This window comes from Bidens hawaiensis, unplaced genomic scaffold (assembly GCF_021521415.1).
Source record: "Bidens hawaiensis isolate Kalapana, Puna unplaced genomic scaffold, B.hawaiensis_p1.1 tig00010382_1, whole genome shotgun sequence".
Lineage (NCBI taxonomy): Eukaryota > Viridiplantae > Streptophyta > Magnoliopsida > Asterales > Asteraceae > Bidens > Bidens hawaiensis.
In genome coordinates, this window is record NW_027491787.1 from 412,142 (window position 1) to 484,230 (window position 72,089).

Consider the following 72,089-nt stretch of genomic DNA (forward strand, 5'->3'; position numbering starts at 1 on the left):
ATCTTTACTTGCTACATTCGACTCTGCATGTCGGCGCGCTACATTACCGCAACGCAACCAATTCAAATCTTATAACTCGTTTTATTGTACATATACAAATTACTTCCGTAGTTTGTATTCTTGATTTTAGCTTTGGCATTTAAAAATAAACAAGTACCAAAACAATAAATTGTTTCGAAGAATGATAAACTATCACTCACCAAATTTCATCACACAAGATTAAAAAATGAAATATAACGTAAAAAGTTTTAAAAACCTAAAGTGATCGATCGCAAAGGCGACGACGACGCGTCTCACAGTAAAATACACTACGGTACAAAGCATATGAGCACACAAAGTATATGCTTTTCCAGCATTAAATATACACACCTCCAAATCAAAAATTAAGTACCCACCCAACCACCTACTTTCGCCTCTTTTCTATAATAACCCGAGCGTGACAAGAATGCGATTCTGCTATATCCTCTTGGCCCAAAACTCTTGCCGAGACCCTAAAGGTTATTTATGTAACTTCAATTTAAAGAGAGTCCATTGATCCGCTTTTCAACCTCTCCATTCGTGCTTGAAGCCCGGACAACGCCTTCTCATCCATTGGAAGAACACCACTATGAACAGGGTTCGGGTTCACCACACTAACCTCATCTGTCGGTGGACCGGACTCATGGTCTTCGTGACCGGCATTCATGGGCATCATGGGTCGGTTCACGGGTTCAGGGTTCCCAGCAGAAGCTAACTGAATGCTCTTCATCCTTTCTCTTATCGCATCTAGAGTCCCGCTGCTAACTGCAAATCAGTAAAATTCATATAATAAATAAACAAATATAAAAATAAAACAAATATTTTAACGAGGTCACAACAAATGTGGTAAAGACAAACCTCCAGACGGGAATCTTTCATCGTCTGGTTGACCAGGGACTGGACCACCTCTTGAGGCCATAACATTAGCCGATGATGACATATCATCAGCATATGCTGGTGGTAAACTGAAATTTGTGGGCTCGGCTTTAGTATTAACAGATTTTCCATCATTAAAAGAATTGGTATGTACAGGTGAAAGAGGCGCAAATTTCGGAGATGGAAGGTTCATAGCAGACGGTGGAGGCGTTGGCATAGGCACACTGGATGGAGTTTTTCCAGCTGCAGCATTTTTCTCCATCTGATATTACAAAAAGGTATAAAAAAAACTTAAGTTAGAGAAATATATAAAAAAAGTTATATTAAACGAATTTATTCGAAAACCAGTTAGTGAGACCTGGGCTAAACCATCTCTAATGTATGTTCTGAAAGCTTCACTTGCGTTTTGAAGTTGCGAAAATATGTCAACCTGAAAATTATTATTAGCATGTGCACTTCGAAAACTAACATGTGCATAAATGAGAATATTATTGTACCTTTGGGTACAGCTGAGTTATTCGGTATAGTTCATATAAACCAATACTACATGTCTGTTTGTCCCCAATTTTCTTAAATATTGCAGCCAGTTCTTGCTGTAAACACAACGCCGAAGATTTTTATAAGCAAGAAAGAAACAATTAACTTACAAACTAGCAACTTTTAAAAGAAAAAAGAGTGTCAAATATGATTAAAAAGAAACTCACCTTAAGTTGAGCATCTGCAGAATGTGTAGCGGGCATCGGATTATTGGCCATAGAGTCACCCCAATGTGTTTGGCCAACAGGCCCGGTTGGTGTCAACATTCTTGCAGCAGCCAAAGTCTAAACCATTTTCCAAAAAAAAAAGTCAATAAAAGCATTTAAGATGTTGGAATATTCTTTGCAGTCTTGATTTGACTCGTTATCAAGTTATATATATATATATGTATATACCAAACAAAATATTAAATACCTGAAGATTAAGATCGATGTAGGCAAGTATTATTGGTTGGGGTTCCATGTCTATTGGAACCATAGAAAGATGGCCTTTAATTGCCGTTCCACGAAGCTTTACAAGCTCATGCAGAACTGTTTTCACCATGCGCAAAGGCTTGTCATCTGCTCCAGCTCTATAAATATAGGTAAATTATCAGCCATATTACAGATAAGAACTCTAATAAAAAAAACAAAAAAATTTATCATAGCAAACCTCCTCCTGATCTCTTCCATCCCAAGTTCTTGCAAATAAATATGAATGCTTTGAAGAATTCGGTCAAGGTCAACCTCAGATATTGTAGTTTGAAGAACCTGCACCAAACAAGAAGACGTCAATCTTGATTGTAAAGGAGCTATAGGGCTATTGAGCCACTGTGTGGAAGTTAATTATTAATATATCAAAAAAGTGACCTTTGTAAGTTTGATCAAGCATTTGACAACCAAGTCTGAAAACTTCATATTTCTTGTAGCAAATGACTCATTTGATGGTGGATATGGCCATCTAGAAGGGTCCAGTGGCTTTAAAAGACTGATCAGTACCACAAATGATGATGTACGCTCAGCATTATCCTGAAATTAGATACCAAACAAGTCAACACAATATATGAACACACAAAAATATTAGGCAAAAGGCAAAGGTTTACCAATATCTTAAGCATTAAAACATTTAATGCTTTCAAAAGCTGACTGCCGTCATCCATCCTTGGAACCCTTTCATCTAAAAGCCAAAGTAAAAGCTCTGTAATCAAACTGTCAAGTGTTCTCTGGTTGACAGCATGAGCAAGCCTTTTATTTTGAAACGTCTGCAAACAAAGAAATAAACTTGCAACATAAGATACCGTCTACTGAACTGTTAGAATGTAATATTAAGAAACAGCAAATGACACGTTACCTGCATGAGTGTGTTGAGAACATATTTACAAGACCTTGAAGATGCGCCCATCAAGCTAAAGTCGAAAGTCTTTGCAACCTGGTAAATAAAAAAAATCCACATGTAATGGTAGAGATGAGCATTTTGTCCCAAATATCCGTACTTGTACTCATACCGTACTCGTACACGTACCCGTACCGATTTAGCCTATTCGGTACGGGTATTGGTACTCATTTTTGTTGAACTTTGGTACGGGTACAATCGGGTACAGGCACGGGTACATTTGGTATTTTGTACCTGTTTGGATTATATAAAGTTTTAATTGAGATTCTTCATATTTAATGTATAAAATAAATTCTCCAACCATGTTATTATTGAACAAGTACCAAACGTTTCTTCAAAATTAAATAATATAACATCCAAGACACGAACCAACAAACAAATCACTTAAAATCGGCGACCGAGTTAGGGTTCTTAAATACTATCTTATCATTAAATCGATGGCCAATTTGGTACCTGTACTAATTTGATACCCGTCACGTGCTTGTGCAAGTACCAATACCCTGACTAATTCACGTTGTTTGTTACTTGTACCGGTACCGGTTTCAAGATTGTCGAAAATTTGAAAATAAAAAAGCAAAGAGGTACAAAAACGGGTATTGTACCAAAATACCTGTACCAATACCCGTACCCGTACTCGTACCATACCAAAAAATTTGGTACGAATATTGGTACGTGTTTTTATTAATTTTTAGTACGAGTACAAACGGGTACAAGTACGGGTACGGATACAGGTACTGTCCCACGCTCATCCCTATGTAATGGAAAATATGGTAAAAGAAAATAATATTTAATCCAAAAAGAGCAACAAATAAACAAGTACCTTAGCAGCTAAACACAAAACAAGCCTGTCAGCATCTTTGATTAAATCATCCATCAAACTGCCTTCAGGGTCATTGGTTGCAGCTGCCAGTTCATGGCACACAACTTTCATACCTTCAACAGACTGCATATTAACAGTTTATGCATTCAGTAAAAACTTAACTGGATATTTGAATAGAAAGAATTTAGTTGAAGAAAAAAGTAATTCAAACCTGCTCAGGAGAGCCATATGTAATGATATCTAGAGCCTCGTTCCAGTCTGTAGGGCCAATTACAGCACCAGATGGTCGTGCCATTGAATGCCTTTCCATTTGAGGTTCTGGAGTATAAATATCCCTAAAACCACAATATAAGCAGTCCTCGTTAGTCAGGAATGATATAACAAAACAAGTTAAAAGAGAAGAAAACTGAAAAATGTGACTACCTGGCATAAGCGGGTCCAGATATGGATCGTGATACTTCACCACTTTGTTCAGCATGATCAGAACTGTACAGAAACAACACAAAAAATTATGATACTCAAAACCATAAATTCCAAGATAACCATGATAGAATAGTAAGATGAAACGATAGGGATATGCTGATGTTTACCCGTTGTCCCTTACAGAACGCCTTAAAGCAGCCCTTGCTTCACCCGGCTTCCCCTCCTTTCTTTTTTCCATTTCTCGGGCCTAGTCAAACATAGAAAAAGCAAAATAAGGTTATAATAATATAATAAAATGCAATAATGATGCCAATTATAATAATAATAACAATAATAATAATAATGGTAGTAGAAAACAGGAAGGAAAATATTATACCTTCCATTTAAATCTATCATCTAGCATGCTTCTTTGTGCTTCGGTGAGCTTCCCAACATATCTCCAGATATCATCACCGTATATCTTATAACCAGTGGCTAGACAATTTAAAGCAGCTTTTCTAAGTTCACCATCTCGTTCAGCGGTTAAACTTGCCACAATTTGCAAAGATTTTAGCTGTCCGCTTATCTGCAAAGATAGAGAAGAAGTGAGCAACCTTCATTGATGAGTTCAACCATTAAAATGTAAAAAATGCAAAGATGTACCTCGGAGCTATTATTGTCCAGCAGATATCCAACAAGATCAGCACACTCAATTCTTGTCTTATTATTTCTAGAACGTAGACCTTCCAAAATGTAAGGGAAAGTTTTTGCAGCAGAATAGCTATGTATGAGCTGCTTCATTAGTTCCCGAATCTTTTCTCTTAGTTTCTCAATGTTGTGACCAGTCTGCACACACAAAGAAGTTAATAGTAAGTAAGCTTTTAAACTCTCTCATGTAAAACTTGTAAATACTTCAGATGACATGATTTTATTAAAATATATTCTACAAGAAAATAGTTTCTATGAAGTCTAGGGCTGAGTAAACCTTCTCCACCAAGCAAGGGAAAAAGATGGAAGCTTCAGATTCATTCAAAGTGTAGTTCTCATTTCTTAATGTGTCAAAGAAATCTGGGAGGAATTCCAACACCTATAATGATATATAAAATTAAAATATGTTTTAAGCATAACATGTCAAACATAAACGATAGTGTATTTGACAGAACAAGATAATACTAAAAATTTAACCTTTAGTAAGCAAGATGTGTTAGATTCACAGAATCGCAAAACAAACCACTTTAACAGTATATCAATAACTTCAATTAAATCTTTAGCAATCGTTGGAAGTGCCCGCTGAAGCATCTCAATGCCATCAACTTGTTTTTTGAAATCTGTGCTTAAAAGTCGCCTGTGCAAATCCTCCCTGAAGTACTTCATCAAATCATTCTGTTTCAAGAAACGATTGTTAACTTCAATATCTAGATAACCATTAACCACAACATAATGCCATTCATTTTAATAATAAAAAATAACAACCTCTAGATCCTGAATCTGCTCCAAACGAAGCTCTTCAAATTTAAACCTACGAACCACAATTCTCTCTCTTTCATCCTGCAAGCAGATAAGAACACAATGCGCTTAGATACATTTTGTGATATATACATTAAATTATATGCAACTGCAACATAGAAGGATACCTTGTTAGAGTCCTTAACATTTATTAAAGCTTGTGACTGGATGTTAATATCTTGAACAGACATCAGAGGCTCTGGTTTTGAGCCCTTCGCTGAAACCGCTCTCTAGAACACATAAATTGAGACGATAACGCAAAATTGCAAATAATATTCCATAGATCAATATAAACAAGATATAACATACCGAAGATACAGATCTGCCTCCCTGCCTTGTGGCATGACCATTTGACTTTCCAATCTTTGAGCCTGCTTTTGTTGTATGTCCAGTTGGAGCTGTTCTTGTGCTGTCGTGTACTTCTGGAAATGCACCATGTGACTTCAATCGTTCAAGAACAATTGCAAGTGCAGGACCTTGAATATCTCTTACATTCTTCATAACCTACAGTGAAAGAAAACATTGGTTCAAAAAAAATATATGTAAAACAGTAAAAGATTAGAAGTAAGCAGTTTTACTAACCATTTCTGGTCCACAAACTCGAACAATATCTCCAAAGCACACTTCTGCTGCTTTACGTACATCGGCGGATTTATCCTGATAAACAAATATCACTTAGTCTGCTGACTGAAAATTGTACGTTAACAGATGAAACAACAAATGTAGTAAATTTAAATATTAAATACCGTCATAGCAACAGCAACTGGTCTCAGTAACTGAATTGCATCGGGGAATTCTGCTAATCCTGTAAGTTGCTTGGACAACCAATCAAAAAGATCCTTACGTCCTTCCGCGCCAAGTTTAGCATCAGCTAAAGAAGTAGTAATATATGGTATCTACAAATTAGATTGCACATGACTATTAAATATTAATACAGCTGTAATTACAAATTTGTGTTTTTTATTAAATAATAAAATATAACATTTAAGACACAGACCATCTTGTCGAGATGAGTAACCGCAACCCACGAATCTAAAGTTGTCAATGTACACTCTCTCATGTGCTTTTTATTGTCACCAAGACATTTGACAACATCTGACAGAATTCCCTGCAAGAAAAGTCAAAACATATGTATAAATGTTAGAATCCATTGGTTTATGAAGACCATTTTTTTTATAAATAGATGGAGATAAGTGTATCTCTTAACCTTGCTGGCCTTCTCTATTGCAGGTCCCATAGCAGACGCAAGACCACTTATAGAAGTCAGAGTAGCCATGATTAAGTTTTTGTTGCTGTCGTATAACCGAGCTCTAAGAGCCCCAAACAATTCCACTAAAAGATAACCAAAAAATGTGTAAAAACAATACTTTTTTCTAAAAAGACCATTTAATGCACATAAATACTTCAAACAAATGAGCTCAAGAAACATATATATTACCAGTTCCAGTAGGCTGAATACGCTTGTTTGCTTCTTCCACAATTTTATTTACAGCTTCAATAGATTCCAAACGCATCTGAACAAAACCATAAACATTGTCAAAATGATCTTCCATGTTTTAATATTCAATAAATAGTAATTAAAGAAGCATCACCTTCCAATCAGAACTTTCTAATCCTTTGAGAAGGGCTGGTGTTATCTTTCCACTAATATCCTCACGTGGCAAGCTATCCAAACCACCACCAGACGCAGAAGCTGCTGCATCTGCTGCTTTAACAGTCTTTTTTGGTGCAGCAGCTGCACCCTGCAAGAGAAAAAACTTAAGTAATGCCCAAAATGCAAAAAATAAAAAACTAAAACATCTAGAACTGCACCATACCTCAAAAGGATTTTTTTCACACTCTGCTTCAACCGCACTAAGAAGAGCAGGCTTGACATCAGAAAGGAACCCTTTGATATCAGGGCCCACATACTTGTGTAAAGCACCAATAAGTTTAATGGTAGCGTTTCTAGTAGCAGCAGCACTTGATTGTAAACCGGTATCCTTGCAGAAATCAATTACATCCTTCAATTTCAGATGTGCAACACCAAAATCTTCAACTGCAGAATGCATCCATAACAGGCCTTCACTAAGAACTTTAGGATTTTTGTGCTCTTTCATGATCTTGAACATCTACAAATTTGAGTAAAAGAATACGGCATACAACTTCAGTATAAAACTACAAGAATATTGAACGCAAAGAACACTAATTAAGACAATTGACTACACTCACTCTTTCAAAAACGAAACCTGGGCCCACTGCTTCAGAGAAAGTGGTTAAACATTTCATAGCTTGAGCACGGGTCTTAATATCAGCAACCCTTTCACATATGCCTGTCAGCATGCAAAAAATACAAACATCAAACATCAGGATGCAAAATAAAGTTTGAAAGACAAGATAGCAAACCTGTTTAATGCAAATGACAAGTTTATAGTATAACTATACTATTACTAATAATTAATAATCACAATCTGTAAGCTTTTTTACCTCCTATGCAAAGTACAACACATTTTTTTGGAAATTTTGATGCAGTATAAGCTATATGGTTGACTACTTCAATAACCTGTTGCTGGACCTGCACATTTTTCTCAGTCCAACCAGGAACCGCACATAGCAGACGGATTAAAATCTCAACCGACTTATCAAGTTCTTGGAGTGCTTCAACTTGTGCTTTGAATGAGGTAATTGCTGCAGGAAAGAACACAATTGTGAAAACCATAACAGTCAATGTCACACATAGTAAATATGAACAAAAAAGATCGTTAGATCATCTTTATCACTCTTTATCACTAGTAACTTAAAAGCAAAAAATATATCCTCTACCTTCAAGTCGTTCTTTCCATGCAGCACTTTTCAACTGAGGAATAGTATCTTCTTGAATAAGAGACCCTATTCTACTTTCTATCTCTTCAAGGCCCATTTCAGCCGGCTGCAAGAACAAACAAGATATGATACTTGATTAAAAAATGTATACACACGTCAAGTAACTCACCTCAACATCTTCAACATCAACTTTTTTGGTTTGACTTGGTCCATCTGCTTTCTTGGCAGCAGCTGTCTTTGTAGGACCAGTCTTCTTAGCAGCAGGCTTAAGTATTGAAAATGATAAGCAATATCAATATCAAGAGGATAAATAATATTTCAAAGATTAAACATAAAAATATGACAAAATACTAAGAAAGAAACTCACAGCAGCTGCAATAGGTTTTTTCCCGCTAAGCATGCTTGCTGCTGACCTTCTAGCAAAACCTCCATCGGAAGCCTGCAAAATTATGCCATGAAATGTTATCTTAAGCATTATAATATTAATTTCATAAACATGCTACTTTAAAAATGAAACTAAATAGTATTAACACACTAGTTGAAAAACGATAAAAGAAACACACCTCCACAGATGATCCAGTTCCACCAGATGATGGGACAGCTGTGGAATGAAAAAAAATAATAATAATAACCAACCCTCACAAGTAGATGAGTGACTAGCTTAAATAAGAATAAGTAAAAAAGCATTTTCAAACCTGAGCCTGCAACGGTTTGAGCACCACCTCCAGAAACACCAATCATTTCTGACAACTTCTTTCGTCTGACGTCATCAAGTTTCTCCAATGACTTCTCCAGAGGCCTCATGCCAACCAACTAAAAAGAGAGAAAAAAAACTGGTTAATAGCAGCAAAAAATTAAATAAAAATAAAATAGTCCTGCAGCAAAAATATAATAAGATGGTATACCTTCGCTATTGCTGCCAAAACTGAAAATGCAGCATCCCGGACATCTGGTGTTCCGTCATTGAGACACTACAATAACCAAACAAGATGTAATAAACTGTTAAAATAATCTATACCTCAGGGAAGTTAACCAAACTGTTTTTAAAAATTAAAGAAAAGCAATCGTCCAATGATATATATTATAACAGCAACAAATTCACTAACCTCCATGCAAATGGGGACATAATCCTTGTGCACTTTAGAAATGGCTGCCTTGTTGCTCGTTTCAATGCAATATGTTATCCAATTTAACGTAAGTGAACGTACAAGTGGAACTTTATTTTTTACAGCTGCTTTAACCTCTGAAATAAAACAATTAAGCTAGATATTAGGACAGTGATAGAACACTATCAACAAATCATTGATAAAAGAACACTTCAGCAAAATACCCTTTAAATACAAAAAAATATAAAGCCCACCTTCAACAATATCAGCAAGAGTCACACATCCAGCCTTGTGAATTGCTTGGAGAGTATTAGTCAGTGCTTCCGTCATCGTAGGCTTTTTCTCTTTCAATTTTTCCTAAAAAACAATACTTTGTGTAAATTGGCCACCAATGTGAATGATTTGAAACAACTACATAATGAAAAAAAGAATCGGCAAGCAATATATAATGAGACATTGATGTAAGTAGATGTTATCTGCCACAACTAGTAGTCTAGTACCTTTAAAGACCTAAAAACATGACAAAATGTACACTTACAAGTAAAGTAGGCAGCATAAAACGTGAACTCGCAGAAAAGTTAGTTCGTAATCCTGATGCAAGATTGCCTATAGCTTGGACTGCTTCTACAGCAACAGCAATATTTACATCTGTAATAAGCTGCGAAGAGGAGTAATCGCACAAAGCAGATTTTAAATACTCACTTCTGATAATGAAAATAAAAATTTAAAATTTTGGTGGATTTGGACACAAATTTCTAAATACCTTCTTAAGCGTACGACAAATTTCTGAAAAGTCTCCAGGAGCAATCCTCTTTGTTGATGCAAGCTTAGTCAATTCTGCAACAGCGTCTTTCCTCTCAGACCATTTAGTGGCTTTCTGTAAAGAGAAAACACCAAAAATAGGGTATCTATGTAAATACAAAAAATAGCAGATATTAAAGCAATGTTGCTGATCTTCAGAAAACAAACATAAAAAAAAACTCACCACTCCATTCCAAAACCCTGACTTCTCTAAAGGTGTTAAGATATCAACGGGGTCAACGAGCTCATATTCATCTATTTCTTGAGGAACTGGCATACAAATTCGTCAGTATAAAAATACAAGAATAAAAAATAATTAAAAATCAAACAGACATGTCACACATCTACTAATACTTCATCCATCAATATAAACAGCCTACAGCATATGTGTTTTCAACAAAATGTCCAACTACAAAATAAGTCATACACAGATATACTATAAGCCAACTTCAAGATTCATGTAATGGTTTTTGAAAACCCATCTCATGCATGCACGCCCACAGCTTAAAATTATACAGTGTGTTTTACACAACTTAAAACATATAAGTATGCTTTTAAAAATCCATCCATTGACCATTATTGCATGTCCATAAATCATCTTCATGAATAAGTCATACACAGATATACTATAAGCCAACTTCAAGATTCATGTAATGGTGGTTTGGTCACCAAATCCCTTTTAACCATATACAGATATGCTATAAGCCAACCTAATTGTTCCTTACATTGCTTTTGAAAACCCATCTCATGCATGCACAGCCCACAGCTTAAAATTATACAGTGTGTTTTACACAACTTAAAACATATAAGTATGCTTTTAAAAATCCATCCATTGACCATTATTGCATGTCCATAAATCATCTTCATGAATACTATATAATGAGATGAATTAACCCGTTTATCAACAAAAAGATAAGTTGTTAAAGCATGAAGAAGAAATCCCTACATATTGCCAAAACTCAAGATATATGAGATGGAGTATTATACTAAGTAGCATGCATTAATATTATACATTGCATGAGCATATTTCTAATCCATCCACAAATATTTTAACCGGTTCAAGGATGACTAGCCAACACCATCACATCCAATATAGAAGTAAGAATAACATATAGTATACTTAAAAGATTAACAAATATTATTAGAGATATATAGCAACTCATTCAAGATAATGGCATACCCTCAGCGGCAGATTCTTCAGCAGGACCAGAGCCTGAAGCCTCAGCCGCAACTTCCTGTTCTGGTTCCTTGTCTTGCTCAGATCTACAAAAGTTGGAAAATATATCTGTAACTATTATCTATATTACTACAAAAATTATATATAACAAACCTTATTTTGCGAGTAGGCTTAGCAGCTCCTGTGACATTGACAAGCTCAGCCTCCAGTTCTTTTTTCTTCAACAATAAAATAAAGAAAAGTCAAGAAGAGACATAAACCCGAAGTGGAAGCAATAAAAAATAATCACCATACCATCGTATCTCTCATTTTCTCAAAGAGTATGGACTTAACAGGGTCTCTACCAATCCAACGACAAAGCTCTAGAGTTAGCCCTTTAGATGAAGCACGAACATTCTGATCTTGATGATCAAAAAGTTCTGGAAGCATCTTTAATATTCTCTTTGGTGGCACAACTTTCGAACCAAATTCACTGGTTATTAGCAGAAAAGATTTCAATGTTATAAATAGCAAATGAATAAAATAACATAAAAACCTTCTAAAAATGAAACCAACAAATATGAATCGCAAACCTTAAGGCTTGAAACATGACATCTATGGCCGGAACAACAGCTTTTGCGACTTTGTTTTTTATTGCTTTTTCCATAGAATCCTATCAACAAAAATTTCATTAAAGCACCAATATCATTCAGAAAACAATCATGACTGTCAAATAAAAAAAATAACACTAGAAAGTTATGCACATTGTGAATAGAGTTAAATCATTTGAATATACTAAATAACAGCAAGATAAGCACCCCTACCATGCAATGCATATAATGTTGATAGAAATCCCTCAAAAGTACACATATATAAAAAAATGACGATACATAAATAACAAATCTAACATCATGAGACCTTTAAGATGCTAGTATTGTGGATAATAATACTCAAGATAACACCCTCACTAAGTATAAGAAAATGACAAACTCTAGTTTCATTTAGCAATCAGGTAATTTCAAAAGAAAATAACACACACTTCGAAGATTTTAAAACAGTGATTAGTTAATGCATTGTTAGCAACAATCACAATGAATCAAAAAACAAAATAAGACGGTTGAGATTAAGTGCAAGAAAACAAACTCATATCAGCCAGACTAATGAAGGGGACCGTATCACATGCAACAAGCCACATCCTAATAAACTAGACTTCAAAATTCAAATCCAAATAATGCAAATACAATACCCCAACACAAAACATACCAGAAATACATCCACAGCTTCCAACTCCACCCAAAGCATAAACACAATCTGCGCCTTCTCCACCGTCTTCGGCCGCCCCGTAAGACATTTAGCCACAACTGCATCACAAACTTCCTTCGCAAACCTACACCAATCAAATAAGATCTTCGAAACTCAATACTTTCCGCAATCACATTAATTCCAAACCTAATAATGCAATTCCAATTAACATTTAGATCTTAAGAATAAACCACATAACATCAATGTTGTCACACAGTCACAGAACCCTAGCTCTAATGACACAATTATACAACAAAGTAAAATTAACCTTCAAACATCAGCATCTGCGGCTTTCAACCAATTACATAATAACATCTTCAATCACTAATGACTTTCACAGTCATAAATAATCGCAACTGAATTTTAAATCTTAAGTATAGACAACAAAATATCAATGTTGTCACACAGTCACATAAATAACATCTTCAAAACTACTTCCCACAATCACATTAATTCCAAACCTAACATTGTAATTTCAATTAACATTTACATCTTAAATATAAACCACATCATATCAATAATGTCACTTAGTCATAAAACCCTAGGTGTGATGACACACAATTACACAACCAAAACACAACAATTAAGCAACTGAGTAAAATAAACTTCCAGCACCAGCATCTGCGGCTTTCAAGTAAGCAATCAACGCATCGAATACATCAATAGTGTCACATAACATCACAAAACCTTAAGTGTACTAACACAATTACACAACAAACCTTCCAACATCAACATCCACGAGTTTCAAGTAAGCAATTAACACGTCAAGCACCTTAAATATAAACCTAATAACTAAATTAATTCCAAATCTAATAATGTATTTATAGAACATTTAGAAATCCTAAATATAAACCATATCATATCAATATTGTCACTCAGTCACATAACTTCCTCACAACCATATCAAAACCTAGTTCTAAACTTCTAATAACACAACAAAGAATTAACCTTCCAGCTCCAGCATCTGCGGCTTTCAAGTAAGCGATCAACAATACATCAATAGTGTCGCATAGTCACATAACATCACAAAACCCTAGGTGTAGTAATAACACAATTACACAACCAAAACACAACAAACTTTCCAGCATCAGCATCTGCGGCTTTCAAGTAAGCTATCAACGCATTAAACGCCTTAAATATAAACCTAATAATACAATTCATTCCAAACCTAATTATGTAATTACAAAACATTTAGAGATCTTAAATATAAACTAAACATCATATCACTATTATCACTCAGTCACATAACTTCCACACAACCATATCAAAACCCTAGGCATAACAACACAATTACACAAGCAAAACACAACAAACTGAAACAAACCTTCCAGCATCTGCGGCTTTCAAGTAAGCTATCAACGCCTTAAATATAAACCTAATAATACAATTCATTCCAAACCTAATAATGTAATTACAAAACATTTAGAGATCTTATATATAAACTAAACATCATATCACTATTATCGCTCAGTCACATAACTTCCACATAACCATATCAAAACCCTAGGTCTAATTACACAACCAAAACACAACAATTAAGCAACTGAGTGAAATAAACCTTCCGACATCAGCAACGCATCGAATACATCAATAGTGTCACATAACATCACAAAACCTTAAGTGTAATAGCACAATTACACAACAATTAAACAATTAAGTAAAACAAACCTTCCAGCATCAGCATCTGCAGCCTTCAAGTAAGCAATCAACGCATCAAGCGCCTTATCCTGTACCGGAGCATTCGAATCCGCTACCGTCTTCTTAAAAAAATGCCCTAGCAATCACACATTACACAGATAGATGCTAAACCATAAGATCTACCACAACAAGCATACATATAAAACGAAACGAAACCCTAGGAGTACGTACGTACCTAATTCACGGACGCGAGGATCCTTAGGATCGGTAATGGAGTCGCATAAGGCAGCGAGATCAATGTTAGCGTCGTTACGAACCTTCCAGTTCTTGTGTAATAATCGATCCTCCCACGGTAACTTCTTCGCGTCCTTTAATAACTTCTCCTCTTCGGACATTGTTATTATTGTTACAGGTTATTATGAAATGAATGAATTGAAGTATGGAAGAAGTAGTAGTGTGAATTGAATTGAATTGGTTAGTTAGGTTTAGGTTTTTAACCTAATTTGTAATTTGAAATGATGAGAGAGATGAGAGAGAGGGAGAATTGGGGGAAAATATTTGAGTTTTGAGAAATGAAGAAATGAAATGAAGGTGTGACGGTGGTCACGGAACAAGTGTGTGTGTGTGTGTGCCGGCCAGGGGTGTGTCTAGATTTGGAAATCCCAACATAAAAATGTTGCGTATTATTATTATTATTATTATTATTGACTGGGTGCTTTTGCGATGCAGCGGATGAAGTATAGAGGTGTACGAATTGTGGTTTTTAAATACTCGGTTTCCAGGTATAGTATCGGGTTCGTGTATGACCGGGTATTGTATCTGTAAACGATATCATATGCATCGGGTTCGGATTGCATATAGAACTGAGTATTTGAATACCCGATTTTCTGGTATTGGAAAAAATCCTATTTTCGGGTTTTTATTTGAATATCATATTTTCTAGTATTGAAAAAAAACAACTTTCAAACTTTTTTCCCGAGTATTTTTCGGGTATAGATTGGGTTTATTAGGATGTTGCGCTTTTTTATGTTATTTTTCGAGTAATTTCGGGTAGATCGGACATTACCGAGTACAAATCGGGTACGGGTTAGGGTACTAAAATGCATGCCTTATATGTACTCTACGGGTAGGTCGGGTACGTGTTCAAACAAGTATACAAGCAAACACGACATCGAACAAGAACTGGTGTTACCGTGCCAGTACGCGTGTAAGTCGTTCTGACCCAGCACTTTTCTAACCTGAAATTCGTTTTGACTTGACCCCCTTCGACCTGAACCCGTCCCGGCCGACATGAACCAAATTAACCTTTTTTATGTCTACCATTTCCGACGTTAACCCTTTTAGGCCCATGACCCGAACCAGTCGAGCCAATCCGTTTGTCGGTCCTTGTAATCACATAACAAGTTTAAGTTTTTTAAAAAATGATAATATATATAGAAATACCATAGTCAAATTAAAGAGAATAAAATGTTTATTTTTATCATATAATTTTTTTAAAAAAATATAATTATGTGCGAAAAAGGTATTGTCATTTAACGCTGTGGATGTAGTTGATTTAAAATAAGGGGTAAATGTGTAACTGTTTTATAAATAAATAAAGTGTACTAAATACTAAATAGTGTTGACACTCGTATAGCTTATGATTAAAAAACATATTTGAAATGACGTGTAGTCGATTGACAAAGCCTGCGCATTGCAAATTCGGTCAGTATCAGATTACAACACCGAAACTAAACAAAAAAATTGTCAATGGCATAATACACCAAATTAACATGTTAAAAAAATAAGTTTGTCGTGACGGTGAATTGATACGAATTCAATCGATATTGATATTAAATTGTAAATGTGAATTAGTAAGCCCATATTTGAAAGTAAAGAGTTGTTTTATAAAAACTAGATGGGTACCCGCGCGATGCAGCGGGTGTTTGAACCTGCTAATCACGTACAAATATAAGTGTTTATGGTTCGGTTAAAACCTTGAAATCGTTTAAATCGGTCATTGGTTTGACTTCTTTTTTCTTTTTCTTTTTTACTTTCGGTTTGTTGGTCGGCTTCAAAATTTTCAAAACGTAGTGAACGGTTGGTTCGCGGTTTATATCGGCAACCGGTCATATGAAACCAGAAAAGACTGTAAATTAACCTAATTGCAATATGATTCCTTTTGTAATATTTGTTGTTATTATTTCACGTCCTAGATCTTCCATTAATATTTACCATTTATGTGGCTAAAATTATCATTTTTTATTTATGATCATCTCAAGTATCATATTATGTTGGTTTTTAGTTAAAATTGATGGTACATTTAAATTATTAATAATTTTAAACTATATTTATTATTTAAGTTTAAACTGTGAAACCAAACTGGAACCAGGCCGTTAGTAATGATTCGGTTTCAACTTTCAATGGTTGAGTTTGGTTTTGGACGACAAAAAATCAGTATTAACGGCAGGACTCACAAGTTTAACTTAAAAACCATCAAAACCGACATTGAACACCCCTACGTAACATATTAATTTATTTGAAATGAAAAAAATTACAACAATATCATATCCAAATTAAAGAGAATAAAATGCTCGTTTTATGGTGCAATTTGTTTATAAAAATATTAACGTATGAAAAGGCTATAATCGTTTAAAAATCATGGGTGGGAAGTTAGTTTACAAGTTAAATTAAAAACATAATATGGTTAAAGATGAGGGGCCAAACTTGTAAGTTGAATAGATTGTGTTTAAAAGACAAGTTTACCCTTACTAACACATGTAACTCATGCTTTAAGTGTTGTAAATTACTTGAAAATGAGTGACTTAATTTACCTTTGTTTGGTGTATTATATATACTATAGATAGGGATGGAAAATGTGGTGTATAAAGCACAAATTAAACATATAGTAAAAACAATCTAATTTCAACTTGAATTAGTAACCAAAAATGAACTTTGTCAACTATAAATAAATTTTAGATTACCACACGTATAGTAAAAACTAAACATTATCTAATCCTTTGACTACTATCTTTGATTTTAGTTTTAGACTTGCACTTCTTCCACAATTACTAAAAGATGATTATTTTTATCTGTATTCTTCGAGCCTTAGATTGAGCTGGTGTTGGCTTCTTTGATCTATATTCTTCGAGTCTTAGTTTGAGCTGATGATAACATAACATTAAATCGGCTCGCTCGATAAACACTCTTAGAGAGACTTATGAAATCTTCAAGTACTTTGAGGGTTCTAGAAAAACAATTTTTGGCCCAACAATTTAAAACATTTTAGCCTAAATAGTATATGGTTGTCCGACCCAAATCTAAACCAAATCGAGACCAAAAAAAAATCCCGATTAATCGAAAACTAAATTATAAGAGAATTCAATGATAAAACATTTTGGGTTTGGTTAAGGCCCAAAACCAAACCAAACCAAACCATCTCATGCACACACTTAGCATTTAGGAGTTCGACCTAGAATTTTGTCAAAACCGGTCAAGTTAATAGTGAACACCAACAAAAGCGAAAAGAAAAAAAAATAAAGCTTACAATCTTGCTTAAAAAACTTCAATTATTTAAGTAGACCCCTTACAATACATAAATGAATTCCTATAAAACATATCTTTACTTTTATTATGTTTTCTTAAACGTAACATACAATTTATTTGTGATTAAGATTCAGTAAGAGCTTTAAACTATACCAATAGTGGTGGTTGGTCTTTGTTTAGACACCTTTTAACTTAAACTTATAAAGTTTTTTAATGCTTTCAAAGAAGAGTGCAACTTTTAATACTTTTAATTTAACATTTTTAAATATTCACAAGGTAAAATGGGCTTTTTACTCAGATAATAATTATATAAACATAAGTTTTAAAAAATATAAGTGATGTATTATAATATTTGTAAAGTAGCTTAAATAGCATGATAACACTTTTCACATTTAGTCATTACAAGCATAATAAATCACCTGCTGGAAGATGTTCATTGTTGTCACACATCCGAATTGCGGATTGACACTTACATTCAATAAAACCAACTGCACAAACCGAAACAGTGATGCTAAAGTCCGTATCTAGCATTCCCGAGCTTATATCCTATCTGCAACATACACAAGTGTCCAAAATTTATTTACATATAGGACGCGGTGCATATAAGCCTAATGTAACACATTCGTTTGATCAAGCGGCTTAAATGGCTCATTGTTGTGCTGCAAGTATAGTGTCTTTCAAAGAAGAGTGCAACTTTTAATACTTTTAATTTAACATTTTTAAATATTCACAAGGTAAAATGGGCTTTTTACTCAGATAATAGTTATATAAACATAAGTTTTAAAAAATATAAGTGATGTATTATAATATTTGTAAAGTAGCTTAAATAGCATGATAACACTTTTCACATTTAGTCTAAGAAATTACAAGCATAATGATGTTCATTGTTGTCACACATCCGAATTGCGGATTGACACTTACATTCAATAAAACCAACTGCACAAACCGAAACAGTGATGCTAAAGTCCGTATCTAGCATTCCCAAGCTTATATCCTATCTGCAACATACACAAGTGTCCAAAATTTATTTACATATAGGACGCGGTGCATATAAGCCTAATGTAACACATTCGTTTGATCAAGCGGCTTAAATGGCTCATTGTTGTGCTGCAAGTATAGTGTCCCTATATATACACATGTCAACTAAAATGTGTTTTCTTTAATAATAAATACTAATGCGTATTATCGGCTTGTAATTGTTGAGCGATCTCTTTTGTTAAGTTCTCTGCACGCTCATCTTGTCCCCCTGCAAACGAATACACCCGAAATGCAAACTGGAATGCCTTCCAAAGGATTTTATTTGAACTGCTCTTCTTCCCGTTCCTTTTAGATGCACTAGCCAATTTTTTTTCCTGGTCGAAAACCAAAAACACATATATAATAAGCAATTAAATATGATCATATATTCATATGATTCGTATTAGGTTTTATTTTATTTATTTATTTATTTTTTATTTTTTAACAAATAGATTTTATAATTTTACAAAAGGATCCAATTGCAATAGATTTTACGCCGCAACCCCCTTTTGAATGGCAAATCCGATCCTACTGAAAACAAAGTTACAGTTCTTCAGCGTCGATATGTTACTGTGCACGACCCGCTGAACTCTAACAGCATTAGGTTTTATTACATTTAAAATCAGAATTACCTTTAGTGCTAATTCCATACAGCTTGAGGAAACATCCACCATGAGTTCTTTGATTCTGATAAGTATAGCAAAATCGAAATGGATCTTCTGGCTCTTGAATTTCTTGATTTCGTCATCCTTTGTTCGGTCTAATGTGTCCAATTCTCCTTTGATCTTGACATGAAATTGTTTATCGGTTAGTGATGAAACGACAAAATGGTATATGATAATTAGGGTCGGTGTTACCTTATTGAAATAATTCTCAACTCTATCGAGAAGTTGGTTCACCGTTGGCTCTATATCCCAGTTTTGCAAAGTATCTGCTATCGCATCTAACTTAGAGTATAATGCTGCAGCCATTCTCAATCCTTCCAACTTCTTGGTAGGAAAATCTTCAAACCTTGCCAGAACCTAGTTAACATTAAAGTCATATATGAAACTGTTTAGTTTTTAAGATTACTTTTATATGATTAAAATAGGAGTATAGAAAAAAAATTCAAAGCAGGAAAAAAGAAGAGTTTAAATGGTTTCTAGGAGAGAGAGAATAAAAGCTTTTGGTTTCTAGGAGTCAAGCGATCTGCCATCTGAAATAGCGGATCCTAAGAAGTGTCCAATTGTTTGTCAGTGCTTGGGTAACTTGGAAGTTTGGAATTTGTTCCGCCATTTGAATTGGCGGATCCTATGTCAAAAAGCTATGTTACATCAAATCAAATCATGAACTTGTCTGAGTTAAGATTCAAGATCTTCCATTTCATATGGTGGATCCTAGCATATTCAAATTGGATCCGTCCTTTGGAATGACTATACACGTTCGAAACCTCCAAGTCACCAAACAATCGTTGACAACATCTGGACCATTTCAAATGGCGGGTCGCCTAAAACTCCTTTTTTTTTCCTATTTTGAAAAAAAAAAAATTTTAAAAATCAGAGTATAGACCTGTGTTTCATCGGTTAGTTTCTCAAGATGGGATTCCACATATTTGTGAAAGTCGATGAGCTCATCCATATCTTTTGTTTGGAAAGATATCAGGGCAGATTGCACTTCTTTGACGGAATCTGAATAGTTTTTAACATCCTCTTCGATTTGCTGAAAGTAGGACGATCTGAAAACCAAAAAAACTTAAATATACAGAAAACATATAAAGTTTATAAATATGGATTTAATGATTTAAATGAACCTTTTTGTCATCTCTGCAAGTGCATCAGCCATTCCCATTTTTTCACCACCACCAGAAGAAATGGCAGCTTTACTATCTTTCCTTTGCAATGTTTTAGTTTTCACACCTGATCCTTCAACCTTTGCTTTGAGTGTACGGTACAGGCATCCCATCTGAGATGATCTTTTTAACTTACTGACTGATTTACGCAGCAATTTTCCGCCATTACCAACTGCAGGTGGTGGTGGTGGAGCACTGCCTTTGACCTCTTGCACCGGTGGTGGCGGTTGTTGGACCGATCCACCTGATGATGTTGATGGTGGTGGTGGTGGAGGAATGCTTCCACCTGCTGCTTCTGGTGGCGGCGGCGGTGGAATGCTTTCACCTGCTGTGGGAGCTGCTGCTGGTGGTCCTGGTGGAAGAGGAGGTAATCCTACTGACACTGGTAAACCATTGTCTGACGACGATGGTGGTGGTGGTGGTGGCGGTGGTGGCGGCGGTTGTGCTGCATTACTTGGTGGGGGTGACTGTGATGTTGTAGTACTTGTTACTGTTGAGGATGCAGGTGGAGGTGGAGGCGGCGGTGGTGATGGTGATGTTGTATCGCTTTTTGTCACCGAGGGAGGAGGTGGAGGTGGAGGTGGAGGTGGAGGTGGAGGTGGAGGCTGTGATGATGGCGGTAATGGTGGTGGCGGTGGTGGTGATGGAGGACAAAGATTTCCTAGTGATGTGAGAGATGAATCTGCTGTATGGTTGATGCCCATATTTGGTGAAGGCTTATCTGGTGATGATAGTGGTGGTGATGGCTGCAATTGACTGGCTTCTGAGTCCAATATCTGAGGTGGCGACGACACTATTGCTGCTGAAATGGATGGCCTTTCAGAAGATGATGATGGAATCAACTGTACATTCTCAGAATCCACAATTGATTTTAAAGATGACGACGGTAACGAAATCTCCATTTGCACTATCACATTGCCATCCGGATTCCCATTATTGTCCATCTGGAATCACAACTCTTAATATCAGTGACAATTAACTTCTCCGCATCTTCAACTTAAAAAGAAGACCAGAGATGGCAAAACTGGCAGGTTGGGTAACAGGTGTCAAAAGTCAAAACAGGCCAGGTTGACCAGAAAAAACCTTTCATCCGGTTCAAAAAAGATATTATTTCATTAACAATTTAATATCCGACTCGAGGTTTTTGACCCGTTAAAGATAAAACATAGCCTGAATCGACCATTCATAAGTAAACGGGTCAAAATTGCCATGTCTGATCAAGAGAACAGGTGGAGAGAATGTAACTTATGAGCATGCCTTTGCAGATTGTTTATTTGACAACACGCGAATAACTGAAGTTGGTGAAGGTACTTTGTCTGGATAAGATTTTGAAGAAGAATTCCCATTTGAACTAGAAGGCGAGTCTACATGGTTCTTCGTTTCTCTGTTATTATCCGTATCCGTTTTATTGTTCATTTTCTCTCGTGCCACATTAATAATGTCATCAACCAAAGCCAACGCTATAATAAGCCACAAGAACTATATTACAAGATGATTAACTTGGATCACATACCTTGTAATAAAAATATTAACATACCATGTTTTTCTAAATCACAATCCGTTGCGTTGTCTGTTTTGGATTTGACCATCCATTTATCATTATGCATCCAATGCTTCCCAAGAGACTTGATAGATGCACAAAACTCATTTATTGCCTGTTTGCAGAACTCACTGATTACAAAAAACCAAAACTTTGAAGTTGATAAAATCCACAATTATATGTTTACATCTAAAAAACCTTATCCACAGCTCCTTCTGAATCTGATATAGAAATCCAATGCACGACATTTGGGTATAATTTATGCAGTTCATTGACAGTGTGTTTCACCACCTGCAAATAAACCAGCAAAATAGGTTGGATTAACAATTTCTATCACATTCTTCAATAAAAATCATACCTCAAAATCGGTTGAAGAACTGCTACAGGGAGGCAAATCAACCAACTCTCCAAAGCTCATGATCTTCTTTCGAAGCTCAATCAATCTGTCAGAGTTATCAGCAGCATGCGGCTTCTGCACCACCACATTCTCGGTTTCTGGAGCCCTTTTTGATGATTGAGACCTTTTACTATTCCCAGGATGGTATTTACTTGTCGCCTGATCCCTCTTACTCGACCCCACGGTACTTTTTCCTTTCTTTCAAATCAACAAGTCAATCAGAGCTGCATTGGATCAGTAGTGTGCAATGCACAAAACAAAGGCTATAATCTATATCTAACATACTAGAACAAATCCTTTAACTCATTTAGGATTTTCATCAAACATCTTAAGTGCATTAGACTACCCGCAACGCTACAACCCATTCTTCCCACATGCAGGCCTAGTCAGCATGCCACGTCAACTTTTTACCCATTCTTACACAAACAAATTTTTACCTACAGCACTACCAGACCCGTCCTTCCCACAGGCAACCTACTTTTTAATATTTAATTTATTGATTTGTGAGACAAATAATCAAATATATGACAGGCAGTCACAGATGGCCTTTGCAGACCGTCTTAGATATGTTATTTATATGTAGTGCATAATGCAGAAAAGAGCTATAACCTATATCTAGCATAAAAGAACAAAACTTTGAACCCATTCGGGCTTTTCATCAAACACCTAAACCCCTTACGTGCATTAAACAAATACCGCATAATGCTAAAACGAAGCGTTATATTCTGTATCTAGCATTCAGTTTTCCTAGCTAATGGATCATAGTAATAACATTAATCAACATGAATTACATCCAGTACAAACCCGTAAACTCATTAGGGCTTTTCATCAAACACCTTACATGCATTAACTATATCTATCAGACTAGCACTTAATGCTAATGGATCAAACTAGTTATATTAACCAGTACATATCCTTAAAACTCATTTGGGCTTTTCATCAAACACCTTATGTGCATTACATAAAGCATTAATAAAACCAATTACCCGAGATCTAGAAGCTTTCTTTCGAAACAGACAACCGAAACATGACATCCCAGATGAATCTTTATGCCGCATCGAAACAGAAATTGAAAACCAAAATGGGTCAAATCATTGGGTTCAGTAGTAACCATAGAACCCTAATGATTGACAATTGAACAACAAATTGACGCCGGAACAACAATAATACCCAATTAATAATAATAATAATTTATTGAAATCAATAACAATATTCAGATTCAACAATCATACCCACCCATTTTCTGGACTCTTTACGTTTAATCCAAAGAGTCCAGATAATAATAATAATAATAATAATAATAATAATAATAATAATAATATTTTATATGTTTTGGAAATATTTATTATTTGTTTATTATTATGTGCATAAAGTTCGCGCCTTTTATGTTATTGAGTTTGGGTTATTTATATTGTGGGTGGATAATTACATAAATAGTCCTCTATTGGTTTCGAAATTACGCTTTCAAACTGGTTTCTATATGATCGGTTTTGAAACGGTTTATTGCAGTGACGGGCCATAACATTTTAACAGGAGGGTCGATACATATGGGTGTGTAAGAAACCAAAAAAACTGATTCGAAACCATAAAAACCGAATCGAAATAAAAACCGACGGTTTGGTTTTCTGTTTTTGTAATAAATGATCTAACGAATCGGTTTTGGATTTGCATGTAAGAAAAACCGAAAAAACTGAACCGAACCGAATTCCTAAAATTTTATTTATTTTTATTTTTGATTAAGTAATTTATAAGAATTTAATAAAATGTGTAGCTCAAATATTTTTGGTCAAATATAGAATAGTCTATCAGTTAATAATTAACAAAATTACTTATACCTATATTCATTCTTTTTGACCAACTTTTTATTCGGCATAAAATTTTCAAGTTCATAATCTCATATGGCAAAAACCGAACCGAAACCATTACGAAAACCGAAAAAACAATCGGTTTCAAAAAATCTAAAAACGAAGATTTGGTTTTCGGTTCGGATTTAGTTCAAAACCGCACCGAACCTTACCACACACAACTCTATCGATATATATAGAAGCGTTTAAAAAAGGAAACTACATAATTAAAAATCTAATTCTAGATACATTTTGAATTGAATTAAATAAAGTCACAAAGTAAACAAATAAAAGTAAGAATGTGATAGTAAAAGGAACCCTCGGGTGGGCAAAAGTAAAATTGCACTAATTTTGACGTTATTTTACTAATCTCGTGGTGGCGGAAGGTTAATCAGGCATCATGTGGTGGCGTTGATAGCCGAAAGACAATGGCACATGCACCAATCAGCCGGTGTCCCGATGATTGAGTGCTATGTGCCTTATGTCCAAGACTTGATGCAAAACTACTATCGAGCCGGGGGTCTCACCGGAAGCAGCCTCTCCATCCCTATGGATAGAGGTAATGCTGTCTACATCTTACCCTCCTCATACCCTACCATAGCATTGCTATTGGTGGGATATACTGAGTACGATGATGATGATGATGATGATGTGATGGTAAAAGGAAAAAATATTAAATAGTAAACTGCGCTTTTTGTCCATGTAATTTGTCTAAATCTGCGATTTTATTTTAATAGTTTCAAATTTACGATTTCCGTCAATGTATTACACTCTCTCTTACTCTCTCTTTCTAAAATAAGCGTTAACAATAATCAAAACACTATAAAGTTTTATTCTTTATTTATTAAATATAGCCAACTTTGACATGAAAATATATCAATTTTCAACATATTAAACCAACAAACCAAAAAATGTATAAAACACAAAATAATAATTTCATAATGTACCACAACCACCACCATGTTTATTACATTACAAATTAAAATAAACAAACATTATACATACACAAAAATTATTCCGAAAACGTATAAATACTCGTATCATTCATCACCGTATTTAACAAAAACCACCCAGTATTATACACACCAACCCACATTTGACAATACAAACAAGAACTCAATAATAACAACTGTTGTCGCATTAGCAGGCTGCGTGTGAATTCTCCTTCATGTATGAACTTTTTACCAGCATTTTACTTGGCTGTCGCCTTTGTCTTAAGTGGACTAGCAACGGCCTTTGGGTTAACCGGCTTCTTAGCAGAAGCAGCAGCTGCCGTTCTTTCAGCAATTCTCCTTTGTCGTTCGGCTGCTAGCTCTTCCACCCTCCTTCGAGCCTCGTCTTCCTGTTTCAATATAAAGTAACTTAAATTCAAGATCCTAGTGTGGTGGCTAAAAATATGCATGTAATATATAAAATATTTTAATCTTATAAATTTTGTCCTCTTGACTTTGAAAGGCCTGAATATACATGAACAATATCATTTTTATAGGAAGAAACAATAATTTTTTTTGCTCTTTTACAATAAAAGGCCTAAAGATTCAAGATCCAAAACAAAAAAAAACCGAAAAATCCAAACCGAAAAAACTGAATCGAAACAAAAACCGCCGGTCTGGTTTTATGGTTTTGTAAAAAACGAACTTACGGCTCGGTTTTGGTTTCGCATGTAATAAAAACCGAACCGAACCTCTATATTTTTTTATTTTTATTTTTATTTTTAAATAATCTTCAAGAATTTAATAAATATGTAACTCAAATATTTTTGGCCAAATGTATAATAATCAATTAGTTAAATATTAAAAAAAATATTTGTACCTAAATTCTTTATTTTTGGCCAACTTTTTCCGGCCTAAACTTTTCAAGCTCAAATGACAAAAACCGAAACCATAGCGAAAGCCGAAAAACAGAAACCGAACGGTTTCAAAAATCCAAAACCCGGTTTCGGTTTGGTTTTAGCCCAAAACAGACCCAAACCGAACCGTGCACACGCCTAGCATTTTCACTTTTAAGGTTAGATGTGTTCATGTTAAATTTTGAAACCAAAAGTAACTTGTTTGACATTTAAAGTCAAGTCAAACTTGTATTTGACAAAAGTAAAATTACTATTCAATCTTTAACAATTTGGCACTAACTAATTTTGAATTTACGCTACGTAAAGTTGGTTTACGATATAACTATTCGTTTCGCATTGAAGGTTAGATACGTTTGTATTAACGTTATAATTAAAAGTAACATCTTTGACTTCCGTACCTGTTCTCTTTTGCTCTTGGGAACCACAGACCGACTCACGAAAGGTAACCGCTTGTCAGTTGGGAGAGATCTCGACAAAGGTCGAGGCTTTACCACCTTCTTTGTTTTCGCCTTGACCGGGGACTCTTCGGTTTGTTCTTTAGTCTCAGGAGCCGGCTTGGGCTCAGACTTTGTGAACTGAGCCTCGGTCCCATAGTCTATTTCCGGGGTCCACGAGGACCTAACCGATGGCTCGGTTCCAGAATCACGCGAGACCATCAAATAGAGATCGTCTGGCTCGTAGAACCCGGTTTTCGCACCCTGGCTAGACTCGGTGGCATCGGTTTTGTTAACGCTCTCGATAATACTGACGTCAGTTGACCGCCATTGTGAATCGTATGCAACCGTCGTTTGCGGTTGTACCATGAAGGAATCGTCAATGGGTACATTTTTTTTATTCGTTTCGGATGAAAAAACGTCGCCTTTCATTGACGCGTAGTCGTCGATAAACGTTGACTTTTCGGTTTGACCTTCCGAGTTCTTGACCACAAACCAATCTCCATCTCTTTTGTTTCTAATCATCGAAGACTCCGACCCGAGATCCCGGAAACTCGTCATTCCACCGGTTTCACCGAATCCACGCGACACCACCAGATCAGCATCCGATGAATCACGACCCTTCATCCTAAAAGTCTCATTATTCTCAAAATCATGAGAGTTGACCTTTCTTGACTCGTCGAACCCATTTCTATCCGGAACCACAAACGAGTCGTTGACTCTCGCTTTCGGTTGACTTTTCACATAACTTTCTGAGCGGACATCCAAAGCATCGTTTATCGCTGAGAAATGATCGTCTTGAACATCATCTTTCAAGAGCAGATTTTGAAACGCATCCCAGTTTTCATTTCGTTTTCCCGACTCATTATCCACGTCAGCGTCTTTCTTCTTCTTCTCGTGTGATTTCGATGACTTATTATGGTGTTTAACCAAAGACTCGAGAACACCATCAACTTCATCTTCAGCAGACTCATCACTGCCACCGCCATCCGAATTCTTCCTATTGGAAGTAATATAATTAATGTTTCGGATAACAACCGTTTTCGAAGACTTCTTTTTGCTTTTCTTACTCGACTTTTCATGCTTCGAGACAGTACCCGAATCACTAACCGAATCGGACTCCGCGTCTTCATTGCTTTCATCGTCTTCTTCCTCTGAGGAGTCAGGTAACGGAGACTTTGACTTTTTTTTGGAAGATGATCTGTGATGTCGGTTGTGGCCAGAATCGTCAACGGGCCAGTTCATATGAGGTGGATAATATGGAGGCATACCGGGGTATGGATACGGGTAACGTGGACCTTGTGGGCCAAAGTTGTACATGTATTGAGGCATCTGGTTTGGCCATGGCATCTGCATTGGGACATTTGAAGGAGTAGATGGTGCTTGATCTGCATCTGCAAAAAAAAAAAAAAAAAAAAAAAAAAAAAAAAAAAAAAAACTTAATAAGAAACCTTATTTGTGGTCAAATAAGTAATATTTTAAATACAAAATTTACATGAAAAGTTCATTTAAAAGATAGTAATTCAGTATATTTTGTTTAACTTAACATGTGACTGTTATTTTTTCATTTAAATTTAAAAGGATATTAGATATATAGGGTGAGGTTATTGTACAATAATTGCTTAATGTACGATAGGTACGCGAGAGTGCGAGACGCTCAAAGGCAAAAACAAAAACGCTCAAAGGAAACAAATTCTGAAACGCTCAGCCAATAAACTAAAACGCTCAGCCAAAAACCTAAAACGTTCAAAAACGGTTTTCGTGAAAATAAGTAAAAAATTGATCGATTAACGATCCAAAACTGTTTTTTTCGGTGAACCAATGATTAATTGGATATGTATTGACGATTCCGAGATGTTGGGATGTGATTTCATGGATCGCTTTCGTGAATATAGGGTATTTGCGTACCCATTGTACATTAAGGTATTATTGTATTCTATCTTTTCTCTAGATATATAAGAATCGAGTTTCTTGCATTGGCTTGTTTGACTATAATAGTGAAAACAGTTCTGTTCTATGGGAAAAAAAGCGGAGCCATTTTGCTACAAGATCCAAATTTGCATAAACTTGGATTGCTATAAACTTAGTAATCGATAATGTATTGTTAAATTCATTATGATACCGAAATAATTATGTGAAACCAGAGATATGTTAATCAAGTTTTATGAATTGTGACTACATAAATGAATATATTCTTTTATTAATTATATTATGATCATTATTTAAACTTTCAAAAGGGTACAAGTCAAATCATACGGTTTTGACCTGCCAACAACTTTCTTGTCATTTCTTTAAATTTTCATAAATTATTAATTTATTAAATACTAGTATATTAATTATCCACTTATCTTTTTTAAAGCAATGTAAGAGGTTGTAAACATTATGATATGGCACGGGTGACTTTTAAACGTTAGACTTGTTATCCATTCAAGCTAAACTTCTTAATACACCCCGTTACACACATAAACACGTAAAGGTACTTACTTTTGTCACCTTCTGGATTCTCAAAGTTGAGATCATTATTTAGAGTTGAAGCATTACTTTCAGTTGCAATTAATAATCCAGAGGTCTGGTAAGCTAGTTCCGAAGGAGGATATGCAGCAGCCATTGCTGCTAATTCATCCATCCATAGACCATCATTGTGCTTCTTCTTGCATAAATCTCTAAATTCTATGCACGCTTCCCTATATGAAACAAAAAAAAAATATTAACTTGCAGATCTAAACATCAAGATTCATGTACATTTTAATATTAACATGAGAACGTAGGAACCAATACCAATTTAAAAAAAATCAGAACGTAAGAAACAAGATCAACTACAATAGCAATCTACATAAAACAATTATTTATAATAACAAAGAAAAAAACCTAAAAATTACAACAAAAGAATCAAAATCAAGAACAAAATAATAACAGCAAGTACCAGCAAATACTTATAACAGCAAAAGAAAAAATCTAATAATAACAACAAAATATAAATCAGAAAATACTTTTGACGTCTCATAATTGAAAATTAGCAAACGCGAACAAAAAATAACAGCAAACACCTATAAAAATAAACCTAATAATAACAACAAATTGGTTATCACTGTATTCATGTTAAGAATAAAATGTATTTGATCCCGTTTCTAACTTATAGTTTAAAAGAAATATCTAAATAAAGGTCTTTATGATGTCAAAAGTCAAAATGTACCTTAAACGTGACGCTCCAAAATGATCTGCAAACAATATAAGATCGTTCATGTTTTCGGTTTCAAATCCAGCAACAAGTGCACGGTGATAAGCCATTGCTTGTTCTTTCCGAAGCATTGCTTTTCGTGTCTCTAATAACCGTTGAAGTTGAATCCTGTTGAAATCCAATTGACAAAAGTCAACCTTAGTTATATAGATACAAAAAAAAAACAAGAAACATAATAAATCTTTATAAGTAAGCTCAAATTACTTGGAATTTTCTTCTTGTCCATTATCACCAGCTTCTCCGGTTTTGATCTATTACACAAGATATTAATTAGACGTTGACTTTTAAGGTCAAACAAGTCAAGTTTAGGATAATAAAATAATATGGTTGTGTTAAGATCTAAATATCTAATTTGCTAAACTTTATTACATTATATTTATTATTTTAATTTTACCTTTTTGTTTCTTTTTAAAATAAATATATAAAGTTCACATTTTTATGTTTGACTTTAAATATTTGACTTGATTTGTGTAAGTGTACCTTGGAGGGATCGGTAGACTTCTTAGTGCTTCCATCAGATGATAAGCTTCCAGCTAAAAAATCAATATCAATGTGAGACAACAAATAAACACAAGTAGTTTCAAGAGGTGACTTTTTGACTTTTGAGCAATACCTTCACCAACTTGTTCCTCGCTGTCATTAACAGAATTCTCGATTTGTAAAATTTCTCGTTCTAATCTTATAAACCTCTCAAGAACTTCAGGCGAGTTTATGAACCGCACAAGCCTGCAAATATCAACCGATTAGTGCCGAGATTCCCTTACCTTGTTATGACTCATGTGAGCAAAAAAGGAATCTAGTAGCATAGTGAACTTTGCTTTCTAATGAGGCAAGCATTTTAAAAGGCTTTCAATCAATAAAGCATGCCTTGTAATGAAGGTCTATTGGGCTCATGGACCACTTGATTCTAATTCTTTTTTTAATTAAGCCATTTTGCATGGTATACAACTATACACACACACACACACACACATATATATATCATACAAAAATAGTGGGACCCACTTCAGGTTTTGAAGTTGATAACAAAGTTTTAGCATTTTAAGTTTGAAGTAGAGGTTTCAAAATGGGTGGTATAAGTAACGGGTTCAAATCAAAATGCGTAAATTCTTTTGGTAATGTGGATCCCGAACACTTTTTTTCACATAACGGGTTGAAATCTTTATATATAACTAGCATGTCAAATATGATTAAAAAAATTATATTATTTTAATAATAACTATCTTCATGAAATGATTTAGGAGGTTTATGCATAGATTTGTTTGACCCGTTAAAGATTAAATATTACTCAAGTAAAGGTGTCAAAAACATCTCAATGCTAAAGCCATAAACTTTGAACAGTGTTTGCAGATTTTCTGGTTCGGTTACTATAAAGAAAGTCTTTTTATTAAATTATTAAACAATTTCACTTCTTGATAAATGATAACAATGTCTGATGTGGATTAAGGACTACTTAATCTTTATATTATTCATTAGTGATGTGATATTTTATTCATATATCAAATCATGAATGGAATGAAACAAAATAAAGTGTGAACTATACCTTTGGAAAGTGGATTTGGTGAACCAAAAAGCATTAGTGGTTGGTGGACGAAGAGTGATCGAATAGCCCCCTTTTGAAATTTGACCTTTAAACGATTTCAAGTGTGATATGAAAGGTTCCACTAATCCAGATGCTAATTTCTCTTTGGTTTTCCCGGAACATAGCAAAAGATCACATCTTCAACAAGAACAAAAAAATCACATATTAACAATCAGATTCATATCCAAAATCGGTTATTTTTGCCACTAAATCAGTTATTTCCAAGATCTCTATTTTTAGCCTTTTTTTGTATTTTTACACATTAAATGCTTAAGGGTTATGCAAAATTAGGTAAAACCAATACAAAAAAAGATTCAATCTTTATACATTCTTAAATGAATAGCAAATATCCAAATCAGCAGATTTTTATATAAATCCCAAAATGGTTAAATCTTTTAATAATTTTTTCGCAGTCAATGAAAACTAAAAAACAGATCATTCAACAAGAACAGTTTAAATACTCGGATTACAATCAATTTCAAAAATGTGAGAGAAGTCCAAATGGTAACCATATTCAGCATAACTGAAATCACATCAAAAGATTAAACATATCAAGAATTCTTACAATAGAGAAAAAACCAACTCATAATAACTTTAACCAATCGAAAAGATCAAATCTTTCAAGAATTTCACCGAAAACCGACTCGTAATAACTTAAATCAATCCAAAAAAACAATCTTTTAAAGAAATTTTACAAGAACAAACAAAACCCAATTCATAACAACTGAAATAAACCCAAAAAATCAAATCTTTCAGCAATTTCACCAACAACAAACAAAACTTAACTCAAATTAACTGAATTTAATCCAAAAAGATCAAATCTTTCAAGCATTTTAACAAGAACAAAGACAACCCAGCTCAAAATAACTGAAATCAATCCAAAAAATCAAATCTTTCAGCAAATTCACCAAGAACAAAGAAATTCCAACTTATAATAACTGAAATCAGTCCAAAAGATCAACTTTTTTATACAAATTCAACAAAAACAGAGAATACCCAACTCATAATAACTGTAATCAATACTAAAGATCATTTTTTTATACAAATTCAACAAAAACAGAGAATACCCAACTCATAATAACTGTAATCAATCCAAAAAATCAAATCTTTCAACAATTTCAACAGAACAAAGACAACCCAATTCATAACAACTGAAATCAATCCAAAAGATCAAAACTTTCAACAATTTCATCAACAACAAACAAAACCCAACTCATAATAACTGAAATTAATCCACAAAAATCAATTTTTTTATACAAATTCAACAAGAAAAACAAAGCCCAACTCATAATTACTGTAATCAATCCAAAAGATCAAATCTTTTACCAAAAACAAAGAAACCCAACTCAAATGAACTGAATTTAATCCAAAAAATCAATCTTTTAAAGACCTTCATCAAGAAAAAACAAAACCCAACTCATAATAACTGAAATCAATCCAAAAAATCAAATCTTTCAACAATTTCACTAACAACAAACAAAAACCCAGCTCATAATAACTGAAACCAATCCAAAGATCAAATCTTTAACCAAGAACAAAGAAACTTAGCTTAAAATAACTGAGATAAAGCCTAAATTAGTACCTTGTTCTAGTTGGAGTAAGTTGAAACAGAGCATATTCAAGATGTGTGAATGGATCCATACTGCAAAGAATGAATGTGTGGAGATGAAATTAAATTAAGAAGAATGAGTGTTGTGGTGGAATAACATGAACAGATCTGTGAAGATAGTAGTAATAGGAAGACAGCAGGAAATGATGAGGTATTGCACGTGCATCAGTAGTATAGGTAATGTAATGTTGAAAGAACGAAAGATAGAAAGAGTGTGAGATTGAAGATTAAATAATATCACATGTGGGATCACATTCACATACACTCAACCACATTGTCCCCACCTCTCTCTCTTGTCTCTACCTTGAGATTTTTTATTTTTATTTTTATTTTTATTTATCTAAACGGCGACTGTCTTGTGTGTTTTGGAGAGCTCAGTTGTCATGTTCTGATCATATTATGTTGTCTTAGTTGAATTTATGTTGACTGCTACTCGAGCTTGAAATTAAACGAGGCAGCTCAGCTAGGCTCCAGCTCGATTTTGAAGTTAAACGAGACTAAGATCGAGCTTGGGTCGATTTTGGCTCGGTTACAAAAACGAGCTGACTCAGCTCGGGTTGTTTCAAATCAAGTTTTCGAGAGCTCTGTTGCCACGTTCTGATCAAATTATGTTGTTTTAATTGGGTTTACGTTGACTTTATAGTTTGGCTTGGCGTTACTCCGGAAAACCATACTATCAACTGCTACTTGACAGTCGTTGTGTCACCTAGGGCTATTCAGGACTCAAGCATGAAATTACACGAGATAGCTCAGCTAGTCTCCAGCTCTATTTTTGAAGTTTAATTAGCCTAAGATCGAGCTTGGGTCGATTTTGGCTCGGTTACAAAAATGAGCTAACTCAGCTCGTGTTGTTTCAAATCAAGTTTTTTAGCTACTTTTATTCGAGCGAGTCATGAGCCAAAGCTTCGAGCAGAGAACTTTTTGAACAGCCCTAGTGCACCACAAAAGTATAAATCTCTGGTGTAATACACGGTGGGACGAAAACCCTATTAATGAGTTGGCTTGGGATTTAAAATTACAACCTCACTAGACTTTTAACTCAAATTCTTCATTACATAATCTCATAAAAACGATATAAATTGAAATCAAATTTGAGTCTCCGTTAATAACCAAAGGCTTATAGCATTAGACCAAAGGTTAGATTCTCTGTCTACCTTGATGTTATGCTCTTATTGGGGAATGAAAATAATGCACCCTACATGTTGTTCATTAAAGATGTTTTAATTAAAAAAATATTTAGATTCTAATATTTTATTAACTCACACCGGATCAGGATTATTGTACCGTTGGGTTGGATGCATGATTTGTTCATTGATTATGCTAATAATTATAATAATAATATGGCCATTTGTTAGTTGTTACTATAGGTATCAAACTCTTGAGTTTGTATATTTTTAAATTCGTGTGTAACAATCAAGGTTATGATAACATTAGTTAGTGATTTGGTTTAATTGTCCTGGATTATTATCTAATACGGTTATTTGTCATTATCAATGTTTAAATTATCATGTTTTTATAAGATTGTTTTTATTGAAAAAATTATCAAGTCTGTTTTTTTTCTAAACTGTTACGTTTTTCTTTGATTGATTTCACATGAAGTTGCTACAATATGTTATACGTCTTTACCTTTTCTTTTAATGTTCATGATTATATGTTAGCGCGTGATAGTAAATGCAATTAAAACACAAAAGAAAATCAGTAAAATACTTTATTAGAATATAAACGGGTTTGTTTTTGCTAAAAGTATTATTGACGACCCTTTTAATGTATTTGGACGTTTTAATAATAAAAACAAAGTAACTAAACATAAATGGTTTGTAGTGAGTATTTCATCAAATATACCATCATGTATCTTTAGATCTTGATTAGGTTTATTATGATAAAAGAAAATATATTCAATAACGTTTAATAAAATTAAAAGTGCCCGGTCACACTCAATATGATCTTATCCCCTTATCAGTTATGACTTAACACTTCCATATCTTGATATATGGTTAGATTATACGTGCAACATCATAGTTAAACTTAGTTTCTCACATATCATGTAGCTTCCAAACACTTTTTATAACAGATCCCCATGTAGTAGGAACGTGGTAACTCATGTTACTTGTACCACATTATGAATGAAGAAACACAGATCCAATCCCCGGGTATGGGTCCTAGATCTAGTGAGTCCATAGGTTAAGATATGATAATTACGACCTAGATATGAGTACAACTTTCCAAAGTCCAATGAACGGAACCTGCAAAACAGACACCGTGAGTCTCGTTACAGGAAGAACAAGAGGGGGGTCTTCCTGTAACCACCATCCGGCGTGAGAATCAGTAACGTTCGTAAACGGAGAAAGTAATGAAGTATAGACTAAGTGTAGTCAGAATGTAGGTGAGTGAATGAATACCTCATACCTTTTGACAAGGTATTTATAGCCGAAGGGTATAGGAAGATGATTGGGGAAGCTGTCCTCTTCTAGAAGATCTTTGATAGCCGCCTGGACGCGTGTCCTCTTGTGATAGGTTGAGCTATACGTCTCATGTGTATGAGTATAACAACCTGGACACGTGTCGCCAAATGATAGGACGGATCGCACCCTGGCCATGTGTGTTGGTGCATGATGTCAGTAGTTCAGTGTCAAGTGTCTGTAATCGAGTTTGTTAGATTTGTGTTTTTGTATGTAAGCGAAGTTAGCTCACAAGTTCGCTGATACAGGCGAACTTGTGAACTAAGCGAAGTTAGGGACAACTTCGCCTGAACATGCCAGGCGAAGTTGTCGTGATATATATTGATTAGGTTATGGCTTAATCAATAAGAAGTTTAATTATTCGAGTGTAACGAGTCAGAGAGTTTGTAATCAGTGATCATTGTATCACGTGTTTCCGGTTGCAATACAACGTGTTTGTGTTTATTGTAACGTGTGTTTAATCGTATCGTCTTCTACGCTCGTAACGTCTTACGTAGGGATTCCGCACCTACGTAGAACGAGATATCTCGTGTAGATCCGGCTGGGAACCTACAATTGGTATCAGAGCTTGTGCTCGATTGTGTGGTTCGGGATTATCACGCGGGTGTAGAAATCGTTCCGTTCGACTATTCGCGGGACGTGTTTATCGAGTTTTTGTGTTATACTCACCTCCTACCATCATAAACAACCTATTACACCGTCACAAACCTCGCAAAATCCAGAAATCAAACCTGCAAAACCATCGTGTTCATCAGGCGAAGTTGCCGTCACTGTTCGTAGGGTTTTAGCGAAGATATAAGGTTAAGCGAAGTTATCCACAACTTCGCCTACCTTCTCAAGTTCGCTTATCTCAAACGAAGTTACCCACAACTTCGCCTACTTCACAAGTTCGCTTACCTTAAGCGAATTTAAAGAGGAAGCGAAGTTCAGAATCAGCGAAGTTCAGACTTAAGCGAAGTTATCCACAACTTCGCCTACAGTACTGTGAAAAATAAATTTTTTATTTTTCGGATTTCATTGTGTCTTGAGAAAGATGTCTTCAATTAACATTACTGAACTGGTAAAGATGGAAGTGGAAGCGGGGTCAGCTACAAAGGCACCGAAGATGCTTAAGAAAACCGATTATGTAGCGTGGAAAGATCGTTTTGAACAATATGTCAAGTACCAAGATGCTAAAATGTGGGTGTGCATACAAGATGGTTACATTCCACCAACTTCTGAGTATGAGGGTCGTGATCAGATAAAGAAATACAAAGAGATGGAAGAAGAAGAGAAGAAAATGTATGAGGCTGAAAGCAAAGCTCATGCTGCAATTACTATGGCTCTTCCACAAGAGATTCTTCACACATTCAGAAAGTATAAAACTGCTAGAGAGCTTTGGGAAGCACTTGAAAACTGTTTTGAGGGTAATGTGGGAATTTGTGCTTCAAAGATTAAACTACTTAAAACCCAGTTCTCGGTCTTCAAGTATTTGAAGAATGAATCACTTGATGATATCATCACTAGATATTATCATCTGATGACCGAACTCAACAACTACTCCATTACTTACAAAGAAGATGAAATTGTTGAAAAGCTTCTTGATGCTCTCCCACCGAAATGGGAGATGTACACTGTGTTGATGAGAGAAGACAAAGACTTTGCCGACTATGACCTGGAAACAGCAGTTAACAAGCTACGAACTTTTGAACTAAACATGGTTCGAAAAGAGACACCTACTGATCAGGTTCAAGATCCAGGAATGTATGGTGCAAAGGTTAATACAAGTTCAAGTTCGAAGTCTGATTCGTCTGCTTACTACTCAAAGGGAGAGTCGGGCGCTAACTCAACACATGAAGGTCATGTATCTCTCAACATGAATGGTGATGTGTGCTTTGTAGCTGGAGGATCAAATGCTTCTAACCCTCAAGCAACCAAGAGTAGTTTTACCCCAAGTGTTTCGAACAACAACTACTCAAGGATGCCCATGAGTGTTAGATCTGCTGAACAGCAGTTTGCTCTCTATGCATCCTTCATTGCTTCGTATGAAAATTACATTCAGGGTAAGATTGTTGATCCTGCAACTTTGGATGAAGATTATGATCAGATCGATGCTGATGATCTGGAAGAGATGGATCTGTAGTGGCAGATGGCTATGATTGTTAAAAGGGTTAAGAGGTTTATGAAGAAGACAGGTAGGAAGTTTGTTGGTGAAAGACCGGGCTTCGATAAGTCGAAGGTTAGGTGCTACAACTGTCAACAGAATGGCCATTTGCGAAGGAGTGCACAAATGAACGTGTAGAACGCAGTCAAAACAGGTCTACACAACTGAATGGGGGTGGTAATGATAATAGAGCCATGATATCCAGACAGAATGGGGAGTATAGCTGTAATCTGCATGTTGAAGAAGTCTTCGAACAGGCAAATGTGGCAAACATCGAAACTGCAGATACTGAGAAAGTGACTGGCGAAAGTGAAGCTTACATGGCAGAAGCTCAAAATGAAGCTTACATGGCATATGTGAAAGACCAGCTCACTGAGGTAAGTACCAAACTCCCTTGTACTAAGTGTGAAAATCTGTCTGAACAATTGACAACTATAACTGATCAGTATGTTAGTTTGGATACTCAATTTAAAACCTTAAAAGAAGATCATCATTTCACTAAAGCTAGAGAAAACAATTATAAAGTGAAAATAAAAGCTAGTGAGAAAGATATTAGGAGTCTTAAAGCAAATCTAGCTGAAAAATTTAAAGTAGTTGATCTTAGCTATGAAGTATTAGAAGAGAAAACCAAACTAATAGCTGAAAGGGATAAACAGATAGCTGATCACCAGGTGAAAGTGGTGGAACTAAACAGGAAACTTGAGAAATTCAGAAATTCCACCGCTATACTTGATCACCTCGTTAGTGATCAAGGTTCCCCAGTTAAAAGGGGAGGAATTGGTTATCATGAAGTTCCACCACCTTACAATCATAATTACACTTATGATCCTAGTAATCATAAATCTGTTGATGTTGATTATAGTCAGACAGGTCCGGTTAAGGTAACTATTAAAGATCCAGAAGTTAGTAAAGGCGAAACGAGTAAGCCTGTGTCTAATGTGAAGATTTCTGTTCCTAGTCCTGTCTCATCAAACTCGGACAAGTCATCCGAGTCGAGTGAGACAAAAGAAAAGGCAGTGTTACCAAAAAGTGAAGAGAAACATAAAACAACTGAAAAGAAATCTCCACTAAACCCATATGTCCCACCATATGTGAGACAAACGGGCAGTAATGCAGCCTCATCATCTAAAACAACTATTGAAAAGAAAGTTGAACACAGGAGTTGTTTCAGATGTAATCAATTAGGACACCTAATTGCTGATTGCCCTATGAAGCAGAGATTCAGAGGTGTGAGGCATTCAAAAACTGAAAACAGAACTAACAGTAACTACAATAGTGTTAAAACTGAAAACTCATCAAAGTTCAGAAATTGGACTAATTCATGTTTTCAAAGAAAAAGATCTCAGTTTTTCACTGCTAACAACCAACCATAAGTAATAATTCATTTAATTCAAGAAGGTTTGGATGGCCTCAAAGTCAATCTCCAAGAAGGTATCATTTTAGGACTTACAGAAATTATTCTGATACTAACTTTGGACAGCCAAGGTACTGGATGTATCGACCCAAGACCAATAGGTCTTGGGTCCCCAGATTTTAATCATCTGTTTTAATCGTGCAGGAACAGTTGAACAGGGCTGCAAACAATCAATGGGTTGTGGATAGCGGCTGTTCCCGGCACATGACGGGTAACAAGAGTTTGTTACACGAATGGAAACCTGTTCAGGCGATCGTGCTATATCCTGGTTTCAAGATACCAGAGGATTGGATTGTTATGAAGGCTCCAAGAGAAAAGAACACGTATATTATGGACATGAGGTCGACTGAGATGGCCACAGAAGAATCGTGTCTTCTGTCGAAAGCAACTGAATCGGAGTCCGAATTATGGCATAGAAGAATGGGGCATATTCATCTTCGGAAAATGAACTACATTGTCAAGAATGGGCTTGTGCTGGGTGTTCCCTTGAAGAATTTTAACTTTGAAGACCAATGTTTATCATGCAAAAAGGGAAAGCAACACAAGAAATCCCATCGCACCAAGAAGGTTAACTCAATAGTCAGTACCCTAGAACTACTTCACATGGATCTCTTTGGTCCCGTGAATGCAAAAAGCCTAGGAGGAACATCTTACTGCTTGGTGATCACTAATGATTTCTCTCGATACTCTTGGGTATATTTCCTGAAGTCAAAGGATGAAACTGTTCAGATGGTAATAAATTTGATTACCAAAGTTGAGAACATTATGGGAAAAAGAGTTAAATACATCAGGAGTGACAATGGGACTGAGTTCAAGAACTATCAGATGGAGCTCTTCTGCTTACAGAAAGGAATAGAACATCAGTACAGCGCTCCGTATACTCCGCAACAAAATGGAGTGGCTGAGAGGAAGAACAAAACGTTAATTGAAGGAGCCAGAACCATGCTGGCTGATTCGAAACTTCCTGTGGTGTTCTGGGCTGAAGCTGTTGCAACAGCCTGTTATATCCTTAATCGAGTGTTAACCGTTAAAAGATTAAATAAAACATGTTATGAACTTATGCATGGGAGAAAGCCCAACTTGAGTGGTCTTGAACCATTCGGGTCCCCGTGTTCGATATTAAAGACAAATTCTAAATTTGGTGAAGTAGCCGACGAAGGAATTTTAGTCGGATACGTTGTTGGGACTCCCAACAGACGAGTCTTTAATACATCGACCAGCAAGGTTGAGGTGGTCTGTAACACTGATATTACAAGTTACAAATCACCAAAACCAAGCACTGGACCCGCTGGGGTTTTCGACTATGATAGACTTTTCAAATCTTTTAATATACCTTATTTGGATTGTGCAGAAGTAGATGAAAGAATTGATTCGAAGATGATTTATGATGAGGAAGACAATTATGTGCAACGACCGAAGTATGATGAATGTCAGCATTCCTCGTCAAATGCTGTCGATACCCCTGCTGCCGCTACTGAAGAGGAATTCTTCAATCCATTTCACTCTCAACAACAATCACCCACTGATGAGCTATCTTCGAATCTGGAAGACAATCTGCAAGTCAGTGCGGTTCCGACTACGAGAGTTCACAAAAATCACCCATTGGAGAATGTGATAGGTGATCTGTCCGACGGTGTACAAACAAGACAAAGCTTGAATGAGCACACCTGTGTTTATACAAGCATTAAAGATTCAGGCATAATCAACGAATGCTTGTACACCTGCTTCATCAGCCAGATTGAACCAAAGAACTATCAAATGGCTCTCAAGGACAACTCGTGGGTCGAAGCCATGCAAGAAGAATTAGCCCAGTTTAAGAAGATGGAGGTATGGAACTTGGTTGCAAAACCAAAGAATGTGCATGCGATTGGCACAAAATGGGTCTTCAAATGCAAGAGAGATGAGAAAGGGATTATTATCAGGAACAAGGCGAGGCTAGTTGTAAAAGGCTTTAATCAGCAAGAGGGGATCGATTATAATGAGGTGTTTGCTCCTGTCGCGAGATTGGAAGCCATTCGTTTGTTTTTGGCATTTGCTGCACATAAGGAGATGAAGGTATTTCAGTTGGATGTGAAGAGTGCGTTCCTAAACGGTAAAGTCGATGAGGTTGTGTACGTTGAGCAACCTCCGGGTTTTCCTGACCCAGACTTTCCTGATCACGTATACAAGCTAAGTAAAGCACTGTATGGGCTACATCAGGCCCCTCGTGCCTGGTATTCCACACTATCCGACTACTTGCTTGAAAATGGTTTTGAACGGGGAAAGATTGATAGCACTTTGTTCTTCAAGAGAAAAGGGAGCGACTTTCTACTGGTGCAAGTCTACGTGGACGACATCATCTTTGCTGCATCAAAAGTCGCCATGTGTCAGGAGTTTGAGGCCGTCATGAAGAAGAGATTTGAAATGAGTGCTATGGGTGAACTAACTTTCTTTTTAGGACTGCAGGTTGATCAGAAGAAAGATGGGATGTTCATTCATCAGACTAAGTATGTCCATGATGCTCTCAAACGCTTCAAGATGGAGGACAGCACTCCATACGATACTCCAGTCTGCGTCAACCACAAATTGGGTGCTGATTCAGACAATGATGCAGACGTGGACCCAACCCAATATCGGGCAATAATAGGTTCTTTAATGTACTTAACTGCTTCTAGGCCTGATATAATGTTTGCAGTTTGTCTTTGTGCTCGCTTTCAGGCAAACCCAAAGGAATCTCACTTGAAGGGTGCGAAGAGGATTCTACGGTATCTCAAAGGCAAGCCTAAGCTGGGGTTGTGGTACACGAGAGGAGGAGACTTGGAGTTGGTCGCCTACACGGATTCTGATTATGGAGGGTGCAATCAGAGTCGGAAGTCAACAACAGGTGGTTGTCAGTTTCTCGGAGGCAGATTAGTGTCATGGCAATGCAAGAAGCAGACCTCAGTCGCCATTTCAACCTGTGAAGCAGAATACATGGCAGCATCCAACTGCTGCTCCTAGGTTCTTTGGATTCAACAGCAGTTGCGCGATTATGGTCAGAATTTCACTCATACTCCTATTTGCATTGATAATACTGCTGCTATCTCAGTAACTAACAATCCCGTAAAACACAGTAAAACTAAACATATTGACATCCGTCATCATTTTATACGGAATTGTGCTGAGAAGAAACTGATTGTGCTCGAAAAGGTTGATACGCTAGATAATTTCGCTGACATGTTTACGAAAGCGTTTGACAAAACTAGATTTCAAAACCTTGTTGAGCTGAATGGGATGATCAATCCCGAGTAACCATGTTTTGTGACTTTGATAAAAAAAAAAAAAAAAAAACGTCACTATCGCTTAGAATTATGTCGGTTGCCTCAGTTTGAAGGACATATCTTCGGATATGTTTGGTCCTCATTTCTACTTGTAGAATATGTGGATAGCCATTAACTAGATGACTGAAAGTGACCGGGGCGGTTTATGATGTGTTTTTATTCTTTCGCTGAAAATTAGTCGTTCAAACTTAGTTAGAAGGACACATACTAGTATGTGGTCGGTCCAGCTGATCCATTGGATCTTCAGGATAGCCGTTTACCTGAAGACTTTGACTTGATCGGGGCGATAGAAGTTAAAAAAAAAATTTTTCGGGAGATGAAATTATTTTTCAAGTCTACTACTTCGTAAGAAGTTCCTTTACTATGTTTAACAGAAAATTGATCCAACCTTGGAAAGTGATAGATATACTGATTCTGTGTGCTTAACTAGTGAAGTTATTAGGCCTAAAAGACTTTAGAACAGTCATTGTATGTCATGGTAGCTTTTTATGGTGCGTAAAAGTATAAGTGATACTAACTAAATCTACTCGATTTTACTTGGAAACTCCTTATGAGTTGTGCATGTCTCCATAGATATCTTTCCGAATGATAGGCAGAAAAGCGATTACCCAGTCATACACGAGCCCGTGAGTGTTCTGATTCCCGTGAAGATAACGTGTCAAGATACTGCAGTGATCCAGATTCGGGACTTGCAGCAGTTTATCGGAAGTTGTGTAAATGTTAAAAAAAATTGTGAGTTATTGAGACATTCTAGAGTTCATAAATTAATACTTCTCAATCAAGATGCAAGATAGAGAACGGGAAGAAGAGTCCAAAGATCGAAGAGTACTTACTATTTAATCAGACACTACGGGTCGAGGTCAACTCGGGGTGACTTGGGGAAAGCCAAATACACTTTGAGAATAGATAGGAGGTATCATAATCTCTGAGTTGTTGCCCACTTAAGTTTTGAGCTTAATTGAACCTAACCCGTATCACAGAAACGATGAAAACCATTCTAAGTTATTTACCTGCTTACAACCTGTTTCTTTATGTCATAATACATCTGAACACGGATCTGTGTGACAGTCACGTAGTTAGTATGATTCCTGTTCGGATCTTTTCTAAAACATGGTAGTCCCTATCGAGACTGAAATTTGATCCCGTGTACTTTATTTTTTAAAATTTTTCTACTTATGTAGTTGTATGATTTTATACCTGGTTACTTGGTCTTGATCGTATCATTTAACACTTTAAAGGTTGTTTTAAAACTTAATTGCAAATTGTTCAAATTATGGGGTTTGTTTTGAAATTTTTTAATTTCAGCGAAGTTGTGCATAACTTCGCCTGCAATAGGCGAAGTTATCCATAACTTCGCCTGAATAAATCTGACCCTATATAAAGAAGAGTAAAGGTCAAACAGTTCATTATTTTCAAACCGGAGCGAACTTATCTTACTGTCAATCAGCGAACTTAATCTCTTAAACCTACAGCGAAGTTATCGATTATCATCTGTTCATTCTTTCTCGATTTCTAATCCGTTTAAAGGTGTGTAGGATAATCGAATCGATTGTTCATGTTCATTAACGTTTATCATCGGTCGATTCGACCCGTTTCACGTCCTCGTTTTTCGAACCCTTAACAACCGATTTTCAAACGTATCTTTACGTGTTCTTAATCAAATTAATCGTATAGATCATCTTAAAACCTGGTTTTCCGAAATCCGTAAGCTCAAAATTGACCAAATCACGTCGTTCGATAAACCTAACTGATGCCGTTTCATATTCGGCGAAGTTACAGTTTAGGCGAAGTTATCTGTAACTTCGCCTGAGGTTTAACTTCGCCTGATAATTATTTTTGAAACAGTTTATGAGGCGATGTTGTGGTTAGGTGAAGTTACCATTAACTTCGCCTGGACCTTTTTACTTAACAGTTAACAGACGAAGTTAAAGTTGAAGCGAAGTTGTTTCCCAACTTCGCCCCACCTTTAACTTCGCCTATACAGAATAGATCACAACTTCGCTCATGGTAACAGGCGAACTTGTGATTTGCTTTGACGTTTATCTAACTTAGTCTGTTTGATGCAGATATGGCTGCTGTAGGTGGTGCAGGAGGAGATGACGGTGGTGATAACCAGTGACAGTTCTTCCCGGGTCACAACATGTATATAACATTAGACCCGGAGGCGAGCGGAGTTGATGATTTCCGCGAAATCATCACATTCTTACTACGCTCGCGTATATTCCACGCGATTACGACAACACTGCCGATATCCTTACCAAACATTGAGGATTTTTGGCAGACCGTGGAATATGACTGTAGGGTCGAGCCCCCGGTGATGCGAGCAACAGTCAACAATCACATTGTTCAGTTCTCATCTGAACAGATCCGGGCGGCTTTACGATTTGGAGATGAGACGAGGGATGACCCGACAGATTTTGTGGCTCCTTTCCGTGATGGAGCTTCCTGAGGATGGGATACTCTGGTCCCTTGGGAGATACCCAGAGAAGGAAGGGGTTCTTACTTGACCAGTGGCGCTTTCTCATGCATGTCATGATTGTATGCATGTCAGAGAGAAAGGCGGGCACTGATGGCATGGGCGCGACCATGCAGTCGGCGATGACTGCTCTGACTTATAATAAGCGTTACAGCTTTAGTCAGATGGTCTTCTACGAGATCGATCGACAAAGAAGAGCGGTGGCGCGTGAGAGATTTATCATGTATCCAAGATTTCTCCAAATGATCTTGAATCATGTTGCTCCAACGCTACCTCAGCGCCGACCAATCCGATACGTAGAAAGTCTGAGCAAAAGGATCTTTGCCCAATGCAGATCCTCAAGTGGGAGGAGCAAACCTGAGCTCCGTCCTCGACATACTCCACTATTCGGGTACTTGATCAACCCGGGGTATGTGCCTGCTCGAGGGGACGAGTTTCGGGACCCGGCACCACAACAGGCAGGAGCACCTCAAGCTATACCTGCTGCTCCTGTTGTGTCACCGGAGGAGAACGTTGATCTTGACGCAGAGTTTGGCGGTCAAGGATTTTTTGACATGGAGAGGGTTGATCCTGAAGAGAATGTGCAAGTCTCAGTTGAGAGGGTGACGAGTGTGAATGTGACTAGAGCAGCTACAACGGTGGCTGACTCAGATTCTGATGATGAATTGGCCGAAGCAAGACGGATTTGGTAACACATGAACGGACTCATGGGAAAAGAAAGAGAGCTGATGATGATAGCGAGTCAGATTATGAAGAAGAGGTACAACAGTTGATCCGTAGATCTAGAAGGGAACGGTCAGGTGTAGGATCGGGAGCCGTTGAGAGCTCGAGGGTGGTACGTTTCACCCCACCCGCACTGTCCGGTATGACAATGGTTCCCTCAACATTACAAGTTACGAGGCCAAGCGCCACAGATGTTCCCGTGGTGGCTACCTCATCTGCCTTTGGCCTCCCAACAACTACTTTCCAACTTTCGGCTCCGGAAATCATATCGTTGCCACCTCCAACTCTTACTCCAACGGAGTTCGTGGCACATTTTATTGAGTCGACGGTTGTGGCCACTGCAGGGTTATCGGTGACGATACCACCTGCGGTTACGTCTTTTCCTACTTCTGAGGTCCCGGTTACATCGGAAATCCCTCCTCAGTACACTCAAGATATATCACATCTGAGGTTTGATTTCGATGCAACCTTATCAGACTCAGAACGAATAGCAGCACTTGAACGGGTCGTGGCAGAACAGTCAAGGATTAATCTTATCTAGACCCAGGCTATTCAACGCCTAGTTACAGAGAATCAGATGCAGTCGTCCCTGCTGGTAGAACATGGAAAAATCATAAATGCTTTGAAGGAGTTCTTGGCATCTCAGGGGGAGACGAGTTGTAAAGGCGATGAGTTGAGGACGAAGAAGCGCAATGATAGAGACGATAATCCCAATGCATCAAAAGGTGCAGGTGGTGAGTTGCCAAGAACTGTACAAGCTCTTGGGACTTCCGCAACTCAGGGGGAGTCAACAACTGCAGCTGGTGGTGATGGTGTGGTGGTAGTGGAGGTTGAGGAGATGGATGATGACTTCATAGGTGATGATGATGTATTACCGGTTGAAGAAATAGAGAAGATCGGAGAAGAGATTGTTATTGATGATGATATAGAAGAGGGAGAGATAGTAGAAGAAAATGTAGAGCATGAGATTCCGGAAGTAGATAACGCAGATATGAGTCAAGAGATTGGGAATGATGAGACTGAATGGGAAGAGCAGCCTAGATGGAAAGAAGGCTATGCTCAGTGGTTTGTCAAAACGAAGAAACCAGCGGTCCCTACAATGTTTAAGAAGAGTTACAACATTAGACGCTATGCTGAAGCGAGAAAGGGGATTATTTGCTGGATATATGATGAGCAGTTGAGGCTCTTTGTGATTAAGAGATATGATGGCGTTCAGTACTTCAAAAGGATGTTGAGATCGTTGAACACATTGCCAGAATGTGAAGTGAAAGACTTAGCCAGATTGGGATTGATAAATCGAAGTGATGGTAATATGGCTAGAGTCATTGGGAAGATAGTATGGAAGGAGAGTATAAAGGAAAAGAAGTTCGAGCTGCTGAAACCACAGAAGGGAAAACTTATCGAAGATAAAGATAGAGGGTTGAGAGTAGATGGCAAGCCTTGGATGATTATGAAGTATAAACCGATCCGGTGTTTGAAAGAAGTGCCGATGAAACAAATGCCCAAGGATGTGCTCAAAGAGTTGAAGTGGTGGTATGTAGATTGTGAGACAGCTGAAGCAGTGATGGAAGACGAAGATGAACAAGAGCTGCTGAGAGTCTATGATCCGATGCATCTAGTGAACCTGTCTCGAGCTGATCTGCAGGTGCTGAATAAGAAGAAAATCTTTTATATTCCTGCTTGGAAAGACGAAGCGAGGAAATATCAAAGTGTTGTTTCGGTATGTGTACGAGAAGGAGTGAATGCTTAAAGATGAAGATTCAAGATTGTTGAAGATTACAAGACACGTGCTTGAAGATAAAGAGATGAAGCTACTGCCAAGGGGGAGTCTGTTGGTGCATGATGTCAGTAGTTCAGTGTCAAGTGTCTGTAATCTAGTTTGTTAGATTTGTGTTTTTGTATGTAAGCGAAGTTAGCTCACAAGTTCGCTGATACAGGCGAACTTGTGAACTAAGCGAAGTTAGGGACAACTTCGCCTGAACATGCCAGGCGAAGTTATCGTGATATATATTGATTAGGTTACGGCTTAATCAATAAGAAGTTTAATTATTCGAGTGTAACGAGTCAGAGAGTTTGTAATCAGTGATCATTGTATAACGTGTTTTCGGTTGCAATACAACGTGTTTGTGTTTATTGTAACGTGTGTTTAATCGTATCATCTTCTACGCTCGTAACGTCTTACGTAGGGATTCCGCACCTACGTAGAACGAGATATCTCGTGTAGATCCGGCTGGGAACCTACAATGTGCACGGTTATAACAACCAGGCCAGGTGTCCTTTGTTCATTGGTTAGTATGTCACGTATTCCCCAAGTAAGAATCGTGATCCTCCTTCTAAAGAGTCATTGATTGGTGACAGCTTTCCCGTTGGCATTGTTTCCCATTTATTTAGGCGGACAGATGTCCCATCTTGCGGATGACTTTTGAGGATGCTAGGATGCTTCCGCGCGTGTTATGAGAACGTTCCTCCTTTATCGTGATATGCGGGTGATCCATATGTCCCGCGGGTGGCTTATAAGAGCATTCTTTGTGACCCGCGGGTGGTACTTAAGGGTATTTGGGTCTTTTTGGTACCCTACCTCTATAAGTCCCCTCAGTCCAGTGTTTCTTCCGTGTGAAGTCTTTATGCGGGTGAAATTCTGGACTTAATGTATGTTGGGGGTTTTTTGAGTCTTTTGGAAGTAGGTAGGAAATATCTTCTGTTGGTATGGATAATCATGAAAAAAGGACAAGTTGACCACTTGCAGGCGCGTGAACAGATGATGGGACATTTTCGACGGCTGTCACTGTACCCGATTGTGCAACTTTTTCTCTTTTTCGAATTTCCCGCGTGATGTGGCAGTCACTGGTTGGGTGATGGTTTTCTCTCTCTACTGTTGATATCCCATCACATTAATTGCGATGGGTATAAATAAGGAGAGACCCCTTCTTTTTGAAGTTTATCGCTCTTTTCTTCTGATTATCTTCATCGTTGTTCTGAATTTTTCCTATATTTTTCTTCTATCTTATTGTATTCCATTACAATGTCGAACGTACAGACTGAAGTTGATGAAATAGAAGTTTCATAGGATATTTCAGAATATGAAAAGCTGCTGGAGACATACGGTATTCCTCCCGAATGGGGGCCGGAGTTTCCTTCCCCTGGTTCTATCGCCAGTTTCCCACCGCCTGGGAAAATGACTGTGTATGATGATTATTTTGTTTATGGGAATTTCCGTCTTCACATAACAAAATTTTTCGAGAGAATTTTGACTGCTTATGGAATCCATTTATCTCAACTACATCCTCGTGCTATGATGCGAATTCGTCATTACGAATTTGTATGTATAGCACATGATATGGTTCCCCACATAGATCGATTCCCGGTTTTTTATTGTCTCACTAACCATAATGGCTAGTATACGTGCCAAGGATTTTCCGATCGGAGCATTGGGTATGAAGTTGAAAAGTTGTCCATTGACTGGCGTAACAAGTTTTTTTGGATATCTGAAGATGTCGTTCCTTTGACCATGGTTCGCCGCCTAGTGAATTCTGCCCTTCCGGATGTTGTCACGGCTGCTCATGAGGGTCGTGAGTGGTATCGTGTTCTTACCATGGAACCCTCACCTATGCGCGCCTTGCCGGAAGAAGCTTTAGTGTGGGCGGGTATGAGTCGCTTGTGGCCAACAGAATTCATGGAGCCCATTTTTGCGGATCTTAATGAACGTAAGTTATCTTTATTGTCTCTTTGCTTTTTTGAATACTTTTATGATCAAGTTTCTATCTTATTCAGGCCGGAGCTCTATGTTCAATGCTCTTTTTGAAAATAGGGGTTGCGTCCGCAAGAGGATCCGCGAGGCGGGAGACCAACCTATTCTTGAGAAAACCAAGTCTCAATTTCTTTTTCCGATGAAGGTTCGAGCTGAACCTGTAACTTCGAATGCCACCTTTGAAACAGGTGCGTATGTTCTAAACCCTCTTCCCCTTACTGCCATTACTTCCGACGGAACTATTGCCATCTTATCATCAAGTGATGATGATGGAGAGGCTTCTCAGTTTTCTGTTTTGGAAGAAGAGGGAGACTCTGATGGAGGTGCTTCTGAATTTTCCTCTGTCTCATCTTTGTTAGAATAATTGGAGAAAAAGAGAGTTTTCCTAGCTTCTCAGACAGGGCACACGAATGTGAAGCCTGCGGATACTGAGGCGGGACCATCGAAGAAAAAACGAAAAGTGCATCGTCCCAAGAAGCCGCAATACAGCCTTGCTGACCGTATTGATACTGTTGAAGGTATGACTTAACCTTTAACTATTGTATTCTTTTATGAGTGTTTAACTAAGTATAACTTTGTTATGTAGATCCGTTGATCTTTAGTGAGGATATATATGAGAAGTTAACTACACCAACTCCTCATACTGAGAAACCATCATCCCCTTTTTCAAGAGGGGCGGGGGATAAACCACCTACCCCGCCCAATGTTGCTGATATGGAGAATCAGCCAACTTCTCCCCTGGTTGAGGTTACTGTAGATGAGAGGATGCCGACTTCTCCGATTGGTACCTCGACGGAAGGTCCTGACGACCAGTCTGATCATGATACTCGCTTCGACTATCTTTTTCAGACTGGGAGTGCTACTGGGGATCAGCAGGACAACCTTGCTACTAATGAGGAAGATTTTAGAACCGAAGAATTTCCGTTTCGACCTCCTCCACAGCAGTCTTCCTCCACCCCTGTTCATCTTAAACCTTCGGGTTCCCGTTACTATGGGGATACGAAACTGGGTGATAGACATGAGTTGTTTGTTCCTCCATGGAACCTTACTAATGGATCCCAGTTTTCACATCCTAGGACCTGTATGGATTTTGTTGAGCATTGTGCTCCGCCTGCTGAGATGACATATCAACGTGACCTTTCCCGCCACGACCTCCACACGAATGTAACTTATCATCTGGCTAACGCCCTGGCCGGCAGCCAAGAGGTTTTAAGTGAGTGGCGTACTTTAGGTGGGAAAGTAGGTGAGGCTCACCGAGCCGCTGAGGCTGCAAAGAAAGAAGCTGAGGAGTACCGCATTGCTGCTCAAACTGCTAAATGGAAACAAATTGATGCGGAGAATGCCCTCAAGAGTGAGCAGGATCGTAATGCTGATGCAGCACGCCAATGGAAAGAAGCCTGTGAAAAGCAAAATTCTGTTCTTGAAGCTGCTCGGGCAAAGACTCAAAAGGAAAAGGATGACTTGGCCCGCGCTCAAGAAGCCAATTCTACATTGGAAAATCAAGTGGCCCTTCAGGGTGCACGAATCCATGATCTTGAGGCGGAGCTAAAGTTGCAGAAGGAGCGAGCCGAACTTAAAGATCAGAGTGCTGATGAAATTCAAACTGCCTATGACTCTCTCCTTCAAGCTCATGAAGAGGCAACTGAGGAATCAAAAGTGCTCCGAGCGTGGGCGGAATGTGCGGAACAGGACCGTCAGTGGTTCCTTACTCGGGGAGTTGATGCTGTAAGTTATACTTTATCACTTGTTGTTTCATTCTCACTTTTGATAATGAGAACTTATATTTTTATCCCAACAGGTCGTCCGCCATATCAAGGGAAGTAAGGAGCTTAATGACAGTTTTGCTAATGTGATTGTTGCTTCTTCTTCACTTGGGCGTGTTATGGGTTTTCACGAAGGAGTGAATTATGCTCGAAGTAATCGCACCTTTAAAGATCATCCATTGCATGGTGTAAATGTTAAACAAGATCGTGCTAACCGGGTTAGAGAGCACGACACTTTGGTCTTCCCTTTACAAGATATGCTTCCGGAATTTGCTTCCGCAGATGACGGCGTACAACTTTTGAAGAGCTATATTGGTGAAGAATCTGAGGACGATTCTTCGGAAGATACATCGTTGAAGGCTTTCGAAGACCCTTCGGCCTCGAACCCTTAGGATAGGTTTAGATGTTCCGTAACTTGTAATTTTTCTTTTCTCTTTTTGTAATTATTTTTTGGATAATTAATGAGGAAGATCGCTTTTGTCTTTTGTGAGCCTTTCATTATTTCATGAAAATATCTTTTAAAATATATTTTTGAAATCTACGACTTTTTGAAATGTTTGAAAATTTGAATAATTATGGTGACGTGGCGGGGAGAGAAATTTCTTGAGGGCAACTGACAAGACGTGTATGACGTCGTTGACAGTCTGTTTGCATTATCTTGAATTTCCCGCCTGACGTGTCAGCCATCTGGCGGTCCGCGGGTTCTCTCTCCTCTGGCACTTTATGGATCGTATTAATTGCGATGGGTATAATTATAACCCTTGTGGTTTCCATTTAACCTTTATCACTTTCAGATTTTTTTCAAACATTCGAGACTTTGCAACATTCTCTGAGATTTCTTCCCCTTTCTGAGATTTCTTCATCTCTCTGTTATTTAAATGGCTAAGGAAAAGAAGGGTACCCCTACCATCAACGAAGTTGTCGTCGGTCTTAAAGAAGAAGACTTTAACGACGTTGTTAACGTATATGGGTTACCGACGGAGTGGGAGCCAGAACATCCGACTAGTGGTTCTATTGCCACTAATCCCCCCCCCCCCCGAAGAAAATGGCTGTATATGTGGACCATTTTACAACAGGAAATTTTCGGATTCCGGTAACAAAGTTCCTCCAGCCAGTCTTGACAGCTTATGGGATTCATCTTTCCCAGATCCATCCCTTTGGGATGCTGATGATTCGACATTTCGAATTCTGTTGCCAGGCTCACAACCTTGAGCCCTCTGTTGGCATGTTTGCCGTTTTTTATAAAATGACCTTCCGCGATGGATGGTACAGTTTTGCATCCATCGAGAAGAAGACTGTAGGCACGGAGTGAATCCGTAGCCTTCATGGTTGGAAACCAAAATTTTTTTGGATCAGAGAGGATGTTATTCCTTTCTCGATGTCGAAACGCAAGGCGGACGCTCCCATGCCTGTGGTTCCTGCCTCCGCTCATGAAAATGTGTCGTGGTTTAAGACACTGACCTCGACCCCAACTCCCATGCGTCCCATTCACGAGGGAGCGATGGTGGGTGCGAAGATGAGCCGTTTATGGCCGTTCCTTGAGTTGGAACCGTATTACGAGAAGAGTGACAAGAGTAAGTTTAGTTATCTTTTTCTTTGTGAATGAGTAATTCTTGATTCGCTTTATCTATTTGTGTAGGTGAAGGTTCCACCTTCAATACTTTGTTGGATCAAGAAGGGGGCATGATGGTACGTCGTCCGATTGATCCGAGAGATGGCCCCTTTTTGGATCAGACGAGCAACAATTTTTTGTTCCCTACCGCCCTTCTTCCGGAGCCGGTGGTTTCTGAACCTATGTATGCTAAAGGTGAGAAGTATGTTCGGGAAGCTATACTCAAAGGTGAGGAAATTCCACAACCTCGACTCGTGACTGCCATTACTTCTAGCGGAGTGATCGTACTCTTTTCGTCTAGCGAGGAGTCGTCACTTTGCGAAGAAGTTTGTTCAACTGATGCTAATAAAGCTGTGGGCTCAACTGCAAGTCTTACCCGTCAACGAGCCACTACTAGTCAGGCGGCGGGTCAAGACGACGTTGATACTACCGCGGACGATAAGGGTCCAGAAGGTGATGATGTTGCCGCTAAGGGTAAACATCCGGTCGTTGACGCGGGCATTTCCAAGGTGGCGAGTAAGCGTAAGGTTAATCCGGTGAAGATTGTCTTATAGAAGAAAAAATCCAAGAAGACAAATCCTTCCGCCTTGGAAGCCCGTTTGGAACAACTTGATGCGGAAGATCCTTCGTTAGGTACGCAAAGTTCCTCCTTTTTTTTGTCTGCTTTGGATTGGAATGTTTCTAACCCATTGTTAATGTTTTCAGTGAACCTGGATAAGCTTTCTGAAGGTATTTCTGGTTTGAAAAGCTCACCTCCTCATCCGCCCTCACTGCCTCCTACTGCAGCTGAGGATCCGGTCATTGTGACGAATGACTCTCCGTTAAAGAATACGGAAGTCGACACAACTGAGCATGCTAAGAAGTCGCCTTCTTACTATGTTCATCATTTTAGGGATCAAGGGGGCGTGAGCATGTTTGCCCACACTCCTCGAACTTCCCCAGATGTTCAGGAGGAAGACCCCACCCCGCACCAACCAAATTGGTCTTTACGCCGGGACTCTACATTCCGCGACGTGGACCTTTGTTCAGAATTTTTGCGGGAATGTCTTTCGCACGGTGAAAAAGAGAGGCGTCGTCGGAGTATTTGCTAAGAATTGTTGAATTCTCATTCTTATTACTTGGCGAATACGATTTCCACGAACCAGGAAATAACCAGAGACTGATTAACGATGAACGATCAATGGGATGAGTTGGCGGCAGCTGCATCTGATGCTAAAGAGGAGGCTCTTAAAGCTATAAACGAAGCTAGGGGAGCCAGCCAGGCCCTGGAGGCAGAAAAGGCTGCTCGATCCGCCGCTGAGGAGGCCAAGGTTGTTCTCCAAAAACAACTGGACGAACAAGCTAAACTAGTGGAGGCCCTTCAAGTTGAATCAGCGGCCAAGGACAAGCGTTTATCTGTTCTTAACGCCAAGAACCGTGCCCAAACTTTGGAATCCGCCGGTCATAAAATGGAACTTGTCCAGGCAAAGGCTGATCAAAAATGGCTATTGTCGGAAGCCATCCCCAAGGTATGTATCTTGTTCTTATCATAAATAATCTAAGTGTTTAGAGTTATTTATTCATGATTGTTTTTACAGGTCATTGCCGATGTTCGGGCTAGTGATGAGCTTGGGAATTGTGTTGCCATGCTCTTGAAAGCTTCTAAACAAGCTGGCCGTCAACTGGGTTTCCAAGAAGGCTACCAGTTTGGCTCAACTTCCAAGCCTCCTGAGGAGTATGTCTTGGCTGGCCAGGATACTGCTGCCATCCTTATACAGAAATCAAAGGATTTTGATTCTTTGAAATTTTCATTGACTGAGCAGATATCCGAACTTGCTAACAAGGAGGATAGCATCCAACAACTGAAATCTCTTCTTGAACTTGATGAAGAAGAAGAGGATGCGGAAGGTGGGGCATAGCGATGTCGCGCCGTAGATAGATTTTTTCTTTTCCTTTGTATGTAAATTCCTTTGTGTTCTGTAATCACTTTTTGTTATGAATAAAGAAGTCTTGTTTTTTTTTTTATCTGGCACACTTTGTTTATTTTCCATAATATAAGTGTTTAGAGGATCTTTTTTATGTACGAATAAAGGATTACATAACAAGATATGTCTTTTAGTAACTAAAATGAGAATTTCCATAACTAAGGCATAAGCCAAATTACAAGAAATGAAATTACATAGGTTGCGGATATCTAATTAGGCACGCAGGCCAAAAAGAAAAACAAACTACATGTAACATTTCTTTAGTTGGGCTCCATTCCATGTTCTAGGAATCTCAATCCCATCTAACTTTTCTAGCTTGTAGGTACCTTTAGATAACACTTTCTGAATTTTATAAGGTCCCTCCAAAGTTGGAGCCAACTTGCCCGGAGGCTTCGTTGTTGCGGAAGACAAAGTCTCCCGCGTCAAATTCACATCTTTGGATCCGCGAGTTATAATATTTTTGTAATTGGCGTCTATAATTATGCTCGCGGATTGATGCAACTCTCTCCTTTCCTCAAGGAGGTTAATGTTCATCCGGAGTTCATGATCATTATCCTCGATCATGAAAACTCTGGCGGATGGGATCCTGATTTCGACCGGAATCATGGCCTATGTGCCATAGGTTAAACTAAAGGGGGTTTCGGAGTTACTGGAATTCCTTTGAGTACGGAAAGCCCATAACACATCGGGCAATTCATCGACCCAACCCGTTCTTTTAGTTCATAATCTGGCCTTAATTCCTTCTTTGATGGTCTGATTGGTTCTTTCAACCTGACCATTTGCTTGCGGGTGGGCTACCGAGGTGAAGATTTGAGAAATGTGTAATTCTTTTAACCATTCTTGTAGCCCACTGTCTGCGAACTGAGTTCCGTTATCACTAACGAGTTCCAGAGAAAGGCCAAACCGGCATATTATGAATTCCCACAGGAATTTCTTAACGCTTGCTGCCGTTATGGAGGCGACCGGTTTAGCTTCTACCCACTTTGTGAAGTAGTCGATTGCTACTATCAAGAATTTGACTCGTCCGGGGGCTTCGGGGAAAGGTCCCATTATGTCGATTGCCCATTTCTGGAACGGCCAAGCCGAAGTGACTGGAACTAACTCATTTTTTGGTCGTAGCGTATTAGGTGCATGACGCTGGCATGAATCACATTTTCTGATTTCTTGCACAACATCCAAATGCATTCCTGGCCAGTAATATCCGACATTCATTACTTTTGCTACGACAATGCGCGGGCCAGCGTGAAGACCACATATGCCTTCATGAACCTCTCTGATCAAATAGTTCGCGTCCTCGGCATCCACACATCGAAGCAGTGGCCCGAGGAAAGAGCGTCGGTACAAAACACCGTCATGTATCTGATAGTTCAAGTCTTTGTGTTTTATCTTCCTTGCAGCAGTTTTTTCTTCCGGGAGGATTCCGGACGACAAATAAGCTGTTATGGATGTCATCCACGATTCTGCTCCTGTTTGAATTATTAAAACCTGGCGTTGTAGGACAGATGGGCGATCCAATACTTCGACACGTATATCTTTAGCAAAGTGTTCGAAATTTGTTGAAGCTAGTTTGCTAAGAGCGTCCGCCGGTTTGTTCTCGCTTCTCTTAATATGTATGACTTTACATGAGTAGAATTGACGCATTAAATCTTTCGCTTGTGATACATATGAAGCCATGATATCGTTTTTTGCTTCATATGTACCATTGATCTGTCCCGCAATCAACATAGAATCCACCCGGATTTCCAAATGTTTAACCCCAAGCTTTTTTGCTATCCGTAACCCTGCCAAAAAAGCTTCATATTCCGCCTCATTGTTAGTACTTTTGAAGTCTAACTTTATAGCGTATGTAAACTCATGGCCTTCGAGATTGACTAGCCTGAGGCCTGCGCCAGACCCCTCATTGTTTGAAGCTCCGTCCGTGAAAAGAGAACAAATCTGTCCCAATTCCGGAGGCACTTGGGTTTGTTGCTCGATCAAACATTCTTTTTCTTTGTGGTGCGGGACTTCTGTTACGAAGTCCGCCAACACTTACCCTTTGATTGCTGGTCTATGTTTATATTCTATCGCGTGTTCACCTAGCTCAATAGCACATTTGGCCAACCGCCCAGACAATTCTGGCTTACTGAGAACGTTTTTAAGCTTGTATCCAGTTAAGACATTGATGGGGTGCCCTTGGAAGTACATGCGGAGGCGTCTGGCAGCATAAACTAGTGCCAGCACAAGTTTTTCGAGCATAGAATATCTTGTTTCTGGGTCTGACAATGTTCTGCTGACGTAATAAATCGGCGTTTGAACATTCTTTCGATCAGTCAAAAGGACAACCCCAATTGCAATGTCTGAAGCTGATAAGTATAACGTTAAAGGTTCTCCTGCATGGGGTGCTGTTAACATGGGAAGTTCCATCAAACACTTTTTAACCTCCAAGAAAGCTTGTTCTGCTTCCGCGGTCCATTTAAATTATGCTTTCTTTAGACAATTTCTTAAAGTTGAGAAGAAAGGGTGAGACTTGGCTGCATGGTTTGCCAAAAAACGATTCAAAGCAACTAGCCGACCATTTGGTGTCTGAACTTCTTTGAGGGAAGAAGGAGAAGGCATGCGGGCTACAGCTTGAACTTTATCTGGGTTGGCTTTGAAGCCCGCACTCGTGACAATTACTCCCAGAAACTTTCCTTCCACCATTCCGAATGAGCGCTTGGCTGGATTCAGCTTCATATTGATGCTTCTCAAAGTTTCGAACGTCTCTTCAATATCTCTCAACATTTGGTCTTCCTCGACGCTTTTGATTACGAGATCATCCATATAAACTTTCAAATTTCAACCAATTTGATCTTTAAATGCTATGTCCATCAATCGTTGATATGTGGCTCCCGCATTCTTTAGTCCGAAAGGCATCATTATATAACAAAAGGTGCCCTGGTCAGTTCGAAATGCTGTCTTATCTTCATCGCCCGCTGCCATGCGGATCTGGTGATAGCCTTTGTAGGCGTCTAGGAAACACTTGAATTTGAATGGTGCCACAACATCAACCTTGAGGTCGATTTCTGGCAGAGGATAACAATCCTTAGGACTTGATTTATTTATATCCTTAAAATCAATACACATCCGCCATGCCCCGTTACTCTTGGGAACGATAACTGGGTTGGCAACCCAAGTCTGATAACGGATTGGACGAATGATCCCGGCTTGTAAGAGGTCCTGGAGCTGTTCATTCATTGCCTTTGTTTGTTCTGGACCCATCTTACGTTGTTTCTGAACAATCGGTGTAAATATCGGGTTTACCCTTAATTTGTGTTCCGTAATACTCCGCGGGACACCAGTCATGTCCGCGGGCTGCCATGCGAACACATCAATATTCTTTGATAATAACTGTTTTAAGAAAGTCCGTACTATTTCGGAGATAGCAGGTCCAATTGTTACAGTTTGATCAGGAAAATTTTTGTTCAAAACCCACTTTTCTGGTTCAGCCTTCAAAGTTTGTTTCGGAATCTTACTAGGTTTTGAGCTCTCGGTCGCAAAGCAATGTCGATTGACACGAATTATTGCTATGCCAGTGCCGGTTGGAAATCCCACTGCACCGTGTGCCGTGGACGATGGGCATTGAAATCACCAATTGCTTCTCGTCCAAGAATAATATCATGTTTCGATGTTGCTGGCAAAACCAGAAATTCGACCTCCTCGGTCCTCGAATAAATTCCGTCACTTAGGGTGACCGGGAATGAAATTACCCCTCGCGGATGCATTATTTCCCCTCCAAACCCTGATACCGGGGCGTGGATAGGCTTCAGTCTTTCCTTATCTTCTTCGTCAAGCTATTCAAAGCATTGTTCATACATAATGTCCAATGTACTACCAGTGTCGAAGAAGACATATTGGGAGCGATAGTGTCCGGAAAGGGAAGTGATGATCAGGGGATTTTTGTTGTTCGGACCTCCCTTGATTTGTGGAAAGATCACTGGTTCATTTTTCCAATCCTCATCGTCAGATTCCTTCCTCTTTTTTCCCGTATCATACTCGCCTTGTATCATATGGACGTTTAAATCTTTGATTTGCTTTTTGCTCAGACCCTGGTTGTCCCGAATGGGAGCTTTACCATTATCGGGCTTCCCATTTTTCACCAAGTGTCCGAGTTTTCCAGATTTCACAGCCGCCTCAATTTCATTTTTCAATGTTCTACACTCATTCGTATTATGACTGATGTGTGCGTGCGTGTGGTATAAAATATAAAAGGTGGAATGATTTGCTTTTGCACAAGATCGTGTTTTAAATTTATAAAAGTGATTTCTACAAAGACTAAACACACACAAAATAGGCAAGTATACCTATCGTATATGTAGAATAGTATTGGTAAGAACCAAGTATCGATCCGTGGACACAAAGGTTTCTAATAATGAATCGTTGTTTTGCTTTAATCGGAGGTTTTAATCATTTTGGGGTTAATTTTTGAACTTTTTATAAAATGTAAATACTTATATATAATATACAGGTGACCAAGATAAGAGATTCTAAACGAGTAATTCAATTATGTGAAGGTTACCATCTAATATCTAGAATCTATTCAATTGTTCCTTGATGATTAATAGTTAAACATGTGATAGACTTGTCCTAATAATATATGATAGAATTATGATCCTCATTTTGGAGTGAACACATTCTATGACATAATGAATAATAGCATGCATATTTTCAAGTCCATCCTATGCTTAATAGCATGCTACCCCGAGAATGTCAATTTAAGTAGATAAGCAGTTGGTAAAGTAGAATGATTAGAATTGACTTCGATTTCTCAAATACCAATCCTAACAACTTTGAGTGGTTGTAGTTAACTCACACAACCTCCCCTTGGTTGATTTATGTAGGTTATAAATACACATTCCGTTAACATATGATTTATTTAACTAGCATGATATCCTAAGCAAAGCCATTTTCGGATTACCAAGACTTAGAAAAATACATCATAACTTATATCTCATCATTTCTAAGTACAATATAAGGATCCATGTTTCGATAATGTATCAAAGTATTTCTATCTTTCAAGAACATGAATCGATCATGAACGATTGCCAATATAGTTGACAATCACCAACTTTGAATTAGTATTTTAAGATAGTGAAACATTTATCATCAAAAGATAATTGTATGATAACCATGTACTTTACCAAACTAAACCACATGTTTTATATAATCATCAAGTAAAACAAAGCTTCTTCATAGATTTTATATGGTAAATGGAGTTTAGCTCATAATGAGCATGATGATAAACATTAAGATGGATGATAATAACAAATACATGATTAAACTTGGAACAATCTAACCAAATGTAGATGAAGCTTCCTTCTTAATGATGATGATGATGGATGATGATGATGGTTGATGGTGATGACCTCCAAGCCTTCAAACTCTTCACTAAATCTTCTATGAGAGTGTTAGTGTGTGTTTTTCTTTGACATGTGCCAGATTCTTTTTGTCGTTTCTGGAAGGTAAGCACGGCCCCGTGCTTACGTAGGCACGCCCCCGTGCTTTTTAGTGACATGTGCTATTTCTTTTTGTCGTTTCTGGAAGGTAGGCACGGCCCCGTGCTTCCTGAGGCACGCCCCCGTGCTTTTTAGTGACATGTGCTAATTATTTTTGTCATTTCTGAGAGGTAAGCACGGCCCCGTGCTTCCAAAAGCACGGCCCCGTGTCCAGCTGTTCACTATTTTGTCTTTTCTTATAGATTTTTTTGTCTTTTCTGAAAAGTGACCAGAAGCATGGCCCCGTGCTTCCAAAAACACAGCCACGTGTTTCCAAAAGCACATCCCCGTGTTTCCAAAAGCACAGCCCCGTGTTTCCAAAAGCACAGCCCCATGTTTCCTGAAAGCACAGCCCCATGTTTCCTGAAGCACAGCCCCATGTTTTGCTGTTTCTTTGGTTTTTCTTTGTTTTTTCATTCATTTCTTCGTTTGAGGCTTGGATTCACCTGAAAATACATTTTAACATGATAAGTAGTTATTTTAACTATATTATACGATAGAAGTTGCAGTTTTTAGAGATTATTTGATGCTAAAAAAATGTATGTTTTTATATACATCAAACATCCCCACACTTGAAACTTGCTTGTCCTCAAGCAATCTTCTTATAAATATCCTCTAAAAATAGCAAGTTAGGACCATAGCTTAAACATCCCCAAAAGAGTTCCAAGAAAATGGAAACAAAATAACCAACCTTAAATCATAGGAATATATGTAGTGATATATAAAAAGGTGATTTTGTTTTTATGAGTTTCCGTTTATGCAAAACGTCACGTTCTCAAAATGTTCATTCACACTCGGTTTTATATCTGACCATACCTGTGATGTATGTATGTGAACACTCTTAGTCAAGATGTAACTTGTGAAAATAAGCTTGTAACAAGTTCAAATCTCCACCTTTGTGAAAGGTTGCATAGATTAGAAGGTAATATGGGTTGGTTTTGGGTAGGAATTTGGTATTTGGTGGTGGTTCAAGGGTTTTAGGTTAATGAGGATGGTAAATACAACTTCTGCTGATTGTCGGGAGTCTTAAGATGTCTTCAACGGTTAGCTCCTTTCTCCCGATTGCTACTTTATTTTTTTTTATCAAGTGACTCTTTTAAGGTCAGATCGTCAAGACCAGTTTTATCGAGGATGTGGATAAGTTCTTCCTCAATCCTCCTTTGAACATAACTTCCAACTTTAATGGATCGTTCGGCTTTGAGCCTAATAGCCCCCACCCTCATTAGTTCGGTATATTCATGTTGAGATTAAGTTTGACTTTTTCTACATCTTCCTTCGTGGGACCAGTTTCCGCAACCTAAGCATTGTTCATATCTTTTTGCTCTTCTCTTCATTGCGTTTTTGGAAATTCCACAGAATGGTGGCCTTTGTTCATCTTGGCGCCACTTTTTCCTCACCCCATTGCTAAAGAGAAAGATTCTCTCCCTAAGTTCTGGAGGCAACCTAGGTTTTTGCGAAATATATGCAACAAAGGAAATTGAAATCGAAAGAATGCATTTCCAGTTCTTTGGGGTCTGCCGGTAAAAGACCAGTGTTGTATTTACCGGTGAGAGGGATAAAGTGGTATGGGTAAGGTTTTTGGTTTTGCGATTTGAAGAATGGTTCTATGGGATTGTGACAATATTACCTTCTGCCTTATACAACGCTTCGTGCGGTCTTGAAATGAATAATTGTGGCAAGTTCTAAATCACATGAAACATGTGACTCACTCAAAGCTTCTGAAAAAAATATTTATATGGCATGGGGTTTATCTCACAGTAACGGAGGAATTGGGTATAAACGCCATATTTTGCATAAATTTCTTCTCAATATTACAAAACTTCTTTTTACTTTTTCACTTTTTTGGTCATAATAGATTTGCAGTTGGTTATTTGCAAAAAAACTTTCTTGGGTATGCTTTTGGTTTTGTTATAGAAATAGTCTTTGTTTGCTACAAAAATTTAGTTTATTATAGAATCTTTATAATTAGTTGAGCAAGCAATTGGTCAAGTAATTCCCCTCCCCACACTTGAATCTCGCATTGTCCTCAATGTGAAAAGATTCATAAAAAGATTAATAATAAGATTCATATGAAGTATGGAGGGTAAAATGAAAAGGAACTTCCCTACGGGCTAACGAAATTTCGACAGAGCGTCCCCTGTTTTTCGTCCGTTTTCCTGTAGTGTACCTAAGTAATAAAACTGCAAACAACTAAAAAACATCCAAATCACAATTATTATATATTTATTTTTATTATTATTTTTTATTTATTTATTTACAATGCCTAGTTTAATCAGGGTCTTGGCCAGACCTTTCTTCCAATTTGTTCATTAGTTCTGGTGGAGGATTAATACCTTCGAGACGGTCTCGAATGGTCCATCGATGTATGATTTTAATCGATGTCCATTAACTTTGAACTTGTGGCCGTCAGAATTTGAAATCTCAACTGTCCCATAGTCAAAAACTGATTCAACTATGTGTGGACCTGTTCAACGAGATTTCAACTTTCCTGGTAAAAGACGTAAACGTGTGTAATATAACAATACACGGTCGCCAACTTGAAATTTGTTGTTTCCTTTTAAATGGGTGTCGTGTAAACGTTTAGTCTTTTCTTTGTAAGACCATGAATTTTCATATGCCAGTGCTCTTAGTTCTTCGAGCTCGTGAATTTGATCTTCTCGGTTTTTACTGGCGGACATTAGATCAAAATTCACTGCTTTCAGAGCCCAATACGCTTTGTGTTTTAGTTCCACGGGTAGATGACATGCCTTCCCATAAACAAGTTTGAATGGTGTTGTTCCTATGGGGGTTTTGTAAGCCGTCCTGAGGGCCCACAAAGCGTCATCTAACTTTTCTGCCCAATTTTTGCGATTCATTCATACGGTTCTTTCTAGGATCCTTTTAATTCCCCGATTCGAGACTTCTACTTGCCCACTGGTCTGAGGGTGATATGGTGTTGCCAAACGGTGGTGAACTTCATATCGTGCTAAAACTTTGTCCATTAAGGTATTACAGAAGTGGGTACCTCTGTTGCTGATTAGGGCTTTCGGAGTACCGAATCGTGAAAATAACTTTTTTAGAAATCGTACAACTACTCGAGCATCGTTAGTGGGAAGAGCTTGTGCTTCTACCCATTTAGACACGTAGTCGACTGCTACAAGGATGTACTTACTTCCGAATGAGTTAGAAAATGGGCTCATGAAATCTATTCCCCATACATCAAAGACCTCACAAAATTGAATGCCTTTTTGAGTCATCTGATTTTTGGCTGAGATGTTTCCGGCTCTTTGACAAGCATCGAATGATTGGATCAAAGCATGTGTGTCTTTATATATGGTAGGCCAGAAGAATCCTGCATCAAATACTTTTCTGACCGTAGTGGCGGTACGGTGGTGTCCACCAGTAGGTCCTTCATGACAGTGTTTGAGAATATCTAAGACCTCCTTTCCCGCTACACACCTACGAACTACCTGATCAGCACCTATCCTAAACAAGTAAGGGTCTTCCCATAAGTAGAACTTAAGGTCGGAGAAGAATTTCTTCCGCTGTTGATGAGTGAGCCCTTTTCTTAAGATTCTACATGCTAAATAGCTCGCGAAATCGGCAAACCAAGGACTTTCATCTTCCTCCTGCATGACTGCTTGGATATGCATGAGCACATCATGTGGAAAATTATCATTGATAATTTCCTCGTGGTGTCCTTTTGAAGCTGGGCATTCTAAGCGCGAAAGATGGTCCGCGGCTACATTTTCTACTCCTTTTTTGTCCTTAACTTCAATGTCGAATTCTTGGAGTAGTAGAATCCATCGGATGAGTCTGGGTTTTGCATCTTGTTTGTTGAAGAGGTATCTTATGGCGGCATGGTCGGTGTATACAATGGTTTTGGAAAGAACTAGGTAGGATCTAAATTTTTCAAAGGCGAAAACTACTGCTAATAACTCTTTTTCTGTTGTGGTGTAGTTTTCTTGTGCATCATTAAGAGTTTTACTGGCATAGTAAATTGGGTGAAAGTGTTTTTCTTTGCGTTGTCCGAGTACGGCTCCAACTACAAAGTCACTTGCATCGCACATGATCTCGAATGGAAGGGTCCAATTGGGTGTAGTCATGATTGGTGTGTTGACAAGTTTGTCTTTTAATATGTTGAATGATTCAACACATTCTTCAGAGAAGACGAATGGTGCGTATTTCTCCAGAAGTTTGGTCATAGGTCTAGCAATTTTGGAGAAGTCTTTTATGAAGCGGCGGTAGAAGCCTGTGTGTCCTAAAAAACTTCTAATGGCTCTGACAGAAGTTGGTGGTGGAAGTTTGGATATGGTTTCTATTTTGGCCCTATCAACTTCTAGTCCTGCTTGGGATATCTTGTGACCTAGAACGATGCCTTCTTTGACCATAAAATGGCATTTTTCCCAGTTGAGTACTAAGTTTACTTCTTCACACCTAGCCAACATTTTGTCTAGGTTTTTCAGACAATGATCAAAGGAGTCTCCAAAGACTAAGAAGTCGTCCATGAAAACTTCCATAGAGTGCTCGATCATTTCATGAAAGATGGCCACCATGCAACGTTGGAAGGTGGCTGGAGCATTACATAATCCAAATGGCATTCTTCGGTAGGCGAAGGTTCCATGCGGATATGTAAAGGTGGTTTTCTCCTGATCCTCAGGAGCAATGGGAATCTGAAAGTATCCGGAAAATCCATCAAGAAAACAGTAGAACATTTTTCCAGATAATCGCTCAAGCATTTGGTCTATGAAAGGAAGTGGAAAATGATTTTTTCTTGTGGCATCGTTAAGCTTCCGGTAATCAATGCAAACTCGCCAGCCTGTGATGGTCCTCATTGGTATTAGTTCGTCCTTCTCGTTCATTACGACCGTCATTCCTCCCTTCTTGGGTACTACCTGAACGGGACTAACCCAAGGTGAATCTGAGATCGGGTAGATTAATCCGGCATCAGGCAGTTTAATTACTTCCTTCTTCACCACATCTTGCATGTTGGGATTGAGGCGTCTTTGATGTTGGACCACGGGTTTGTATTCCTCCTCCATGAGGATTTTGTGAGTACAAAAGGAGGGACCGATGCCCTTGATATTCATGATCTCCCATGCGATAACCTTCTTATAGTTTTTAAGAACCTTAAGAAGTTCGTCTTTCTCTTCTTTAGAAAGGTGAGATGAAATAATTACTGGGAGTTGAGAGTCTTTTTCTAGAATGGCGTATTCGAGATGTTTTGGTAATTCTTTTAACTCTAAGGCTGGTGGTTCTTCAATTGATGGTTTTGATTTTTCATTACATTCAGTGATCTCATATACTGTTTCTGATGTATCCTGATAGTTATTGACAGTATCGAGATTATCATTTTCTAAATTGGGTTTGATAATAGTGTCAGTTAATATTTGCGTTTCTAATGAGGTATTAATGGAAGATTTTCGCACATAGCAACTCACGATAGAATCGATTATGTCGACACAGTAAAATGTGTCATCGTGATGTTGCGGATATTGCATAGATTTTCCTATGTCAAAAGTGATTGCCTCGTCATTGACCCTGAGAGTGAGTTTGCCGGTACAAACATCAATTATAACCTTTGCGGTGGCTAAAAAGGGTCTTCCTAAAATCAGAGGTACACTTTTGTCTTCCTCCATGTCTAGAATCACAAAATCTACTGGGAAAACAAACTTGTCTATTTTGACAAGCATGTTTTCAACAATGCCCCGAGGATATTTAATTGATCGGTCAACTAACTGAATGCTCATGCGGGTGGGCTTTGGTTCTCATATCCCTAGTTTTGCAAAAACCGCATAAGGCATTAAATTAATACTAGCTCCTAGGTCAGCCAGGGCATTGCTAACAGACAAATTTCCTATGAGACAAGGGATAGTAAAACTCCCTGGATTGGTCATTTTTGGCGGCAGCTTGCTTTGGAGGACAGCTGAACATTCTTTACTCAAGGTGACATGCGAGAGCTCCTCCAGCTTCTTTTTGTTGGTCAGCACTTCTTTGAGAAAATTTGCATAGTTCGGCATTTTGAGCAATGGCTTCGACGAAAGGGATGTTGATGTGGAGTTTTTTGGAAGAGTTCTAAAAACTTCCCGTATTGAGCTTCCAATCTCTCCTGTTTCAGCAGTCCAGGGTATGGAATAGGTAGAACATAAGTTTGGACTGGTTCCTTAGGTTGTACGGTGCCTGTCGGGATCAGTCTTTCCTGCATTTTCTCAGGGGATTCCTTTTCCATAACTGGTTCTGAAGTTGGTGAGGCAACAGTGGTTGTGCCACTTCTTAATGTAACAGCGTTGGCTGCTGCATTTGGGTTTGTTATAGTGTTGCCTGGAAGAGCGTCAAGTGATCTTTCTAATAATTGTCGGGCAATCTGTTCGATCTGAGTTTCTAGTTACCGCAATGATGCTTGTTGACTTTTGAGGTCGGCTTCATGTTTTAACAATACTCCGTTGATATCAACAGCTCTTGAGTCGGCCTTCTTCTCTGTTTCATTTGTTTTGGTTATGAGTTGGATTAACATCTCTTCGATCTTTGAGTAGCTCGGGTTTTGATGGTTACTGGAACTTTGATCTTGGAATTGAGGTTTAGGCTGGAAGGATTGATTCATCGGTCTTTTTTTGAATTCGGGTAAGGGATGAGTGTTGCCTCCGTCTTTCCAGCTGAAATTCGGGTGGTTTCTCCATCCTAGATTGTAGTTGTTGCTGAAAGCGTTGTTTTGTCGAGCGATGAAATCGACTTCTTCCATGGCCATGATGACTTGTTTGCAGTCACTCGTCTTATGATTTCCTCCACAAGTGTCACAGGTGAGTCTGGTTTTTGATAGCTCGGCTTGAAGTTGTTCGAATTTTTTAGAAAGGACTTCAAGCTGTGCTGTGACAAGAGTGTTGGAATCAACGTGGTGTATTCCTTTGTGGGTTGGTGTAGATCTTGGTGGGTTGTAAGCGAAACTTTTCTTTGCGGCCTTCTCCAGGACTTCAAATGCTTCGTTAGGTGATTTGGATCCCAGGTCTCCACCAGCGATCTGGTCGATGGCCTGTTTGTTTTGACTGGATTGTGCGTCAAAGAAAGTTTGAACTTGTAACCATACGCTCAGTCCATGATGTGGGCATCTTCTTATAAGACTTTTGTATCTTTCTCATGCTGCGTGTAACGACTCATCATCATCGGTTCGGAATCCCGTAATGCTGGCTCGGTATTTGGCAGTTTTATCGGGCGGAACATATTTGAGGAGAAACTGTTCAACCACCTGGTCCCAAGTGGTGATGGAACCAGAGGAAATAGATTCTATCCATTCTTGGGCTTGACCCCTTAGAGAGAAAGGAAAGAGTTTAAGCTTGATTTGATTGTCTGAACAGTTTTGGATTTTAAAGGTTCCGCAGATTCGTAGGAAACGAGATATGTGAAAAAGAGGGTATTCGTCGAGGAGACCATGAAATTGAACTGAATTTTCCACCATATGAATGGCGCTTGATTTGATTTTGAAATTTTCGGTGATTTCGGGTGGAGCCACTCCATTGTCGTAGCCTTCGAGAGATGGCTTGGCATACTGGCTCATGTTCCGCTCATTGTTCTGGGCCACCATAATTTCTTCGGTTTGATTTTCTCCTGATGTGGTGGCGTCTACTGATTCGTCTTTGATTGCTTCGGCAGTTTCTGCTGTCCGTTTACGAGTTCGTCGACGAAAGAGTCGTTCCGGTTCAGGAATTGGAGAAACAAGCTCAGGCTCAAAAGTAGAGGACATACATGGGACTAAATCAAAATAAACACTAAAGTAAAAGTTAGCTAAAGTTAAACTAAAGGTTAGTCTAAGTTAAACTATAAGTTAGGCTAAGCTATTCTAAACTATCTAAGGTCTAAGCTAATTAAGCTAAAGTAAGGTAAGGTAAACAAATGTAAAAAGTAGGCTAGCCGTAAAATTATATTATTTGGTATAATAAAGATAAAATAAAAAAGAAGTTAAAAATTTGTACAATTATAGACAATGATTAAATTAAAACTTGTATCGTTCTTAGAAACGTACCGTGTCCCCGACAACGGCGCCAAAAACTTGATGTGTGCGTGCGTGTGGTATAAAATATGATAGATTGGATATTTAGCTTTTGCACAGGATCGTGTTTTAAATTTATAAAAGTGATTTCTACAAAGACTAAACACACACAAAATAGGCAAGTGTACCTATCGTATATGTAGAATAGTATTGGTAAGAACCAAGTATCGATCCGTGGACACAAAGGTTTCTAATAATGAATCGTTGTTTTGCTTTAATCGGAGGTTTTAATCATTTTGGGGTTAATTTTTGAACTTTTTATAAAATGTAAATACTTATATATAATATATAGGTGACCAAGATAAGAGATTCTAAACGAGTAATTCAATTATGTGAAGGTTACCATCTAATATCTAGAATCCATTCAATTGTTCCTTGATGATTAATAGTTAAACATGTGATAGACTTGTCCTAATAATATATGATAGAATTATGATCCTCATTTTGGAGTGAACACATTCTATGACATAATGAATAATAGCATGCATATTTTCAAGTCCATCCTATGCTTAATAGCATGCTACCCCGAGAATGTCAATTTAAGTAGATAAGCAGTTGGTAAAGTAGAATGATTAGAATTGACTTCGGTTTCTCAAATACCAATCCTAACAACTTTGAGTGGTTGTAGTTAACTCACACAACCTCCCCTTGGTTGATTTATGTAGGTTATAATTACACATTCCGTTAACATATGATTTCTCTAACTAGCATGATATCCTAAGCAAAGCCATTTTCGGATTACTAAGACTTAGAGAAATACATCATAACTTATATCTCATCATTTCTAAGTACAATATAAGGATCCATGTTTCGATAATGTATCAAAGTATTTCTGTCTTTCAAGAACATGAATCGATCATGAACGATTGCCAATATAGTTGACAATCACCAACTTTGAATTAGTATTTTAAGATGGTGAAACATTTATCATCAAAAGATCATTGTAAGATAACCATGTACTTTACCAAACTAAACCACATGTTTTATATAATCATCAAGTAAAACAAAGCTTCTTCATAGATTTTATATGGTAAATGGAGTTTAGCTCATAATGAGCATGATGATAAACATTAAGATTGATGATAATAACAAATACATGATTAAACTTGGAACAATCTAACCAAATGTAGATGAAGCTTCCTTCTTAATGATGATGATGATGGATGATGATGGTTGATGGTGATGACCTCCAAGCCTTCAAACTCTTCACTAAATCTTCTATGAGAGTGTTAGTGTGTGTTTTTCTAAGAGAAAACCGGATAGAATTCTTTTCAAGGCACACCAAATGAGTGCAAAATGAGCCACTATTTATAGGCATTCTGGAGTGTGAGGCACGACCCCGTGCTTGATGGGCACGCCCCCGTGCATTTTTATGACATGTGTCAGATTCTTTTTTTCGTTTCTGGAAGGTAAGCACGGCCCCGTGCTTACGTAGGAACGCCCCCGTGCTTTTTAGTGACATGTGCTATTTCTTTTTGTCGTTTCTGGAAGGTAGGCACGGCCCCGTGCTTCCTGAGGCACGCCCCCGTGCTTTTTAGTGACATGTGCTAATTATTTTTGTCGTTTCTGAGAGGTAAGCACGGCCCCGTGCTTCCAAAAGCACGGCCCCGTGTCCAGCTGTTCACTAATTTTTCTTTTCTTGTAGATTTTTTTGTCTTTTCTGAAAAGTGACCAGAAGCACGGCCCCGTGCTTCCAAAAGCACAGCCCCGTGTTTCCCAAAAGCACAGCCCATTGTTTCCAAAAGCACAGCCCCATGTTTTCTGAAAGCACAACCCCATGTTTCCTGAAGCACAGCCCCATGTTTTGCTGTTTTCTTTGGTTTTTCTTTGTTTTTTCATTCGTTTCTTCGTTTGAGGCTTGGATTCACCTGAAAATACATTTTTAACATGATAAGTAGTTATTTTAACTATATTATACGATAGAAGTTGCAGTTTTTAGAGATTATATGATGCTAAAAAAATGTATATTTTTATATACATCAATGACCAATGTCATCATGATACGAACAATGCTTCTTAGCATCCAAGAATGACCATCTTGTTAGTGGCTGTGGCTTTCTAAATTTTACATTCTCTGTAGTGAGAATTTCAGCGGGAGTCTTTGAAAGAGGAGTCCAATTGTTGGGGCCTCAGTTTGAGGGTCCCGCTTTGTTCTTGTTTCCTATGAGGGATCTTGCATCAAATGGTTTTGATATGTGACAATCGTCAATTTCAGGTTAACTCCGTTAACTCAACTCCGACAATTCAAACTTAAGATCATTGAATCTATAACGCACACTTCATTACTTTTAAACTAGTGTTTAAATGACGCTTGACACTTTCTACATGTGTAGTCTTTCGGGATTTGCACCGAAACGCAAACGAGTTGACGCTAACCATTGGTGAATAAACGAAAAACGTCAAAACAATAATTATGTGATAATTATGTGTTAGACTTATGTGTTATGTGATAACATTGTTATAAACGTTAACTCAATGTGCTAGAACTAGTTAATTAAGCTAGAAAAGTAACATTTGAAAGTTAAGGGACCAAAGTGTATTATATTATTATTATTAATATAAACCTAAACCCTAACCCCCTTCTCTTCCTCCCCAAACCCGACGGCAGCTACCCCCCCCCCCCTCTCTTCACGATCGGCTCACACACACACATATTGCTTGGTTTTTGATCTTGGTTTTCACAATTGAAGCATCCTACACCCGATTCTAGTCATCTTCTAGCTTCCCCTTGCTTATTTTTGTGCTTGGAAGGTATAATTATAAACCCTAGAATCTGGAAATTATATACATGATGTTCATATGTCTTGTTTTGATTGAAAGATGTATTGATTGTTGAATTGATAGCTAGTATTGGTGTTATTGCATGTTAATCGTTTGTTTCTTGATTTTGAGTTCAAGTAAAACCCTAATCATGATGTAATGTGTATTTGATGTGCATGGATAATGATTATGGTGTCAAGGTCACATGAACGGATTATGGTCCATAGATAGTTAATAGGTTGAGTTTTGTTGCAAACAATTTCTGGACAGATTGTGTTGTTGATCTTCAATTGACTGTAACGGGGTGTAAATGTGAAAATTGATTGAGATAATTGATACTACAGTAAACTAGGTTGAGTCTAGTTTCTAAAGAATGTAAATTTGCAATTTTTGGACGTGTAAAAGTTAACCTTTATGATTTTACAAAAACGTTGTGCAAAGCTGAGTTGTTAGACCTGCTGTTAGGTTGTTTTGTAAATGTTATATCTCATGAACTACGAGACCAATTGGGTTGGTTCCACTTCTGGAAGTTGAATTGTTAAGTTAGGAACCTAACCCAAGTGGTCTTGCATTTGTTTGATTTTTCATTTAACGGGAATTGCAAATAACTTTCTGTTGCGCATAAATTTGACTGTTGTGAGTTTGATTTGGTAAATTGATCATTATGAGGAATATATATGGAATAAAAATACAACAAAATATGTTCTGGAAACCTAACACATATATACTTTTGTGATGATTTTTGGTAAATTAATTGAGATGCTATGATCGGTGGAATAGACTAGTTTTACAAGTAGAATTCTGTCATTAAGAAACTAGTTGCTGAATTTTGTAAAAGTTGCATGAAACATGGTGATTGCTAATTTATTATCGTGTTTTGACCAAATTGCCCTTGCGGGGGATAATTTCTAACTAATTGTCGTATTTTGACCAAAATACCCTTGCAGGGAATAATTGCTAATTGATTGTCATGATTTGACCAAATTGCCCTTGCGGGGAA

At 37.8% G+C, this 72,089-nt stretch overlaps 3 protein-coding genes across 3 annotated transcripts; all 3 read right to left on the bottom strand.

The window, feature by feature from the left end:
* Positions 1 to 425: 425 nt before the first annotated feature.
* Positions 426 to 14,756, bottom strand: LOC143534954 (protein MOR1-like). The gene is made up of 48 exons (XM_077029319.1): positions 14,571 to 14,756; positions 14,366 to 14,471; positions 12,659 to 12,782; positions 11,989 to 12,068; positions 11,711 to 11,888; positions 11,570 to 11,634; positions 11,420 to 11,502; positions 10,424 to 10,509; positions 10,202 to 10,315; positions 9,977 to 10,096; positions 9,693 to 9,795; positions 9,439 to 9,575; positions 9,238 to 9,303; positions 9,028 to 9,145; positions 8,896 to 8,933; positions 8,700 to 8,771; positions 8,502 to 8,597; positions 8,333 to 8,438; positions 7,997 to 8,197; positions 7,742 to 7,842; positions 7,348 to 7,641; positions 7,123 to 7,272; positions 6,969 to 7,044; positions 6,738 to 6,862; positions 6,528 to 6,638; positions 6,277 to 6,426; positions 6,113 to 6,187; positions 5,840 to 6,034; positions 5,659 to 5,760; positions 5,498 to 5,572; positions 5,210 to 5,407; positions 5,010 to 5,111; positions 4,688 to 4,870; positions 4,422 to 4,610; positions 4,213 to 4,292; positions 4,046 to 4,108; positions 3,834 to 3,957; positions 3,623 to 3,745; positions 2,761 to 2,838; positions 2,513 to 2,671; positions 2,280 to 2,438; positions 2,083 to 2,180; positions 1,846 to 2,002; positions 1,599 to 1,715; positions 1,392 to 1,487; positions 1,253 to 1,324; positions 877 to 1,156; positions 426 to 783 (listed from the first exon to the last, which is right to left on the bottom strand). Exons 1-48 carry the CDS (start codon positions 14,728 to 14,730, stop codon positions 518 to 520), a joined length of 6,051 nt encoding a protein of 2,016 aa, XP_076885434.1. The 5' UTR covers positions 14,731 to 14,756; the 3' UTR covers positions 426 to 517.
* Positions 14,757 to 18,796: 4,040 nt separating this feature from the next.
* Positions 18,797 to 21,649, bottom strand: LOC143534964 (uncharacterized protein At4g04980-like). The gene is made up of 5 exons (XM_077029329.1): positions 20,667 to 21,649; positions 20,426 to 20,591; positions 19,735 to 19,899; positions 19,510 to 19,662; positions 18,797 to 19,212 (listed from the first exon to the last, which is right to left on the bottom strand). The coding sequence occupies exons 1-5, from the start codon at positions 21,647 to 21,649 to the stop codon at positions 19,033 to 19,035; spliced, it is 1,647 nt and encodes a 548-aa protein (XP_076885444.1). The 3' UTR covers positions 18,797 to 19,032.
* Positions 21,650 to 25,417: 3,768 nt separating this feature from the next.
* Positions 25,418 to 33,428, bottom strand: LOC143534955 (COP1-interacting protein 7-like). Its single transcript, XM_077029320.1, has 9 exons — positions 33,172 to 33,428; positions 31,551 to 31,727; positions 30,621 to 30,733; positions 30,488 to 30,540; positions 30,212 to 30,258; positions 29,963 to 30,115; positions 29,254 to 29,453; positions 26,734 to 28,163; positions 25,418 to 25,828 (listed from the first exon to the last, which is right to left on the bottom strand). The coding sequence occupies exons 1-9, from the start codon at positions 33,228 to 33,230 to the stop codon at positions 25,679 to 25,681; spliced, it is 2,382 nt and encodes a 793-aa protein (XP_076885435.1). The 5' UTR covers positions 33,231 to 33,428; the 3' UTR covers positions 25,418 to 25,678.
* Positions 33,429 to 72,089: the final 38,661 nt, after the last annotated feature.

Excerpts from the sequence above, each read along its gene's own strand:
- LOC143534954 (XM_077029319.1), bottom strand. The coding sequence starts at position 14,730 with ATGTCCGAAGAGGAGAAGTTATTAAAGGACGCGAAGAAGTTACCGTGG. Across the intron at positions 11,635-11,710 it reads AGAAAATGAGAGATACGATG|AAAAAAGAACTGGAGGCTGA; the intron begins GTATGGTGATTA and ends TTATTGTTGAAG. Across the intron at positions 3,746-3,833 it reads CATATGGCTCTCCTGAGCAG|TCTGTTGAAGGTATGAAAGT; the intron begins GTTTGAATTACT and ends GTTAATATGCAG.
- LOC143534964 (XM_077029329.1), bottom strand. The coding sequence starts at position 21,649 with ATGGACAATAATGGGAATCCGGATGGCAATGTGATAGTGCAAATGGAG. Across the intron at positions 20,592-20,666 it reads CTTGCAGAGATGACAAAAAG|ATCGTCCTACTTTCAGCAAA; the intron begins GTTCATTTAAAT and ends TTTGGTTTTCAG. Across the intron at positions 19,213-19,509 it reads GTATGGAATTAGCACTAAAG|GAAAAAAAATTGGCTAGTGC; the intron begins GTAATTCTGATT and ends GTTTTCGACCAG.
- LOC143534955 (XM_077029320.1), bottom strand. The coding sequence starts at position 33,230 with ATGGATCCATTCACACATCTTGAATATGCTCTGTTTCAACTTACTCCA. Across the intron at positions 30,541-30,620 it reads CGAGGAACAAGTTGGTGAAG|CTGGAAGCTTATCATCTGAT; the intron begins GTATTGCTCAAA and ends TTGATTTTTTAG. Across the intron at positions 29,454-29,962 it reads TTTGGAGCGTCACGTTTAAG|GGAAGCGTGCATAGAATTTA; the intron begins GTACATTTTGAC and ends TGTTTCATATAG.